Consider the following 72,089-nt stretch of genomic DNA (forward strand, 5'->3'; position numbering starts at 1 on the left):
TATTTTATTACATCAGTCAAAAAATTACTTAAAATTCCAGTCTTAATGAAGACTGAAGTAATAAAATTACATATAAATTATTTAAATAAAAAATGTAACTGTCACCAACCAAGAAAAAAAAAAGCCCCTCAATCCATCACATATATTATTTACAACACATGAACCACACAATTCCAAATGACAATCATATATATTACACAAACAATAAAATATCACAATTCCCACTCAAAAGAAATTAAATAAATAAACTTACTGCTCTGTGGCTGCAGATCTTCCTCTGTATCCACATAGTCAAAAATGGTAATCCACCAAAAATAGGAACTATGGAGCCAATTAGGATGGCAGTTGGACTTTCGTATGACTGCCATCCTTTTGTAAATGGGACCGCCCAACTACAAGTCGGAGGTCACACCAGGCATATTAGGATGCGACCGCCACCATGGCAGTCGCAATGTCCATATTTTGTATGGCATTGTTCTGCATTCTGTCCATCAATTGTTCTTTCTGCATTTGTCACCCGAGTGGGATGGGTATGCCCAGATGTGGGTACCGTGCTCTCCATGCCACTGGAGTCAAGCTATCCTGGCTTATGAGGGGTGAAACCCCGAAACCGATCCTAGGATGCTTGTTTCCATTCCAGGGAGGACCTGGCCTGGCAGTTCGGGATGGACTGTTCCCATTGGGTGCAGGGTCAAGACTGATTTACATATAGCTGGATTCAAACTGGAATGGCATGCTGAGCAAAAAAACGATGGATTTAGGCCCAGATCTCTGTACTGGGGTGAATGTATGACATTGTTCTCCATTCTGTCCATCAATTGTTCTTTTTATATTTTGTATTGCGGCGGGTGCTGCGGGCTGCAGCACACACTGCAGTACAAAATATGGACATAACAAATATCCCTGCACTGCGTGGCAGGCACCATGTAGTGCGACAAGTGATGGAGTGAGGTATCACCCCAAATCCAGACGCAGTGTTGATCCTTAGTGCATAACAAAGATGCCACAATTTTTTATTTTGTTTTTTGTTGAATTTCTCCAGTAATCCATGGGTGCAGATTGCCTATAGAGCAGTCAGTAATACTTTCAAAAATGGGGGAGGCGGTCAATCGCTCACCAGTTTCTTCCGTATTTTCATATTGCATTATTTGAACTATCCGCGTGCAAGCCCAGAACGTGGTCTGCCCTGTCCCACATGCTTATGAATGCGACAAGTGATGGAGTGAGGTATCACCCCAAATCCGGACACATAGCTTCGATCCTTAGTGCATAACCAAGATGCCACAATTTTTAGTTTTGTTTTTTGTTGAATTTCTCCAGTAGTCCATGGTTGCAGATTGCCTATAGAGCAGTCAGTAATACTTTCAAAAAAGGGGGAGGCGGTCAATCGCTCACCAGTTTCTTCCGTATTTTCATATTGCATTATTTGAACTATCCGCGTGCAAGCCCAGAACGTGGTCTGCCCTGTCCCACGTGCTTATGAATGCGACAAGTGATGGAGTGAGGTATCACCCCAAATCCGGACACACAGCTTCGATCCTTAGTGCATAACCAAGATGCCACAATTTTTTGTTTTGTTATGTGTTGAATTTCTCCAGTAATCCATGGGTGCAGATTGCCTATAGAGCAGTCAGTGATACCTCGCTCAATCACTTGTCGCATTCATAAGCACGTGGGACAGGGCAGACCACGTTCCAGGCGTGCACAATGATAGTTCAAATAATGCAATATGAAAATACGGAAGAATCTGGTGTGCGATTGACCGCCTCCCCATTTTTGAAGGCCCCATGTAGTGCCTGCCACATGGTGCAGTGATATGTAGGGAGCATCATAGGTGCCCCCAAAGGTTAGACCCTGGGAGGAAGGGGGCCCGATACGGGCCCCCAATGTCCCTTTCTGCCTGCCTTTTTATGGCAGGTTCACCGCCATGAATGTACCGGCAGAAAGGAACATTGTAATACCTACGGTGATGCCTGGCAGGCACCGCCACCACTGTTTTCTGCTCCTCCGACGGACCATGGCGGTCGGTCTCTCCGTCCACAACCCATTCACCTGCCATCCTAATGAGGCCTGAGGAAAACCCAATTACGATGGTGGTGGGACAGCAACTGACAGGCTGTCGATGGCGGTCCCACCATCATCGTAATCAGGCCCTATATTGTACAAAAAGCCCAGAAAATGCAAAAATGGAAGGAATCTAATAGAGATCTCTCGAAACAATCCAAAGTGTCTGGGAACCATAAAAAAACTGGAAAAGTGTTTTAAAAACCATAAACACTCCAAGAAACCCCAAAAAAAGAAATCAAAGTAAAAAGCATTGGTTTCTTGTAACCCAAAGTTGATTTCCTTTAAAAAAAAAGAATGAAATTTGCCTATGCCCATAGAACTTGTCATTTGCCAAAAACCTGTAAAGTAAATTAGAGAACTAACCCGCAAATGCATTACATTCCCAAAAATACATATCCATTAAACTTAACCATCAAAATATAAGTAACATAACAGAATTTAACATAATATAACAATACATTACTAATACAGTGTATGAAAATCCAAAACTACTAACTAGTGAAAACACTATTAATTAATATACCATTAATCCACAAACAACACTGTGACTTACTTGTAGACCTTAGCCCGTATCACCACCTACCACCAAACCCTTAATAAAGGGCCTACTTGTTCCAACGAACAGCAGCACCACCACACACAACCTGGTTCTGGGAAAATAGAATGAAAAGAACAAAAATAGATTACAATATAAAAGGTAACAGTAAACAAAAAATGGCCACTAAATAAAACTAAAAAACAATACTATCTGCCCATAAAAATTATGGGGAATAATCTAAAAATGCAAAATAAATTTATGTAAAAATTTACAAAATTATTAAACTTGTTAAACATGTCAATATATATTGTTAAAAATATTTTAAAAAATTGAAGTTGAAAATATGTTTATAAAACAATGTAAGATAGGCTAAAAAACCTGTCAAAAAATGGAAATTAAACTTGGAAAATATACAATATACAATAGCAATTAAATATAATTAACTTTGTTTTAATAGCTAAAAATCATGAAGGAATTGTTTATTTACTTAACTTTATATAAATGTTTATATTTAAGTTGAAATATATATATATATATGTTTAAAAATATAAAATTATACAATAATTTAATTTGAAAACATAAATAAATGAGAATAATTTGTTAAATACCTTCATTCTACCAAAAGATGTATTAATCATCTTATTGCCTACAAACATACAACTCTTTTGTATTAATTATATTCCTAAACACCAACAATACTAATAAAATAACACAAACTATTTCTGCTACATAAATAAAAAGTAAATAAAGGATTTCAGACAAAAATTATAAAATTGAATAATCGCATTCCAACATGAACTATTTTTTAAAAACTGTTAGACACGAGGGCTCTAATTACGATGTCAGTCAGACGAGTGTCCGACCTACACTGTATCAGAAATGGGTCAGCCCAAAAAAGACTTGGTGGTCCCATTTCCATTATTACAAAACGACCGCCTTCGCTGCGGTGGGAAAGTGAACGTTTTATATTGGGGCTTGTGCTGTGGGCTGCAGCCATATATAGTAGGCACGACATATGTCTTCCTCCCATTTTCGGGGAGAACAAATGTGTTGCTGCTAACTCCCCTTGTCGATCAGCTAAAAATAGGGAGAACAAAGTGGGACCTAGGACACAGCCCTAGCTTAATCCTTTTCCCAAGGGTATTTTCTCAGAGAGGGCCCTGTGTTAGTCAAAATCTACTTGGGCCCAGTTCCCAGTATGCAATTCCTGCAGAATTTCTGTTAATGGAGAAGGAATACCCAGTTATATTAATTTTCCCCAAAGTAATCTACGATCGACCAAATCGAAGGCTGAGGTAAAATCAACAAAGCAACAAAATTGATTCCCTGTTGTTTATTTTGCTTTCTTGTCCAAAGTCCATAAATTGAAGCAGTGATCTATTGTGGAGTGCCTGGCTTTAAAGCCTCCCTGCTCCAATGGGATAATACTATTTCCTTCTAACCAGTTCTTTAAAGCCCTTAGTATTACTTTGGAGTACAGCTTTTAACCTACATCCAGCAGGCTTATTAACCACTAATTCCCTGGGTCTTCCTTCGCACCTTTTTCGTGTATGGGTTTAATTATTGCACCCTTCCAACTCAGAGGCATTATCCTGATCTTAGGGGCTCATCATGATGGCGGAAGGACCGCCACCGCCAGACCAGCGATGGTGGTCCTTCCGCCATCACATAGTGAATTTACCCTCCGCCAAATTAGGATAGCGGTGGGTACCGCGGCAGATGGAAAGTCCATCTACTGCTTTTCCGCCAGAGGCAATCGCACCGATTGCCTGGCGGATGGAAAAGGGCCACTAATATGGTGGCGGTGCCTGGTAGGCACTGTCTGGCTTATTAGGATGTGTCCTGGTAGTGGCCGTTGCGGGCCCCCCTCATCTGGGGGTGTGCTGCTGCACTGGGGGGTACCCATGGTACGCCCCTGCATTTACATGCACCAAGTGGCAGGCACCATGTGGTGCCTGTAACGTGGTGCAGGGAAATGCGGTGCCAGCACCTTTAACATTGTGGGCTGTGCTGCAGCCAGCAGCACCGCCCCCAATGTTAAAGGCCCAGGATGTGCCCACAAGTATGGCGGGTGCATCCTAATCGCAGTGGTGGGACCGCCACATGTCTGATGGGCAGTCCCAATCACCGCTACGGTGGTGGGCGGACTTGGTCACCCCCTTAGTTATGTGGATAAAAAATCTGGAGAAGAAACCAGCCCACCACAAGTGATTTGACTTAATTATAATTGCTGGCATGTTATCTGGACCCGCTGCCTTTGTTAATTTCAAGGAAGATATCAACTTATCTATTAGTTTAATAAAGAATGACTCCAAGGCCCCCACACCCACAGTTGGTCAGTCTTTCTTCACCACTGACCCACTTGGCTTATAAATATTCGTTAAGAAGTGTACCCAATCTGTTTCTGGAACCATACATCTTGCTGGAGAGGCAGCCATGCCACATCCCTTCTGGACCAATTTCCAGAATGTTCTCATATCCTTTTCATGGAGTGTCCAGATCATCACATCCCAATTCAAATCAAATAAAGCCTGCTTCATCCTCCTCATCAGAGCTTCATATTCCCTTTTCTTACAGCAGTACATTTCAACTAGCTTTGCTTGATCATTTGATCGCCTTGCCCTTCCTATTTTCCTTAACTCCTTCCTGGCTACAGCACACTCTTTATTGAACCATTGTCGGTTTGAAGTTTGGCCCCGCTGCTCCCTTTTCCCCCTCTTCTTACCTACCCTTTCAACTGGTACCAATCTCTTTACAACCTCTGCAATATTAGCTGCATACCAAGCGCAATTGGGGTCTCCCATGGCCCTATAGTGGTTCATATAGTTGATTGATTGAAACTGCATTAACTGCTCAATATATATCCCATCAATTCTTGTAGTTAAACGTTTGGGGAGATCTAATGCCATTAAGGTAGTGAGGTTCTGTAATTCTCGAGTCTGACTCCATTTTGTTTTGTGCCACCATTTTGTGTTGCCGTCACGTAGGCCTGTGAAGGTACCCTGGCGAATAAAGTGGCCTGGCCTTCCTGGTTCATGAATACATTAACTAGGTTTCTTTTTGACTCTGAAATGAACTGTAAGAAACTGACCTCTGCACCTGAAACTGAGCCCGCAAAGCCAATTTCCCTGATCGATCTTTGTCTGAGATTGCCAATCAATGTTCAGGACATCGTTAACTTTTAGTTTCCTTGCACATGCCTTATCTTGTTCAGCATCTGTTACCGTTTCTTTTTTTATGTTTATTCATTACATGGTGTAGGAGAGTAGGGTCTGCTATCCTATGGTCACCCCAAATTTTTGCTTTTGCTTCACTGGTTTTATGACTTAGTGTGGCTGTGGGCCTGCTAATCAGACCCACAGCCCTGCTGCTCTCTCCCTAAATTAATGCCAATGCACGCTAGGTGCATTACCAATTGGAACTGGTTCACCTTATTGGACCCTGTAACAATGTACCCCAGGTACCCAGGGCATAGGTGTATCCAAGGCCTACCAGGGGCTGCAGCATGTATTATGCCATCCCTGGCCTGGCCTCACTATTTGACACAACTGGCTGATCACTCAGCTGGGGTAAGTTGGTGTAATCACCTCTTACTTAGATATAGTATATCTATATCTAACATATAGGGACACATGGTAACCTATCAGCCACTCCTATGGCAGGCCTTAACAATCCTGGAGGCAGAGTGCTTGGTTTCATGTGAGATGGTGCTCTGGCATGAGCTGAGCCTGTCTGCAGCTTTCGAAACAACATCCTTTAGCTGTTTCATGAGATTGCCATACCATATACTCTTAAGTGCATTATGTACCTCGCGGTCAAATGCTAACTCTGGTTTGGCTTTATCAAAACATGTCGAGTAAGGTGTCATACGATTTGCAATACTACCCCCTCGCCAATTCTGACAACGGGGGTAGCATTCCACCCTCCTAGAGGGACACGACATGTACCTAATCTGAAACCCGGGTAAAGTTAGACAGAGCCTCAGCATCACAAAATTGATGCTGCCACCACAGACACAGTCTGCCATCCTGCTGCTGGGAGTCCTTCCAGCTTGGGAGGTGTGGACAAAGGGTTTCCTGTCAGGGGAGGTGCTTGCACCACCCCAGACAGGATTTTGTGTAGTGGGTTAGGGATGGCTGAATAGATTGAGACATGCCTGGGGCACACAAGGTGTCCCTGTGCATATGCCAGTTCAAACCGGAGCTGGGGCTCTCCAGCCCTAGTCCTGGCATGAAACTGGACAAAGGAAAGGGGGTGTAACCGCCCCCCTTCCTGGTCCCACCCAGAGGAGGGACCTAGCAGGTAATCCGGCCCCTAGATTTGGAATAAGAGTAGGAGCTGTGTCCCAAGACTTCAGATCATCCTGAAACTCGACTTTAATAAGAAGAACTACTGGACTTCGACGTTCTGCTGCACAGAAGACTGAAGAGAATCTCCCTTGTGGCCAAGGAGTGACCACCCTGTGAATACAGGCACCATCCAGCAACTCAATGACTGCTTTGCCGCCACCTCCCGCCGGAGACCGAGCCCAGAGCCTGACAAGACCCAGACATCTCTGAGCCAGATCCACAGTCCCTGCAAAGAAGAGACCCGTGGAGGCACCGAGAGACGTGGGACTGGCCATCTTGGAACATCCACGACAAGCTGACTGCGCAGCACCTGAGGCATCCTCAATGCTGTGCTTTGGGTCCTGAGAAGCCCCAACACCGAGCAGCATTGGCACCAAAGACCAGCCCTCCAGCATCCACGATACCTGCGTGGGGCCCTTTTGCTTTTTGCCACTCAACGTGTCATCCCAGTTACTGGCTCGTTGGCTAGTGGCCATCTTGGCGACGAAAACTACGACTAACACTGCTGGTCTGGTTGCTCCGGACTGGCCCTTGCTCCTGTGAAAAGGAGCAGCCCCTCTGACCTTGCTGGCCAGAACACCAAGCTTTCCTCGATTCCTGCGTGGCTTGCATTAGCCAAGGCCTGTTTGCTCCAATCAAGAAGCCGACACCGCCATCAGCTAGAGCCTTTGTGGGACAGCTCGTGAGTGACTCCTGGACGTCATCAACCTCTTCACTTTCACGTGGCTGCAGAGACAAGCTTCCTTTCTTCACCTGTTGGCACCCGACATCGCCTAGTTCCTTCCTGGTGCCACGCCGGTCACTGGCTAGTGACTGTGAACATTGTCCCCTCTGCTTGCAGGTCATCTACTCTTCAGATCCATCCTTGGATCCACCAGAACTCTTCCTGTCTGGCCGCCTGCAGCATCTTCATCCTGAGGCTCCATAGACCTGCACGACGAAACCCGACGCACTTTGACCCCTATGCACCCGCTTCCTGTGGGTGAGGTAACGCTGGCACTCCGGTGCTCCTGGGTAGAGAAACATCTCTAGTGTCTAGGTTTCAAGTTGATAGGTTCTGGTCCATCCGGAAGACTCCTTTTCCTTTAACTTTGTGACTTTTACGCACCCATTGAATTCAATAGGTGCACGCGTGTAACTTTTAACACTGCACACGCATCCTGTGGGCCTCCTGGTCACTAACTACAGTTAGCTCCTTGTCGTCCCAGCGATTCCAAAGGCCCTAGGCCTTCGTTCCTTTCTTTTTGTGGTTCTTATACCACTATTTTAGTATATGGTTTAGCTGGCCACCTGGCCCATCCATAATTGTGCAACTTTTGTATATTTAAACACTGCCTTGTTTTAAACGAATGTGCTTCTGTGCTCATAAAGAGTATAGGGGATACTTTTAGTAAATAAATACATATATATTTTGAATATATATCTGTGTGGTGTCCTTTCATTTGGTATTTAAGGAGGTTATATATGGTAAAACAGCTGGCTTCACATGCCCTCAAGAGTTTAGCTTGCAGACTGCACTGTCCACGCTACCACTAGGATAGCTGGTCTATCAAGGTTGACTTCAACCACCACCATAAGGGTTGTTTGGCATGGAACAAGGTGATCACTAGAATTAGTGAGCAGCATATACCAGGCCAACTTCTCACAAATGGGTTATGCTTTCAATTATAGGTTTGTCCGGCTTGTGGAGATTGAATTTGGGACATTCCTAATAATTAACTTTTGGGTTGGGATACTGTAAATTGAGTTTTTGTTATGTGACACTTTGTTTGAAAATGTACCTTATTGGCTAGAATTTTGTGTAGTGGGTGTACATTTATAATGTGAATATTGGATATAAAAGGAGACGTCTCACCTTAGTAAAATTAGCAGTCTCCTGAGAATTTACACCGTGATGTATTTCTAGGATCACTGTTACTAGCTGCAGCTAATAAACTTGGTCTCTGATGCCATCCAGAAGTATTCCGTGTCTCTGTATACCAAGACAGGTGAACTTGATGATCTTAGGCTTGCCCCTGACGCCACTGGGTTAAACCCCGGTTCTTCAACTGGCGCCCAACGTTGGGCGACTTCAGCGGTACTGGTCCAAGCCCGAAGATTGTGAGGAGCCCCGTGAGGAAATTCTGGAGGACAGCCGCCACTTCATCGACCCCTGCATGTCGACGTGGACCGATGGTTTTTTTCTGCGAGGCTTCCCCTTTCCGATGGCTGCGAAGGACTGCTGCCCTGACTGTCGCCCTGTCTTGGACCCTCTTGTGATGATTTGTAAGGCGAGACGTTAGACGGTCTTCTGGTGGCGTGACAGACATTTTGGTTAAGTATAAATGGGTCGCTTCCACGACTTTGTTTTGTTTCTTGGTTTTGATTCGGCCATTGCAATAGTCGAAGCCGGGGGGTTCATTTTTGATAACCCCTTGAAGTTTGAAGCAAGACTAGTGAGCTAAAGGATGCCTGGTTTTAGCAAATTTAGGAAATGGTTTTGTTGTAGTTGTAATAGGGATTCACTATTGGAGGACTCGTGTCCGATACCTCCGGTTGGAACTCCAAATTATGAGCTCTATTCAAAGCATGGTGTAGGTCCCATTAACTTTAATGAAGTATGGGTCCGTTATACAAGGAAAGATGGTGTTTTACGATGGCCCCAACATGGTAGTTTTGAATCAGATGTTTTAGATAACCTAGAAGTTGCGCTATTTAAGAAGAAAGCCCGGCCGGCGATGTTTGACTCTTTCCGCCTTTGGCGTAAGGAAGCCAAACAGCGAGAAATTAAGCAGGCTAAGAGAGATAGGAAGGAAAGGAATATATCGTAATGCAAGCTGCTAGGCAGTTTAAGGAAGATGAAGAAGATCGTGCGATTGAAGTGTCAGATAGACAACATTGCATGGCCATTGACAAATGTTACCCGGCTTTGCCACCTCCCCTTTCAAATGTGACTATAGACCCTGAAAAGGATCCTTTGATGTCACATTTACTGAGATTACCACCCCCTTATGTGCAGGGTGCTACTGCACCTCCGTTACCTCCAGTTGTTGCACCCCTTGTTGTCGTTCAACCCCCTGTTGTTGTTCAGCCACCCGTTGCTTCACAGGTGGTTCTTCCTCCCCCGGCGCAGCCCCCTCCAGGGCCGTCAGCCTTGCCACCAGCCTTGCCTCAAACTCCTTTGCCTTACACTCCTTTATCTTCGACTTCTCTTATTTCTGTCCCTACGTCTCTGTCACCTCAAAACACTTTGTCTCCTGTCCTCATGTCAACTTCTTCTCCCTCTGCTCGGCAACAAATGACTGAGACTGTCACTAGTCTTTTGTCTCCTTTCTTTGGGTCACTGAATATGACCCCTGTTTCTGAACGTAAGCAGAGACGTAGTCAGCTCCCTGGTCCCAAAGAGCGGGCAGTGTTAGATCTCCTTGCTCGTAGATGGGTTTCGAATACCTCCAAGTACAGTCCACAAGTGGTTATGGATATCTTCCTACAGTGGGAGGCACCAAAACAAAGGTATGTTTTTGATGTCATGTGTACCTTCCTTCGTCAGGAGTGGGAAGATAAGGAGTTGGCTTCAATTCCACTGGAATTGCTTAATGTTCAGTCTGAATTTGCTAAAGGGACGATAGTGGGTTCCGGTGTTGAGGAAGCGGTAGAGACACTACTCACTTTTAGGTCTAGACTTCCACCTCAGTCATTGTTCGAACCTGACCCTTCTATTAGGAAAAAAGTGAAGCAGTATCCTATGAGAGAGGTTCCCCCTGTATGGAGAGAGGCAGTTGTGGCTGATGCCGCTCATGGTATTGCGGCTGCACCGGCTCATTTTCAGCGAGTGTGGGTGCATGTCCCTTGGAAGAGAGCTGAGGTCCTGGCTCTTAAGCAGACTTTGCCTGACCCCCGTAAAAATCCTGCTGGTTATTATAAGGAGTTGTCTCAGACAGTTGATGCGTGTGTTATGAATTTAGCTGACATAGATATGTTGATGGGTAATGTAGTTCCTCAACCCTTGTGGGTGAAGATCCGTCACAAGGATCACGCGCCAGAGTTAGGAGATACGTGGGTTAATATTACTGCTGCAGATGGTCGGAAGGTAGGAGGTGCCAAACCTGAACCCTTAGTTGCAGAACTACCTGGTAGGATTATTAATTTAATGAAAACTATGATGCCTCCTCTGCGGGTGAATTGGGACAAGTTAGCAGCATGCAAACAAAAGAAAGACGAGAGTGTGTCTGATTTCTTCACTAGGATTGAGGAAACATTCATTGATCAAAGTGGTCAGGATATGAGTACAGAAGGTGGTCAGAGGTTGTTTGTAGATAAGTTTGTTTTAATTTACTTCCTAAACTTTCTAATAAGTTAAAGGACTCTGAGAGTTCATGGGCTGTTTCTTCTTCGGCTCAGATATTGGCTACTGCACAATACTATGAGAATAGAGATAAAGATGAGAAGGATAAAGTAGAGAAGAAGACTAGAGAATTAAAAATGAAAGTTCTTCTGCAGCAGACTTATCTGCCTCGCCCTAATCAGCGTCAGTTTCAGCAACCTTCCCAGTTTCAGCAACCCCCACAGTTTCAGAAACTGTTGCAGAAGCCTGAGTCTTTTGCTTCGCGACTCCTGCTAGGCCCTAATCAGTGTGCTTATTGTAAAAAAGAAGGTCACTTCAAGAATAGTTGCCCGATCTTGCTACAGCTTGCGAATGGTATGTCTGGTCTGAGAGGTCGTGGTGGTTTCCAACAAGTACCTAGGGGTAGGGGACGTGGTACGTTTCCCCAGAATGAACGTTCCTTTTCCCCTCAGAAGTCTATGAATTATTTTGACCAACAGAATGTTCCGACCGTCCAGTCCGCTCAGTACTACACTGATGATTATTATGTTGGAAATGAGAGTGCTGGCTTTAATGATAGTTAGGACAGCCATGGACAAAGGGAGGGAGTAGTGTCAGTTCCAGTAGATCAGAGTGGACCTTATGTTGAAGTGATTACATCAGGTGTGGCAGAACCTTTTCTTTTGGATACTGGAGCAGCAAAGAGTTCTATCATGCACTCTAAACTCCCCGGCGCACCTTTGTCTGGCTTGACCAATGTTTCAGTAGGATTTTCTGGCGCCCCAGTTCGTAATCCGGTTTCTTGTCCTTTGCCCCTTTCTATTGGTCCCTGTGAATTGGAGGCTCCCCTTATTCTAACGACGGGCTGTGGCGAGAATCTGTTGGGTTTGGACTTGTTGAAAAGATTGCATGCGACATTACATTGTTCTCCTTCGGGAGTACATCTTACGGTGGGTAAGAAAGTGATTCTCCCGATGTATCTGTCTAAGGATCCACTGGAACTGCGTTCTCTCCCTGATACACTTTGGGCTAAAGGTCCCAATGATGTTGGTCTCTTGCAGATTCCACCCTACGTTGTTACCCTTAAGTTGAATGCTAAATTACCTCGCATTCTCCAGTACAAAATTTCCAGTGATGGTGAAAGAGCTCCTTTAGCGATTATCTATGATTTGGTTGAGAAAGGTGTGGTTGAAGAAACGAGAGGTAATGTGTGTTACAGTCCTGTTCTGCCTGTCCTTAATCGTACTGACTCTTCTCAGCCACCTGTGTATCGGTTTGTGATCGACCTTCGAGAGGTCAATAAGATCGTTGTGCCACAGTTTCCTGTGTTCCCGGACATTACTGCTTTATTGACTATGATCCCTGCCTCAGCTGCTTGGTTTTCTGTTATTGATCTGAAGAACACTTTCTTCAGTATTCCGATTGCTGAGGAAAGTAGGGATATTTTTGGCTTCTCTTTAGGAGGCCGCAGTTTCCGGTTTAAGCGCGCTCCTCAAGGTTATTGTGAGAGTCCCTCCATTTACAGTCAGGCTTTGAAAACTCAGCTTGATACTCTTGCATTGCCCTCTGGTGTTACTCTTATCCAGTATGTTGATGATCTGTTGGTTGCTGCTGATGATGAAGAGATTTGTAAATAAGTTACTCTTTCTTTGTTGCAACACCTGTCTGACCTTCATCATAAAGTGTCACCTTCGAAGTTGCAGTATTGCCGCCAAGAAGTGACCTACTTAGGTCATCTCTTGTCGAAGGAGGGAAGGTGATTGACCCCAGAGCGTATTCAAGCAATTGCCCAAATGACTGTGCCATGTACACAGAGAGAGGTGCGTGCCTTCTTAGGTATCACCTCGTATTGTTGACAGTGGATTCCAAATTTTTCTTTGCTAGCGAAACCTTTGTTGGCACTTACTCTTAAGGACACACCACACCCTCTTCCTTGGTCTGACGAATGTCAGAAGAGTTTTTCCGAATTGCGTGATGCATTGTGTTCTGCTCCGGTTTTGGGTACCCCCGACTACAGTAAACCTTTTACACTTAATGTACACGAGAGAGAAGGTTGTGCGTTGTCAGTGTTGACGCAACAATTTGGAGACAAGCAGCGCCTATGTGCGTTCTTTTCAGCTACTTTAGATCCGGTAGCTAGGGCGTTGCCTAGTTGTCTAAGAGCTACAGCGGCAGCGGCTGTTTCTATCAGACAGTCTGCTGGTTTGGTATTGGATAATACATTGATTGTGATGGTCCCACATGCAGTGGATACCTTATTGAATAGAACGAAGACTCAACATCTTACCAGTGCGCGTTTGTCAGGTTATGAGTTGACGCTTTTGGCTAGCCATGTGCACATCAAGCGGTGCAACACATTGAATCCAGCTACATTGTTGCCGATTTTTGTAGAGACGGATGCTCAGGAACAGCATTACTTTTTTCTCCGGACAGAGGAGGAAACGAAGGGTAGAGTTGATCTGAAAGATACTCCTCTTTCGAATCCTGATGGTACCCTATGGGTAGATGGTTCGTGCTTTAAGCTTCCGAATGGCGAGACGACTGCAGCATATGCTGTCACAACTTTGCACACGATTGTTGAAACAGCACGTGTTGCACAGAATTCAGCGCAAGCAGCGGAGTTGATAGCATTGACTAGAGCGTGTGTGGTGTCAAAAGGAAAGAGAGTGAAGGTTTATACTGATAGCCAATACGCATTTGGCGTGGCTCACAGTTTTGGTCGCTTGTGGAAAGAGAGAGGATTTCTTACTTCCCATGGTACGAAAATTCAGCATGGACAATTAGTGAGTGAACTTCTTGAATCACTTACTTTGCCGACCCAAATTGCGATAGTGAAGTGTAGTGCGCATAAGAAGGTTACGGATGATGTGGGTCAAGGGAATGTGTTTGCAGATGAAGTAGCGAGAGAAACGGCGAAAGATGTGACGAGTCGGATGTATGTTGCAGGTCCTGCCAGATGGGTTGTGGAAGGAGGATGTGTGAAGATACAACAGAAAGTGTGAAGATGATTCAGGCAGAAGCTACTGAGAAAGAATTGAGTATGTGGAGAGAGAATACGGGAATGTTGGATTCAACAGGCTGTTGGCTCATGGGTTGGCTCACATTAGTACAAAAGGGATATGTAAGTTGTTGGCTCCGGTATGGTAGAATGGTGGAATTCCTAAGTGTGCTGAGAATTTGGTTAAACACTGCATGATTTGCTTGATGCATAATCCTGGAAAGGGAACCCCAACTCCAGCGGGTCATTTTGCTCCTCCAACGTATCCGTTCGAGGTGCTGCAGATAGACTATATTCATATGGAAAGATGCAATAACTTGAAGTATGTCCTTGTGGTTGTTTGTGCCTTTTTCAGATGGATAGAGGCCTACCCTCTAAAGGATAATACTGCCTTGTCTACAGCCAAGGTTTTGCTCAAAGAATTCTTTCCCAGATATGGCTTGCCGAGGATGGTATGGAGTGATAATGGAAGTGAAATAGTGGGTCAGATTATGAAGAAAGTATGTGCGGGTCTGGGTATTAAACAGAAATTTCACGCTGCGAATCACCCCCAGTCAGCAGGCCTGGTCGAGTGCTATAATGGCACTCTGAAGCTGAAGTTGGCCAAGGTGCAAGCGAGCTCTGGTCTTACATGGCCCGATGCCTTACCATTGGCACTTTTGTCCACGAGAACGACAGTACATTCATGCGTGGGACTTAGCCCATATGAGATTGTTTTTGGACGCCCGGCGAATTTCTGGGGTGTGCCGAGGCCTAAGAAGTACAGTGATATCGAGTACCCCATGTTGGTTGACTACTTACATGATTTGACTGCTAAATTGCGTGTTCTTCACCAACAGGTTCATGACACTTTGCCTTCAGTTTCTGTAGACGCAGGCCACACGATTCAACCTGGTGACTGGGTTCTAACCAAGAATTTCCAGACGTCGAAGAACTTGGAACCAAGATGGACCGGTCCATATCAAGTCCTGTTATCAACTCGGACTGCTATTAAGGTGTTCGGCAAGAAAAACTGGGTACATGGTACCCATTGTAAGAAGATATCTTTGCCCTTACCGTACGATAAGTGGGTCCGGGAATGTGTTGCCGATTCCGAGAGTGAAAGGGTTCCGAGATTTGTACCTTTTAGCGATGCACATCTGGAATGGACTCAGTCAGAACGTGCGGATGATAAAGTCTTGCAAGAAGCTGTGCCGCCGTGTTTGAGACTTGATACTACGCACCCAGAGACACTCTTTCAGGATCAAACTGTGCCTGGTAAAGAACGCTACAACTTAATGTCTAAAAAGGACAAATAAAATTAGAATTTTTTTGTGAATTACACTCTTTCAGACAAGAGACTATTTTTCTTTTTCTTTTTTGAACCACCATCCGGGTTCAGCTGCAGGGTCGCGGTATAAGAACTTAAGGGGTGGCCCGCGTATTGACGAAAGGTCTGCAGTTCTAGGGACGTCTAGGACGCCTGGACGCACACTTGAGTGAAGAAGGAAAATTGCCGCGAGCAGCACGTTAGAGGATGGAGTCTGTTGTAACTGAAAGAGATGTTGAGAGAATAGATCTTAAGATAAGATTTTGTACATTGATACATAGCAAATGTTTTATAATGTTGTGCTTTTTGATGTTTTTAAGTATCACATTAGCTTGTGTGGGTTGGACTGTCTATGCTACACAACAGACATCTGCACCCACCTCCCAACCTATGCTTTCTTTCACTACTGTTTCTTTGCACCAGTTATATACGTTGCCTGAACATGAACAGACAAGGAGATCAGAATTTGTCAACAACTCGTTTATACAGTTGTTGCATCAGCATCAGTATCAGTATCAGTTAGTAGTAAATGCCACTAATTGTTGGGTTTTTGGTCTTATGCCTCATATGACAGATAAAGGTATGCCATATTTGGTTTTGCCTTTTTCTTTTAATGGGTCTGTGTGGGCTTTTCAGACCATGTTTATCTATGCAAATGAGGTACGCCCCTTACGTTCACTTAAAGATAACTCGAGCAATAGTGCCTTAATAAGGGGAATAGTAGCTATGATCCGAGATATTGATGCATATAATGCTATCCCTAAGGATGAGGTGCAGGCTTACGTTGGTTGGAACGTGACTGGATATAGTACCAGTTTGACAGAGAAGGAGAGACGAAAAAGGTCTCCCCCTATTTGGATTGTACCCCACCGAGGCCACTTTTGTTTTCAAGGTAATGGTCGGAATCCGAAAGCTCAGCTAGGTAAGAGTGTGTGTGCTCAAACCTATGTCTATTCATCTCGGACTTCTCCACCGTTTGTGCCAGCTAAAGGCACATATTTTGTTTGTCATGACAGAGCCTACACATGGTTGCCACCTGATTTTTCAGGAACGTGTTATGTGGCGTTTCTACTTCCCCCTACATACACTACTGCTTCAGACTATCATAGAACGAGATATGGTAGAGGTGTCTTCAATAAGGAAGATACCGCAGCACACGAAGTAGGAGATTTCTTCAAGGGCTTCTTGCCCTTTTGGGGTCCTATGATCAATAGTAGGCATATTCGACAGCTTGTCCGTGTTGTTGAAGCTACTATTAATGAGACAGCAGGTGCTCTTAGTAATGTTACAGCTGAGCTTCAAGCGGACCGTCTTATGACTTTGCAGAACCGTATGGTATTAGACATCATACTTCCAGATCAAGGAGGAGTATGTAAATTGATTGGATCCAGTTGCTGTGTTTACATACCAGATAATGCCCCTACAGTGTACCAAGCCATCTCTAGGTTGTATAAAATCTCTGAGTCTATCCATGTAGACGAAGGAGACTGGTCATTGACGGGATGGTTTTGGGGACTGCTGTCCAAATGGGATGGAAGATTTTGACATTCCTTGGTATGGTTTTAACCATCCTTTTCTCTTGTTGTCTTTGCATCCAGTGTGGTCCCGCCATTTGTAGTCTTTGTGCTACTATGTGTGTTCGGAGACCTGTCCCGAGAGAAGTAGAGAATAATAAGATGATGCTACAGCAACACCTTGATGACCTAATGAATATCGACATAGACCTAGATTCAGATTAACATGAGTCTTAGGTTATTGCCTACGTAATAGCAAAAGGAGGGTCTGAGGTTCTGTAATTCTCGAGTCTGACTCCATTTTGTTCTGTGCCACCATTTTGTGTTGCCCTCATGTAGGCCTGTGAAGGTAGCCTGGCGAATAAAGTGGCCTGGCCTTCTTAGTTCATGTATACATTAACTAGGTTTCTTTTTGACTCTGAAATGAACTGTAAGAAACTGACCTCTGCACCTGAAACTGACCCCGCAAAGCCAATTTCCCTGATCGATCTTTGTCTGAGATTGCCAATCAATGTTCAGGACATCGTTAACTTTTAGTTTCCTTGCACATGCCTTATCTTGTTCAGCATCTGTTACCGTTTCTTTTTTTATGTTTCTTCATTACATGGGTTATGCTTTCAATTATAGGTTTGTCCGGCTTGTGGAGATTGAATTTGGGACATTCCTAATAATTAACTTTTGGGTTGGGATACTGTAAATTGAGTTTTTGTTATGTGACACTTTGTTTGAAAATGTACCTTATTGGCTAGAATTTTGTGCAGTGGGTGTACATTTATAATGTGAATATTGGGTATAAAAAGAGATGTCTCGCCTTAGTAAAATGAGCAGTCTCCTGAGAATTTACACCGTGATGTATTTCTAGGATCACTGTTACTAGCTGCAGCTAATAAACTTGGTCTCTGATGCCATCCAGAAGTATTCTGTGTCTCTGTATACCAAGACAGGTGAACTCGAAGATCTTAGGCGTGCCTCTGACGCCGCTGGGTTAAACCCTGGTTCTTCAGCAGCTTGATCTCTCACTAATGGAGCTATCGCTATATCTAATTTTAGCCCCCGATTATCGCTTCCCTTTAGTCTTAGCACCATAAATCCCCTGCAGAGGTTAAAATACCATGCCTGTATAAACATGTAGTCAATGGGGCATTGTTGTTTCCCATATAAAAATGTTTGGTGTACCGGGTCATCCTCTTTGAAATGGCCATTTAGGCTTACAAACCCTAGTTCTGCCAAAAAGTTCACCATAGTCCTATCAAGCTTCAACCGAACATATTTTGGAAAATCTGCGGTCGGAATACTATAACACTCTAGGATATCTGGGATTGCAGAGTCAGCCTTCCTCCCCTAATAACAATATCGGGTATTCCCCCTGAAGATTTATCAGGTGTCTCTGGAACGATTCCCATTCCTTTTTTCTAGAGTCTTTTTGATTTACAAAGACATGCACAACTATCAGTTTATTTTGTTGCGGATCCCCAGCATAAAGATCCAATAGATATGCCAAGAACCAATCACTACTTGTTTCAATTTTCTTTGCCCCCTAACTAGATTTAGTAGATACCAGAGTCATTAAAAATAACACTAAAAACAATATTTTTATCTTCGATATTCCTGTTGATTGTATTTTGGACATCTGATATTCTTGACACATGATTTTTGAATCACAATATTTATTTTTCTGAACTTTTATCCAAACACCCTGAGAGGCATGGAAAGAAAACACTGCAGTAGTGTTTTTCTGCCCAGCATAAACATTTTTCAAACTAAAAACAATCACAAATGGGCATTGCAGGGAAGCATAAATCAAATGGCATTGTTATCTACAAGGTTGTCTACAAGTGTGCTAAGGCTCATGGATGAAGAGGTATTCAACAAAAATATTGTTTTAAAATAATGTGAGACACCTCTATTGTGTAAAAAATATTGTACTGCCAAAAATATTTTGCAACAGAATACATAATATAAGAATATTGTTTTAAAGTCTTTTATATTGTTTAAAAAAAATATAATTGTAAATAATATTTCTTTTATTATTTAGTTCAGGTTTTTTAATTTTTGTGATACGTTATTAATATTTTAACATTAATTGTTTGATTTGGTAAAAACGTTTAAGGTTTTTTTTTATATGAAGTCTTTTATTTTCATCAGGTTGTTTGGATTGTAAGGGAATAGGGTGGGAAGTTAGTTAAATATTTCTTTGAATTGATTATAGCTTCTTATAAGTTTTAATTTGTTAGCTAGATAAATGATAATATCATTCTTTCAGCTATTTAATAGATAATTTTACCAATATGGTACCCCTTTTTTAATTAATTGGTTAGTTAGATAATTGATTGTGTGACCGATTTAATTTGCTCTAATACATTAAGATATTAATTATAATTTGTTAAGCGTTTTATCTATAATAGTTATTTTATAGTGTTTGTTAGACCTGGTATCCGTGTAGTTTTCCCCTAACCTTTTTGCCTTCCACCTTTTGCTGACTTCGTTTTCATGGCCTTAGGACACTTTACCACTGCTAACCATTGCTATCTGCAAGCAAGTCAATAATAGAAAGGCTTTCTGGGCAATATTCAATGGTTTTGACTATAATGGTAAAATGGCCAGTAAATCACAGAAATCGCTTGGATGGACTATATTACCAAATTGCATGGAATACGATTGGCGCTTTCTCCTGAGTATAAGTCCTCTTGGAATAATAAACTAAGAGAGAATCTTGGAAGGAAAAAAGGAAGCATCACACACAAATACAAACAATGTTCGATCTTGGCAACTAGCAGTACCGACACAACGTCTCACCCTATAATGGATCTGCTGGAAAAATAAATTGAAGCACTGTTTAAATAGATTAGGCCAAATGAGGCACCTGGCCCGAATGGCCTCCCAAATACAATCTTTAGGGCGCATCCTGATCTGTGGCCAGTGATTTTGACCCACCTGTATAATATGGTAATGGTTCCTGATTCATGGCAAGGAAGTATTTTACCACCTATTTAGAAAGCGGCCGCCTAATGTTCTAACAAACTAATGACTAATAGCTCCGATTGGTGAGGAGGCAAAAGCCTTCACCTCTCGTCTTTTAGAGGGGCTCGACCATTGGCTAGCATTAGCGCAACTAGTCCCAATGAATCAGTCTGGATTTCATAAAGGCTACTCGATATCAACCAATCTCCTTGCGCTAACGCTGATGGCTGAAAGAGCAGTACTGAAGAAGCAAAAACTGTATATATGTTTTGTCTATCTAAAAGCAGCATTCAACATAGTCCCCCTTGCTTTATTATGGAAAAAGTTAGCTTCATGGGGTGTGAAATTATTAAACCTTATTACCCTGCTCTATACGAATACTTGGTTCCAGGTCAAGTTGGGAGATGAAACTTGTATCACCCAGCGAATTGAAGCATCAAATGGGTTAAAACAGGGGAGCATATTAGCCCCATGTTTGTTCAATCTTTTCATGATGGATCTGAATGAAGAACAGAAAAAGGCAACTTTGGTGTAAGTGTCACACATCCCCACCTTTCAAGTCTAGTGATCACAATATTTTTGGTGCTCATCACTATCGTCACATCCATTGCCACTATGTATTATGACAAGATCCCGCATTAAACTGTCAACCCTAGCCCAAGCTATGGCTCTGACTACGATAACGGTTGATCGGACCGCCACCCGATTTCACGTTCGTCAGGACACAAGGACACAAGCAGACGGCGGTTGACCACCCACTAATGATGCGACCGCCGAGCTGGCAGTTGAAAAAGTACTCTTTAATACGATGGTTTGTGCTGCGGCCGTGGAATAGGGCTGCAGCTCAAGCCACAGTGCAAAAGAACACTTTGTGCACATCCATGCACTGTGAGCCATGAACCATGTGGTGCATGGAACACAGTGCATGAATGTGCCTGGGGGCACTGCATCTGCCCTCAGGGCCACTTTCCAGTGGCCCATGAGGGACGTGGCCCTGTTTGGGGGCCCTCAAAGTCCATTTCTGACACCCTTTTCACGGCGGTCTGACCTCCATGAAAAGGCTGTTGGAAACAGAGTTCGTAATCCTGACAGTGGTGCCTGCCTCTGCACCACCGTTATTAGGGATTACCCCGTCGAGATCAGTAGATCCTGTCAGAAGAGTCAGAGATGCAGGTCTGTCCCCCGTCCCACAGTGTCTGATTGCCTCATCATAATACTGATCGACGGGATGAAGGCTATTGGTGGTGATCCGCCCGACATCCTAATTAGGTCCTATATTTAGAAAAATAGTGGCGCACTCAATACACAAATGAACAAATCAGTTAATCAAACTGACATCCTGTTGGGTATGAATGCAGCAAGTATACCAAACAGATTTCAATTATTGTGCAATTCTTCAACAAAAAGTCCAGACTTTAGTGTAGTAGATGTTTTTTTTGCCTCTTCCTGATGCAGTCACACAGTCAATACAGTTGTTCAGTAATTAAGTAGCAGATGACATTACCCTGTAATGACAAATAACAGATGATTCCGTCATTTCCTTTGGAGTTTTTCAAGGCTGATGTAATGGTGCACAGAAAGAAGAAAACACAAATAAGCATTCTAAGAACAATATTTGTCCAAAAGTTGTTTTGAAATGCAGTGCATATTTGACACCCTGTGTATAAAACCGTGAGGTCGAATTTTAGAACTTTTATTTAAAAGTGTAGTTAAGAAACCTTTTCAACCCTTCAAAGAACCATCACCAAGATGAGTTGGGGTTTACAGTAAATAGAATTCTAAAAGCAAGAAGCTACAAGATTCAACACCAAGGGGCCGATGGTCGGAGCCGTTTCAGACCACATCGTAATCTGCTGTTCGTATTCCTTTCTGACTGACCCATTTTAATGGAGTCGGTTGGAAGGGAATCTGAATCGGATATCTGAATGGCCTCCGACGGGCTCGGAGAGCCCGTCTGCTATTCAGAAAGCCTTCAGTAATCCCTCGGCTGGCTCTTTCCCGCCGAGGGATTATGATGCCAGATTTTCCCAGCCTTTCAGTGCCGGTTTTTCCGACACAGAAAGGTTGTGGGAATCTGACTTTGGGGGCCCCCAGCAGGGCCCCCTGGGTGCAAGGCCATTGAATAGCGGCCTAGGGGGAACGCATGGTACCCCCCTGTTGAATTTTAGGCCAAGAATGATGCAAGGCATATTGACCAGTGGCCTAAGCCATGATTGTGTGCCATTGCCACTGACCTGTTAGTACCATAAACCTCCAGAGTCAGAAGAGAATTGCTTGTTGTTGGAGGGTGCCCAAATTAGTATCCCTCTATGTTCCCTTTTAGTAACAATATGCCACTCTGAGCACAGAAAAATACTAGATGATCTGGATCCCTCTTCTTCTCTTGTTGTTTTACTGACTGCAGAGAGTAGAGTCAGGGACCCAGCTCCTGCACCAGCTAACACACAGAAGAAGCCACTCTTACAAATCACCAGAAATCTGAAAGAAAGGCAACACAAGACAACAGGTAAATGGGTGGAGATTACGGTCGAGAGTATGAAGATTCAAATAAAAGAAGCAGCAAAGGAGACATCCTAAATATTACAAAATGGTACCAGCATAAGCCATCTGTGGCAATAAGAACAAGCATTGGCATAGCCAATTGGTCTCGCCTTTGGGACCTTATAAGTGTTTAACTATGCAACAGTTGATGTTGTTGCAGGAAGGATATTGTGCTGCATAACTAAATACTTATAAGGCCCCAAAGGCGAGACCTATTGGCTATGCCAATGCTTGTTTATACACCTTTTGAACCCAAAAGAAGACTGGACAGGGCTCAAGTTCTTCTTACAGCTTTCAGGTATGCGTTGGAGAAACTACTGGCCAGAATTGATCACTTAATTGTTGAAGTAGGGAAAAAAGAACATGTGACTAACAATAAAAAGGTAGGAAATTGGTTTCCTGACAATGGTGTTGAAACTTTGGCAAGTAGAGTAAGAACCGTCTGAGCATTTTTAAATTGTAGTTTAAATGTATTTGTAAAATAGTTTTTGAAAAATTAACAAGTACAACCTGGACAAAAGAAAGTTGCATGTCATTACAAACTACTGCGATAGGATATGCATAGTCACAACTCACAGCATTACAGTCCTTCTTTAAACAGGCTTTGCAATGGCCTTTCAAGTATCAAGCAGCACACCACAATTGCTGGCAACCCTCCGCCTGACACTTTGTAATTTAGGGAGGAATAAGAGCACAACAACCGAGTATTTCATGCCCACATGTCCACTGCTCTGAAACGGATTGTTGTCCCTATGGTGGTATGTGGAGGGTTGAATGTCCTTACTTGTTGAACATTTTGCTTTTGGTTAATTGGCTGAATAGTCACTAACACTCTAGACCTGCAGCGTGGTACAGGCTTTTTAAACTCTATAGTAAAATGGAGCTATTTTGTCAGATAAGTGGAGATGAATGTAGCTCATGGGTTTTTGGGGAGCAGCAAGGGAGTAGCAGCGGCTTGATGACTGCTGGTTGCGTCTGTGCTCAGTACCCACGTTTTATTTATGAAGTATTCTCCCCTCTTCTGTAGAAGGGAATATTTGTGGGATGGGAGGGTTTTATGTCACTCATATTTGGGGTTTTCAGTGTGGGTGGAGGAAGGGGATAGCTGGAAAGGGTTTCTTTTTGGACTGTGGTACTATATGCTTACACACAGTAACACCTCATGATATTACATTGCCTATGAGGGGGAGGAGTAGCCACTCAATAGAAATACCATGCAGTAGGCCAGTAACCGGCGCTTTACTTTTAACATTAAAAGTAAAGCGCGGCTGCCGTGATTATAGTAAAAGTAAAGAAATAGATGTTTTTTTTCTATTTCTTTACTTGTGCTATACTTGCGGCACCCGCGCTTTACTTTTAATGTTCAAAGTAAAGCGCGGGTGCCGCGATTATAGCAAAAGTATAGAAATAGATGTTTTTTTCTATTTCTTTACTTTTGCGAAAGTGAAAGTCATCACGGTGCTAATGACCCGTGAAAGACAGCTGGCGGCTGGCTGCGCGCATGCACGCTCGCGTGAACGCAAGCGCTAGGCCAGCCAGCAGCAATTTGAAAACTCACCTACTAAATGTCTCTCCGAGCAGCGCATGCGCACTGACTCAGTGAGACCTAAAAAGAGAGAATAACAGATAAAGAGTAGGCCTGGGCGGCAAATTCCGTTCCGTTCGCGGAATTTGCGGAATTTGGGTAATTTCGCGTTATGCGGAGAACGTGAAATTACCCAAAATTCCGCTTTCCGTGACTTCGCGGAATTTTTGCTTGTTCGCGTTCTCAAAATGCGTGTTCGCGAGATATTTCTCCCCGAGCACGCAAACAGCGATTGTGAACAGGAAAAAAGCATCGCGAACAAGCAATTCCGCGTGTTCGCGGAATTTCTGCGTGTTCGCGGAGATTTTTTACCGTTTCGCGGAGATTTGCGTAGCGCGATTACGCAAAATCCGCCCACCCCTAATAAAGAGCCCCTCCTGCCTCTCAGCTGTTTACCGCCTTCTCCCTACCCCTACTTAATGGGGGCCGCTGTTCCGCCCCGCCTCTGGCACGCCAAAGGTGGGCCAAAGGCAAGCCCGTCTGCACCCGTCCGCGACCCACCCGTGACCAGCGCCAGGAACCCTGGTCCTCCGACCCGCCAGTGCTATGACTCAGCAACCCTCCACGCATTCAATCCCTGAAGAAACAACAACTGCCAGCTATCGACACCAAACACCACCCAAGGCCAGTTATCCTGCCGAAACTACTGCCGCACTTTGATCCTTCTCTGGACGCCCACCGCCTCCACAACCCGCCAGCGCACACAAATCCCTGAGCTGCATCCTTCTCAATGTTCGCTCCCTGCACAAATACGTAGTCGAAATCTGGGACATGCTCAGCACCCTCCCACCTGACATTGCATTCCTCAGAGAAACCTGGACCAATGCCACCTCCGCACCTGACATCGCAACGCCGTCCCCAACAGATACAAGATTCAGAGGAAGGACTGCCCCAACCACCCTGGTGGTGGACTCACCATCATACATAAAAACTCTCTCTGACTCACCACACCCAGCATGAACGGCAACACATCCACCATGGAACATCTGCACTTTCAGATCCTGATCAACCCCAGAATGACTCTTCGCAGCACCCTTGCCTACAGACCACCCGGACCATGCAACTCATTCACCAACACTATCGCAGACCTCATTGCATCCCACTACATCGCACCCATGGACTACATATTTCTCGGAGAACTGAATTTCCACCTTGACAACCCAAACGACCCCAACGGCCCCTATTCCACATCCCTCCTGGACAACCTCGTCAATATCGGACTGAGACAGTTTGTCACCACCTCCACCCACAGGCCAGGATACAGCCAGGATACAATTTCGACCCCATCTTCTCTGGAGGACACAACACTCGCTTCAGCCAGACCACCCAACCCATCTGGACAGACCACCACTGCGTCCACTTCTTCTCCAAACCTACCGCACACAGGCCCACACCTCGGCCACCGAGCAGAAACTGGAGCAAGATCACTGAGGAGCACCTCAACTCCACCCTCAACCACTCTCCTCCCCCACCACAACCGACACCAACTCCGCGGCCAACACACTCCACAGATGGATCACTGACTGTGCAGTCTTTCTCGCCCCGCTCCAGATCTCCGACAGAAAGCGTACCACAAAGGCTACCTGATTCACCACCGAGCTCCGAGAATCCAAGCACATGTGTCAATGACTCGAGAAAATTTGGAGGAACAGCAAAACCCCTGAAGCACGCTCCGCCTACAAGACCTCCATGACAGAACACCACCAACTCATCAGAACCACAAAGAAGAGCTTCATCCATAACAGAACACTCACCAACTCCCACAACTCTAAGGAACTCTTCAGCATCGTTCAAGAATTCACCAAACCCCCAGCGAATCCCCCGATGTCCCTCCCTCCCAGGACCTCTGCAACAAACTTGGCTCCTACTTCCACCTCAAGATCAGAATTCTATACAACAACTTTGGCGATCAAAACCCAGACATCGACCCTGCACCTCCACCCGACAATGCAACACAGCCGACCATCACCTTCTGGACCCCCATCACCACAGAAGACACCGCCAAGACCATGAGAAGTATACACTCTGTAGCACCCAGTGACCCCTGTCCGCCATACATCTTCCATAGTGCCGCCTCAACCATCGCACCCGAACTACGTCGTACCATCAACTGCTCCCTCAAAACAGGCCCTTTCCCCGATGACTGGAAGTGCGCAGAGGTCAAGCTTCTCCTCAAAAAGCCCACCGCAGGCCCAATGGACCTCAATAAGTACTGACCCATCTCTCTCCTCCCCTTCGCAGCAAAAGTCACATAGAAGATCCTCAACAACCAGCTCACTAACTGCATAGAATCCAACTTGATCCTAGACTCTTCCCAATCGGAATTCTGCAGCAACCACTGTGCCAAAACTACCCTCCGCACCCTCCTGGACCAGGGCCACATGGCAGCCCTCATCCTACTAGACCTCTCAGCAGCCTTTGACACCGTCTCCCATTGTACACTTACTGCCAGACTCCAAGACACCGGCATCCGGGGAACCGCCCTCGACTGGATTCACTCCTTCCTCACTAGCCAAGCCCAAAGAATCAGACTCCTACCATTCCTCTCTGAACCCACAAAAATCAGCTGCAGAGTACCCCAATGATCCTCACTCAGCCGCACGCTCTTCAACATCTACTCAGCATAGTATCGTACACGACAACACCGAGCTCATCCTCTCCCTCACCACGGAACCCAACTTCACTAGACACAACGTCCAGGAATGTATGAAAGACGTTGCCTCTTGGGTGAGCAACAGCTGCCTAAAGCTCAACTCAGAGAAAACGGAAGTCCTTGTCCTCAGATTCACCCCCTCAGCATGGGACAACACATGGTGGCCCACCACCCTCGGTGAACCTCCCACACCCATAGACCATGCTTGCAACCTCAGCATCATTCTCGACTCCTCCCTCACCAGGAGCTAACAGATCAACTCCGTATCCTCCACATGCTTCAACACCCTTCACATCCTTCGCAAGACCTTGAAATGGATCGCCCCGAATCCAGAAGGATCATCACCCACACACTCATAACCAGCAGACTGGACTACGGGAACGCCCTCCACGCCAGAATAAACAAATCTCTACTGGCGCGCCTAAGGCAAGCCCGTCTGCAGCCACCGCACCTGTACGTCGCCAGGCACCAGGACCCCATTCCTGGACTCCCCCAAAACCTATCCTATACTTGGGAGTTGCTGCTTGCCTTGCAACCCAACGAGCCCTGCAAAAACTATATGTGGCATCATGACACCCCGCAGAAACAGTGTAACAACTGTGGGTTTAAAGTTACAACGGACCCTAAATGCTCCCATATGGCCCCAGGTTCCACCCATATCAGTATATTCACTTTAAGTGCAGGTCACTGGTAACAAACCATGCAGACATCTTCGATCTTCTTATGGACTCGGCCCCAGACATACTGTTTTTGACAGAAACCTGGCAAACCACAGATTCCATAACAATACCAGCATTAGCCTTACCCACAAGCTATAGGCTGCTCACTCAGAACAAATGCAAAAACAACAGTTGATGGACAGAATGCAGAACAATGTCATACATTCACCCCAGTACAGAGATCTGGGCCTAAATCGATCGTTGTTTTGCTCACCATGCCATTCCAGTTTGAACCCAGCCATATGCAAATCACTCTTGACCCTGTGACTCATGGGAACAGTCCAGCCCGAACTGCCAAGCCAGGTCTTCCCTGGACTGGAAACAAGCATCCTAGGACCGGTTTCGGGGTGTCACCCCTCTTCAGCCAGGATAGTTTGATTCCAGTGGCATGGAGAGCACGGGACTCACGTCTGAGCATACCCGTCCCATTCGGGGAGACAAATGCAAAAACAACAGTTGATGGACAGAATGCAGAACGATGTCATACATTCACCACAGTACAGAGATCTGGGCCTAAATCCATCGTTTTTTTGCTCACCATGCCATTCCAGTTTGAACCCAGCCATATGCAAATCAGTCTTAACCCTGTGCCTCATGGGAACAGTCCAGCCCGAACTGCCAAGCCAGGTCCTCCCTGGACAGGAAACAAGCATCCTAGGACTGGTTTCGGGGTTTCACCCCTCTTCAGCCAGGATAGCTTGATTCCAGTGGCATGGAGAGCATGGGACTCACGTCTGAGCATACCCGTTCCACTCGGGGTGACAAATCCAAAAACAACAGTTGATGGACAGAATGCAGAACAATGTCATAAATTCACCCCAGTACAGAGATCTGGGACTAAATCCATCGCTTTTTTGCTCACCATGCCATTCCAGTTTGAACCCAGCCATATGCAAATCAGTCTTGAGCCTGTGCTTCATGGGAACAGTCCAGCCCGAACTGCCAAGCCAGGTCCTCCCTGGGCTGGAAACAAGCATTCTGGAACCGGTTTCGGGGTTTCACCCCTCTTCAGCCAGGATAGCTTGATTCCAGTGGCATGGAGAGCATGGGACTCACATCTGAGCAAACCCGTCCCACTCGGGGTGACAAATGCAAAAACAACAGTTGATCGACAGAATGCAGAACAATTTCATACATTCACCCCAGTACAGAGATCTGGGCCTAAATCCATCGTGTTTTTGCTCACCATGCCATTCCAGTTTGAACCCAGCCATATGCAAATCAGTCTTGACCCTGTGCCTCATGGGAACAGTCCAGCCCGAACTGCCAAGCCAGGTCCTCCCTGGACTGGAAACAAGCATCCTAGGACCGGTTTCAGGGTTTCACCCCTCTTCGGCCAGGATAGCTTGATTCCAGTGGCATGGAGAGCACGGGACTCACGTCTGAGCATACCCGTCCCACTCGGGGTGACAAATGCAAAAACAACAGTTGATGGACAGAATGCAGAACAATGTCATACATTCACCCCAGTACAGAGATCTGGGCCTAAATCCATCGTTTTTTTGCTCACCATGCCATTCCAGTTTGAACCCAGCCATATGCAAATCAGTCATGACCCTGTGCCTCATGGGAACAGTCCAGCCCGAACTGCCAAGCCAGGTCCTCCCTGGACTGGAAACAAGCATCCTAGGACCGGTTTCGGGGTTTCACCCCTCTTCAGCCAGGATAGCTTAATTCCAGTGGCATGGAGAGCACGGGACTCACGTCTGAGCATACCCGTCCCACTCGGGGTGACAAATGCAAAAACAACAGTTGATGGACAGAATGCAGAACAATGTCATACATTCACCCCAGTACAGAGATCTGGGCCTAAATCCATCGTTTTTTTGCTCACCATGCCATTCCAGTTTGAACCCAGCCATATACAAATCAGTCTTGACCCTGTGCCTCATGGGAACAGTCCAGCCCGAACTGCCAAGCCAGGTCCTCCCTGGACTGGAAACAAGCATCCTAGGACCGGTTTCGGGGTTTCACCCCTCTTCAGCCAGGATAGCTTGATTCCAGTGGAATGGAGAGCACAGGACTCACGTCTGAGCAGATCAGTTGACTGGGAGTGAGTGTTTGATTTGCTCAAACGCTCCGTCCATCATCCCCTTTGGTATCGCTTTGTTCGCCCTAAGTTGGCAGGGTATGCCCAGACGTGGGTCCCTTGCTCACTTTGCCACTGGATTCAAGATAGCCTGGCTGATGAGGGTTATGAACCCGAAACCGGTCCCAGGATGCTTGTTTCCGGTCCAGAGAAGACATGGCTTGGCAGTTCGGGCTGGACTGTTCCCATGAGGCACAGGTTCAAACTGATTTGCATATGGCCATGTCTGAACTGGGGTGGTGGAGTGAGCTAAAGAATGATGATGGATTAAACCCAGATCAGTTGACTGGGGGTGAGTGTTTGATTTGCTCAAACGCTCCGTCCATCATCCCCTTTTTTATCGCTTTGCTCACTCAGAACAGGCCTAGCGGAAGAGGGCGCGGTCTTGCTGTCTTATTCAAAAGTGCTTTCCACTGCTCACTGTCCCCACAAACTATTCCGGGTTGCAAAAGCGCCCTGTTTAAAATCTCCTTGTCACATAACTTTACCTTCACGGGGCTTTTTATTTATCGCCCACCAGGCCCAGCCAAGGCTTTTCAAGGGGCCCTGGTCCACTCTGTTTCCACCCTTGCCTTAGAATCAACTAACTTTAACATTGTAGGAGATCATAACCTGGAATGCCGGGATTCCTAGGAGATCTGCAACTTCCTGGGGGATTTGGAGGCCTGCCAACTAATCCATCTTTTGGAAGGACCTTCTCACCAGGCAGGCCAGCTATTGGATCCAATCTTTTCGAATCTCTTAAACTTAGTAGCTAATACCCCTCTCTCTTTGGTTTGGACTGACCACTTTCTGATCTCCTTGCGTCTTGAAATGGCAGGCCCTATCCTGAGGCCCCCTAGCCAATCCCTCATGAAGAGCCCGTGGCACAAATTGGATGAAACCACCTTCCTATCTGCCTTAAATACGTCCCTCCCAGACTGGCCTGCGGACTTGGAGGCTGCTGATAGAGCCTTTAGGGGCTGGATTAATAATTCGCTTGACCAGTGCATCCTGATGAAACTGACGGGGACTAGGTGCACGTATACGCATGCAGGGTACAATGAATCCCTACGGGGTGAAAAAGAAAAAATATAACATTTTGGAACGGGCCTGGAGACATACTTATGATGCCATTGCTAAAAATACCTATAGGAAGGCCAAAAAAACCTTCCAGAAATCAGTTCAAAAGGCTAAAGCCTCATTCTATACCAACTTGATCTCATCTAGCTCCAACCTCTCCAAAACTATCTTCTCCCTTATGAAAGATATGTCAATATCTCCCACAGGAACCAACAACACCATATCTTCCAACACTCACTGTGACTTACTGGCAAGGTACTTTATTAACAAAGTAGATTGTATGTACAACACGCTAGAAATGAGGCGGACTTTCAGTGAATCCATTGTGCCCCCCTCTAGAGCACTCCCAGACACCTTACAAACTTTGCCACCCATGTCTCTCAAAGACATAGCCACCCTAGCGGCTAAAGTCAAATCAGGTTCCCATGATGATCGCATAAAACCGGATATCTTCAGGCAATTCCATAACTGCCTTATGACTGAGGGCTGGGAATTCATCAATGGCCCACTTCTGTGGGCAGTGGTTCCAAAGTCGTGGAAGCACGCCAAAGTCATCCCTCTGCTGAAAAAACCCACACTAGATGCATCTTTGCTGGAGAATTTTCGACCTATCTCCCTGCTTCCCTACCTGGCCAAAACTTTGGAGTCCTATGTCAACATCACTCTGACCAAATTTCTGGAGGCCAACCAGATCTTAGATAGATCTCAGAATGGATTTCGTCCAAGGCACAGCACAGAATCAGCTCTTTTGGCGGTCACTGAGCAGCTGTTGGCCCCACTAGATGAAGGCAATACCTCAGCACTATTTTTACTTGAAGTTAGTGCTGCCTTTGACACGGTCTCCCACAAGATTCTTCTTCAACGCCTTGAGGAAAACGGGGTGAAAGGCAGGGCTCTGGCCTGGTTTGCCTCTTTTCAGAATGCTCTTTTCGGGTACATCGCCCCTCCTACCAGTCAACTAATTACCCTGTTAGCTGTGGTGTCCCGCAGGGCTACACCTTGAGCTCCACATTTTTCAATGTGTATGTCCGCCCTCTGGCCCTCCTGGCTACAGAGCGCAACATCAAAATAGTATCTTACGCGGACGATACCCAGCTGGTATTCACCTTTTCCAACAATCCTGCTCTGGACCAACCGAAATTTTGTGCCAATGTTCTGGCCATTGGAGATTGGATGGCAAACAACTATCTACAACTTAATTCGGCAAAGACGGAGGTGCTCGTGGTTGGCCGGGACACTCACAAGTGGGACTACCAATGGTGGCCTACGACCTTGGGCCCTCCCCCCACACCGAAAAATGCAGTTAAAGATCTAGGGGTCCTGATTGACACCGCCCTCTCATTCGAGCCTCATGCAAAAAAGTGGCCGGTACCTGCTTCGGTCTTCTGCGTGGCTTAAAACCCATTTTAGGATTTTTTAATGCTGCCACCCGCCAACTGACAGTCCAATCAGCTGTCCAGTCACGTCTGGACTACTGTAGTGGTCTTCTGCTTGGCGTAAATGAAACAGTTACTGCAAGACTCCAGCGGGTACAGAATGCAGCAGCCCATACTCTGTTTGTCCTCCCTAGGAAATGTCATACCTCCAATCTTTTTCACCGTCTACACTGGCTGCCAATCAAACAGAGAGTCTAGTTTAAAACCCTCTGCAGCATACATAAGATTGTACATGGCCAGGGCCCCCAAATCCTGCAGGGACTTTGCACCCCTTATGTTCCTCTGCGTACATTGCGTTCCACTGATCACCATCTGCTGTGCATCCCACGGGTCCGCCGGTGTAGAGCCGGGGGTCGCTTCTTTAAATCTCAGGCCCCCGTACTATGGAATTCCATCCCACTAGCTGCCCACAGCACCCATGATCACTGGGCTTTCGGGAAACTGATCAAAACTTGGCTTTTCACTTTCATCTAGCCACATCTCCCCTGATCAGCTGTCCACTAACGCTGGGTCACCCTGTTGCTGGGGTAGCCGTGCGTTCTATAAATTCTCTTAACATAACATAACATAACCATTCACTGTGGAGAAGCAAAAATAGAACAAAACTGCTGGCAATGAGGAATAACACTGGGGTATATCTCCCAAAACGCTCGGAAATAGAGAATGTATAAAAGCTGATATTCCTCCAAAGAGCTTCTGGAAGGAGCTGACTAAGCCAGCCCCAAGTGTCTTAAAAAAGTGGACTATACTTGCAGTATTGGAAACATTAACAATTTGATGCACAACCTCACCAAAATGCTGCAGAAGTTTAGTGGTTAAAAGTGACTGTATTTCTCAGGATATCCTTGGAACTTGCTGTTCAAAGGTTTCTTGGGCGGATGTAAGCATCACATCTTTTTGAAACAATAAGGCTTTGAGTCAGCTCAGCTTATCAAAGTCAGCCTTTAAAGTTGGAATTGAAGGCCAACCAATAATATCAGAGACCCTGTGCGTTGGAAATGGAGCACATTATTGCAGTAAGTTACTGTCTGACTAACAGAAATAACATACAGAACACCTACTCTCATACTGCAGCAAATTTGGTCATTTAAGATCAAATACATTTATTTGGAAGTAAGTTAATAAGGGGGATAATTGAAGCAGCTGGTATTCCCTTAAATGAACAGGCCAAATTTGCTAAGGAAGTATAACAAGCTTCATAAATAGTAATTTGTTTAGAAACAAGGGAATGTCTGGCAGAAGAATCACATTCTTTACCAGTAAGGAACACTTATCTGTCCACTCTTACACAGCGATAATCAAAAAGAAGTGACCGCAACACATGGATAAATCTCGATTCCAGTGATTCATATCTGCCTACTGGAAAATGTTTCATGCAAGATGTAAACTGGAATGTCGGAATCGGTAAAGATATTACACCATGTATTAACTGCATTGCAGTGGTGTATCAGATACTGTCAAATGCAGTGGTTTTAGTTTCTCGAAGTGTAACATTGTATAAGTGGCATCTTTCTTTGCCATCAGATGTTGTTTACATATCAGGTTAAAGAGTAGGAGCAATTGCGTAGAGTTTAAATACCGCCATGGAACTTGGCCATGCATTTGGTACCTGAAGTGTCCAAATAAATTGCATAAATGATCTAAACTGAGTTTGCCCATGGTATAATAAAGACATGTCCTTTTGTGTAACATCAATTACAGATGAAACAATGTTTTTCAAGCTGTAAATATGAATAGACAGTGTGCTAATACTATTGTCAACAACAGCATGTACTTTATCCAAATTATCCTCATCAATTTGTGCAGCTGCTTCCATCTGGGATAGCTTCCAGATTTCATTATAAGAGAAATGTTCCAACCATTGCCAACTGAGTTTCCATATCGAATATGCGGTGACTATTCCTGAGTGTTGAGACTTGGAATAAAGAGGATCTGGTCTGCTTGCTATAAACCCCGATGTCGAATTAAAAAGTTGAGCATTACAACCATTGGACACAATACTCACCTGCTAGTACCTGATTGCATTTTCTACAAAATTGAACAATGGTACTATGCTGCACTTACAAAAACATCGCCCGATTCGGACTTCAATAGGAACTGGTGTTCCGACCGGCAACACAGGCTACCTTCGAAAAAAGATGTGGTTGTGAAAAATCTTGCACCCTGTGGCGGGCACCCCATGGTGCCTGCCACAATGTCCATGGTTGGAAAGAGGGATCCCATGGGTACCCCCATGGGCCCCAACAGGAGGCCTCTTGGTGAAGGGGGGCCTGCTACAGGCCCCCAAAGTCAGTTTCCGACAGCCGTTTTGTGTCAGACAGACCGCTGACTTGGAAAGGCTGTCTGAATCAGACATCGTAATACGTCGGTCGGAAACGCGGTCCATAGACCTGTACGATTTGGCTCTGACTGACTCAGAGTCTCCAAATGCCAGTTGGAACCGAGCCATAAACACCGAACAGTTACCTTTCCATCATAATCTGTCAGTCGGAAATGTTTCCGAGTTGGTCGGAAACATAGGTTCAGATATGGGTTAGGAAAATCCAAATCCCTTTCGGAGCCTTCCGACTGACATCGTAATCAGCCCCATAGTCGTAATATAGAAAATTGTGTAATATTATGTGGATTGATATATGTTTATAATAATCAGTTTGTAAAAACCATTTATATTTTTTCATCCAAATATTTAGGCACACTTTATTTTAGCACATTAAAATTATTTTATTTACGCTCTGACATCCACAGCATGTTGGAGTCTTTTGTTAATGTTTATGGCATATACAACTTGAGGGTAACATAGTACAGATGATTTTCACAGCACATTAGAAAAGCTTGAGCCACACTTGTTTTTTTCGGTTGGAAAACTGAGGTTCTAGGGTTGCATGATTCAGGTATCTGCACCTATCAAAGGCAAATCAAGCTTCTAGCAACATATGAGCATCTGCTTCAATCTAAAACAGTTTACACAATGTTTATCTCATAGATCTCTGTTTGGAAGATAGAAGTCAGATTTGTAGGCAGAACCCACTTAGAGGTATATTACACTGTAACAGGTTTCATAAATATTGTGAGTCTCGGCTTGGTTTACACTTTCATTCAGCTTGTTCATGAAATTGCATGAGTTTGGGATCAGGGGCACACTTTTTGGGTGGTTTTGAAAACATAACTGATTAACAAGTCACTTCCTGGTTTGTTAGAAATATTTATTGGAAAATAAGCATTTGTTTAAATATGATTTTTATGGACACATGTGTACCGTCACAACAAGTTCTGTATCCACATTAAACATTTACACATTATTTAGTCATACCATCACAATCTGAACAGAACATTTGATCATGAATTAATTATTGCTGGTTTTGATATAATTCTTTTCACCAAGGAAGACCATAATCCAGTCGTTTGTGGTGTCCCGTTTGGATTACTGCAATGTACTCAACCTAGGGGCATCTAAGGGCAGGCTGAGAATGCTTTAAAGCAGTGGTTCCCCAACTTTTTCAACCTGCGGCTCCCTTGACCCTTTGGCCATTGCCCGTGGCTCTCCACTGTTACTATTTATGGAGGGTGGAGTGGATGTAAGCCTGACCACTGAGGTACTTTCATTTTTCTCCCTGGAAATAATTGGGATAAAGCAGATGAAGGTATTATAATCATATACGCAAGGTGTTTAGTATTACTGAGGCGGCGCCTCTAACAAAATATTCCTAGTTACACTTCTTTGCCCATGCGTTTTTTAGAGTACCCGCTCAAACTTTTTTATCCCACTTACAGTGCTAGATAACACCCCTATGCATGTAGGCCCTATTGCCAAAGTGTTTCTGTGGTTGAAGAATATTTGCATGCACTTTCATTTCTACCCATGGCATACGTGCCAACACACCTGTCTAAGCAGGGTGACTCACAATTTATTAAACCACATACAGCTTTGTTTTTGCTGTTTCCCCCCCAAAATTGCCTCCAAATCATTGCAAGTCAAATAAATTCCTCAGATTTTATTTTTTTAAACGTCCCTCTTTCTTTCTTCCAAATGTTGGCATTATGCGGTATATGGTGTTTTTCTTCCCTGTGCTCAAGGAGAGAGCATGCCTGTCTGGAAATGTGTGTGTACTGAAAGAAATGCATACTGGAAGTACCTATGATTCAAGTACAAATGTCAATACTCAATAGACAGGACACCTGTACTTTCCTGATAACTTGCATTGGTTTAAAATGCATTTGGAAAAAAACTAAACTATTTGCAAATCAAACAAAATAAATCAGGCATCTTTGGCTTACTTTTGGAGTGTTGGAACGTGGGGATACAGTGAAATATGGAGGTCATCTCCCACGACATGCCATTAATCATGCACTACGTTTACAGCTTTAGGCATGTCACTTACAAATCATCGACATCATGGGTTTAAGTCTAATTAGTTTAACTGAAGCCAACAGACCCTTCAACATTAAACGCTTAGTGTGCAGCTCCCCTGGCTAGGTTTGATGGCTCCCAGGGAAGCCAAGGCGCACAGTTTGGGAACCACTGCTTTAAAGGGTACAAAATGCCGCTGCCCAGATGCTTTTGAACATCCCTAGACACTCCTCCACTGGCACAGCTCTATCAAATCTTCATTGACTTCCCATCAAGGACAAAGTATCCTTTAAGACACTGTGTTTCTGCCAAACAATCTTAAATCAGGAAGGTTCTCGCTACCTCTTCCCTCTCACCCTAACAGATGCCTTAGACCCTCAGGTACTGCTTGGATTGTGATCCCTAAAATAAACAGAGCACATTTGGGAGGTGGCTCCTTTAACTTCCTGGCTGCCAGGCTCTAGAATTTACTTCCTCTGGACTTAAGAATGGAGCCTTCTGAAATTCTGTTCCAGAAAAAATTGAGGACCTGGTTCTTTGGACAAACTTATTTTATTAGCTGTATTGGGAAGGTTTGCAAGGCTCTAGTTGGAATCCAGCGTGGGGACACTCTGAATGGAGTAACCAGGCACTTTACAATTCTTCTAATATAACATAACATAGCATACCATGACATAACATATCATAACAACATAGTTGCCCCTGATGAAGGGAATGTACCTGAAATGTATTGGATTTGCATCACTATGACGAATGGTGAACGTTTATGCACTGTTGAAAAAGGCTTGGATTGTCTTTTTCTACAAAATTGGGCAATGCTATTATGCTGCACTTACAAAAACATTGAAGGAACTTTTGAAGAAAAAATTATAGAATAAATGGATCAAAATGGGTAAACTTTGTTGAAATGAGGTTACCTTTTTGCGTATTGTCCACATTTCTGCCTTATAGTTACTGCACCCTGGGACTGGGGCATATTACGCCACCATCTCATGTTTGCTAGGCTAACTTTGCCCATTTTGCATAACATCAGTTACAGACAATACAATGTTATTCAAGCTGTAAATATAAGAAGATAGTGTGTTAATACTATTATCAACAACTGCATGCACTTTATCCAAAATATCATGATCAATTTGTCGCAAACGTGCATTTGCTTCCATCTGTGATAGCTTCCAAATGTCATAATAAGAGGCATGAATGAATCCTATAGAACAAGAAGACTTAGGGCCCAACAGCAAATCTGATAAGTCCATGTTCTCCGAAAGGAGGGAAAGACTGCAGATAGTGTGGAATGTTCCAGCCATTTTTGGCAGATTTTCCATACTAAATACGCAGTGACTATTCCTGAGTGTTGACACTCGGAATAATGACAATCTTGCTCTAAACCCCAACGCAGAAGAAAAATAAGTGCAATTACCATTTGTGTACCCTAGCCACAATACCCACTCATTAGGACCTGAAAATGTATAATTAAATGTACCATTCTGCACTACAGCATTAAGCTGTTTTCTTGTTATAGTATGTCAAATGTTCCAAATTGTTAAACTGGGCAATGGAAGCTATACTGGGGGGATTCATTTCTTTAATTTTAGCAAGTCCCAGACATGTTGTCTGTTGGACTGTGTCATTCAGAAACATAATTGGTGTTGGAATCAGGCATGCTCTAAACAAGGTGACTGTTCCCTTAACCTGCTCCAAATTGATTCGAAATCAATAGTATCTTTCCAATATTCATAGCTAGATGCTAAATGTAATCTGTATTTATTGACTTGGTTTGTGTCAACATGTAACTTTTTGGCAGTGTAGGGAAAAGTTTAAAGGACAAATATTTCAGGTGTAATTTTTTAGAACTTCCCTCTGGTGGAGTTGGACAATATTTCCACTGTGTATAATTGATAGGTGTGCACTGAACACTGGTTTTATGCAAATAATGATGTGGTAATGATGATAACAGAGCATTTCATCATAATTAGCAGAATTTAGGTACACATCTTCACTTTCAAAAACAGTATATTATTCCAGCTCTGAGAGCATGGAGTTAACAGTTTCAACATCCCATCATCAGAATGCGACCCAGACATAATGACGTCTCCCATTTCTACCTTAAATCTATAAGGTATCTGCAGTATTTCAGCAGGACCAGAAATATCATAGGGGACCTTATCCCAAACAATTCCATCAGTTACTGGAACGGCTGGAATGTTCAAAAGGGACAGATCTCTCCTCAACTTGTGTGAGGATGAATGAGGTGTTAGCACCTTACCCACCAGTTCAATGGCAGAACGTTCTAGAATATAATGTCCATTTATCAATAAAAAGAAAACAGTCAGAAATCCAATCCAAAGAAGTAAAAACCCAAGGAAAATGTTATCCATAAGTTCCTCCCAGGAGGAATCAGATAAGTGTGTTTCAGGCATGAAAAGAAAACACTAGCATGTGTAGCATCTGAAATGTTAGAAGTATCTGAGGAATTTGATCCCAAATAGGACCTTTTATGGGGTCCAGCCACCCAGAGATCATTTGGGGAGACATTAGGTACTCTCTGTACCCCATACAAGGGATGGATCCAGCTACATACTGAACCTAATAACCTTGCTGTTAAAGATTGCTTTAAGTCACGGTTCATCCTCTCAACTACTGAGTTTCCCTCAGGATGGTATGGGGAGGAGTAATGTGCCTCTACAGCCAAGTAGGCCATGGAATCCCTATATACCCTAGAGGTGAAGGCAGGCCCCTGGTCCAAATGAAATGTAGAACAGGCACATGAACTGATAAAGATTTGGGGAGAGGAGTTGGCCTAACGGCTAGGGTGGTCAACCTCTAGCCTGGGTAACTGGGTTCGAGTCTCGGCAATGACGCTGAACATCCTGTGATTCTGGGCAAATCACTTAATCTCCCCGTGCCTAACAAAAAATGAATGTGTCCTCATGTAATGCAACTATTGCTATGTAAAGTGCTCTGAAACCCGGGTCAAGTTTGCGCTATATAAAACTGCAAAAAAAACCCATCTTTCATAATAGTGTGAGTGTCTGCTGCACATTGTAGCCATACCTAAAGGAACCTGGAGCAGGAATCAACTGCAAGTAGGATACATTTAAATTCTCCATCTGAATCAAGTGGATCGCAATTGGTCCAAATAAATGCAATGAAAAGGTTTGCTAGAAATTAACAGGAGTGTCTTCGGTTGACGTGCCACAGTGAAACATTTTATTTGTTGACAAATGTCACAACTGAGGCCTTAATTCTTTGCCTGTTTATACAAGCGATGTCACTAATAGCGTTGTTGCAGTAATGAAATTGTGGCCGCCACACCTACATGTGCAGATGCAACACCATCATGTGCAGCTATCACTAAAGCAAGTCTGCTATCTTAGTTGGGAATCACTCAATCACCCACCCCAGGAATAGTAGCATTGGGAACATTGTGTTCACTTAAATGGTTAATAATATACTTTGCTGCATAGCCCTTAGGAGAAGGGGCGCTGGTGCACAAAGCATTAACAACAGCATTTATATTGTCATCTATCCACGTATGAGAAAGAGTAATCGCAGCAACTGTTGCAGTTAAAACTGCTGATTTTGCTGTTTCATCAAAGAATTCCCTACGACGTGTATACCAACACGCTGATAACTCAATGTATGAACAACATGAGCCAGTGGCAATCTGTCTCTAAGGGCTGCTACTTTCCCCCAAAGCAACTTATGCGTTATTGTTTTACCTTTAGAATCCCTGAATCCATCCAGGCACCAATAATGTAAGTTATAATTAAAGGATTGAACACAATATTACAACTCACACACGATCAGTGTGTGGTATTCATGATCTGTGTTTTCAAAATGGAATGCTTTGAGTTCTGCTAACTGTTCAGGGCAGTTTCCAAGGGACTGAGTGCAAGTTTGTTCTGGATGTAATTTACCATCCACTATCACACCATGAACAAAGGTGCATGCAGCTGAATATTGGTGTTTAGCCCCTATGGCAGGCTGAGCTGAACCATCAGTATAAACAACTGGCCTAATTATGAGGAAATGGCGCAGCGCGGCGCCGCAAGCCATTTTGCTGCACTGATCTGCGTCATTTTGAAAGCACAGGGATGCGTCGTATTTACAGCAGTAAGGTGCATCCCTGTGCTCTCCCCTGCACCAGTGCTAAAACAGCAGCCACGCAGCAATGCAGCACCCTTGCACCATGGTTCAGGGGTGCCTGCGTTGCAAGTATTATTGTTGTTGTGCACAAGGGTACACCTTCCTGCGCAAAAACAATCATTGTTAGCATTTTCCTCTTTCTATTTGTGCTGCAGAGTGCAGCACACATAAAAAGAGAAAAAACGAGGAAAAATAAAAGTATTTCTCCTCGTTGCACAACTCTTACGACTCCCCTGAGGAGGTGTAAGAGTCTGCCGCATTCCCAGGTTTATAAAATGTTGTAAATCTGGGAATGTGGCAGAATCCATGTGCAGGATTGCTTTTTGTGGCTTTGTAAATATAGGCCTGCACACTGCGCCGCCAGTGCATTATAAAAAGTGAACCTTAATAAGGATTGCAGTTTCAGAAGTGTATTTGGTTGTTGTAGAAGAGCACACTTCTTTAGGAAGTGTGGTGCAAGGCTCTTATATTCATGTGTAAGTTTGTATCCAATAAGGAGGACACAAAAAAACGCTATATGTGATTTCTTAAAACTGAATTTGTAGCAAATTGTGCAAACCCAAGTATTATGCGATCTACGCTGGCTAAATGTGTATTTAATTAATTGTCCGTAAGGTAGATATCATCTGCATAAGACAATGCGTCCTGGTCAATATCATGTAGAATAAATTAACACAATGTAGGAAGCAAACAGTACTGGACTGTTCTTATACCCCCACCGGTAGTCAAGTAAAGCCTAACACTGAGAAGGCGGTCCAGTCATTGCATTCGGGTGCTACATTTTGGCAGAAAAAAACATTGGATAAATCCAAGGGTTTTTTATATTTTTTTTATGAACTATTAGCTATATTGTTAATAAGTGCAGTACTATGAGTATTTTGTATGGTAAAACTGCATGCATGACTATTTATTCCCAGAAAAAGTGGATTATTCATGTGCGATATACAGAGTTTAATGACACCCAGATATTCTTTCTGCACCTGATATGCTTTAGCATCCCGCTTTATAGGACATTGTGGCTGTGCCTGTGGGTTGGACCTTATTGGTATGATATAATAAGGGGACTCCTTATACCAGCCCACATGGTTACGATAGAGTGCTGGGACTTGAACAAGCACCTTTAGCCATGTAAGCTTGGTTAACTTCTTCTGGTACAAGTACAGAAAATGATGTCAGAATAACTTCCTCCCCCTGTGGGCATTTTTGAACAAAGTCAGGGGGCCAGTTAAGTTCCGCTAAAAGAATGTCATAAAACAATGGTAATTTTTCCCAGAAAATAATTCTAATACTGCGCTGTATGTCACCCTCAACTTGTAACTTCAGATGATATAACTTATCAGGAAGCCGAGTCGCTGGTCGCTAGTTTGTACCTCAATAAAGTCATTAGTCGCCTTCAGAAACTCTTACAGATTCTGGTAAACTATAGTGACCTCCACCATACTGTTGAGGATAGCTACTGCCCACTTCTTGTTCAGGAGGAGAGTGCTCAACGTCAGCGGAATTTTCAGCTGTAACACCTGAAATCTTCTTTTTCATAAATTGCAGTTTCTGTGAAGGATGTTTTTCTTCCTTCTTTACTTGTATGTCAGACGAGCGTTGGAAGACCCTTTTCGGTTTTACATACTCTTCTTGTCTGCACTCTGAACATCCCCCTCCCTTATTTTGTTTTTGGTGTGTCCTGGAAGAAACGAGAAGTTAGTGCATCAGTATACTTATATGATGTTCTAATTTGAGTGTGATCACGCAAATTGTAGAGTTTTTCACAGGATTCTTGTTGTAGAGAACCCCTGCGTGACTTAGATTTATTTTAGATTTTGGTTTCTCCCAGTGTTTTTTAACAAACTCCTGGCCATTTTTTGCACCTTCAGATTGTGGCTTATTCAGTCTAGCTCCCAAATGATTCCGACCTGCAGAAGTATATGTCTCAGCAATATTAATAGGTAACTTATGTTCCTGGTCATTTGGTGCAGCCTTAGTGAGTCTCTGGCATATAGCCAGAGATGCTGCTTCCCCTTCAAAGCTAGATAGTATCATGGCAGAGACCATGTGAAAACTACAGATCAGTTTCATCCTCAAATAGATGGCAGGATCCATGCCATATTCATTTTGAGTATGTTTTTAATGCCTCCGGCAGCACAGCCATAGATGATGTACCATGAGTGTGTGTATAGACAGCAACAAAGACTGTGCTCCAAATGCCACAGTCATCTACAGCAGGAACTATTCCAAATGGGAGGCAAGCAGTCACATTTCTGTGTTTATCCTGTGGACCCATGAGGGGGAAAACAGATTTAAGTTAGTTAGTTTTTTGTGCAATCCAAAATGGAACATCATCCCGTTTGGTTGGGCATTTGCCCATAAAAGAATGTATAGCCATATGAGGCTGCACCGCTGCCACTGCTGGTCCCGGGCAGCAAATATAGCACGTAAAACATAATTAGTCAATCGTCAGCATAAGGCGGTCACTACAATATATAGGGCATGAATGTCATTAGCATTTAAGTTTGCAGGAGGATGATAAGGTGTATAGTCAGTCAATGCTGGCCATGTGGGGCTGTCATTGCTGAGTGGACCTTTACGTATATTATTGAAAACGTGTGGTAGGGCACCAAGTATGATGTTCCCAAAAAGAAAGCAGTATTTCCAAATCATGATATGCTCTGTATGCATTTTTGAGGTGCATCATGGCTGTATATATGGATACGTTGTTAAATTGCACCATATGTATAAAACATCAGTAGCTTACTGATTGTGTGTGTTAACCACAATGGTTATGTCACTCTCAGCCAAGCCAAGGCCATTTTCTCTAAATGTCTGGTTACATCTTGTCTGCAACTGACGGGAATATATATTGCATTTGCCATTTATTTTAAAAGATGAAGGCAGAAAGGTAAACACTAAAATGGGAGCTCCTTTTAAACATTCAAGCTTGTATAAACACTAAACAAAATTAGGAATTACCTAATAGACTATGAAGGATAAATCCCCAACACCCAGGCATCTCTGATAGCAGTATGTATGCTACCAAGGGCAAATACAAGCTCTACTCAGGAGACCTGAAAGAGAAGTACCTGAACAATCGTTAGTGATGCCTTGTTGCATGGATCCTATTTTCAAAGCAGGACTGTGTATTGGGACAACAGTACGTTAGGATGTAGAGGCTGAGTCTCTCTAGCATGTCGGTACCTGTTGGCCCAATTCCTAGCTAGCCCACAGTGCCTCACCTGAACTCCTAACCTACCCAGAGTACCAGCTGATGTCAGTAACCTCGAACATGACCCTCTAATCCTCAAGAGAAATGTGGTGACAGATCTTTCCCCTACTCACTCATAGAATTTCCTTGGTAAACACAAGAAAGGCATGAATAAGAGTTTACAATATATTTATTGAAACAACAGTAGTCTATGATGAAGCAGATGTGCAGTCATTAGGAATATGCAAACAGTGAATACATGAGCCCACCATGGCAAATTATCTATCTAGCTAATTCTACACATTACTGTATAAGTACAGGGAGATTTTATATATAGAAGATCCCTGGTATTGTGCTCCGGACCCTGTACCTGGCTTTAGGAAGTCCATATCGTGAGTCGTGACGATGTGCTTTTGCATTTCAAGGCATTGCTTTTCGTTCCAGATCAGGGCTCTACACTGGAATGCTCCTCTCTACCCCCAAGGGCATTAGACACCGTTTTAATGAAATTTTACTGTTGTGAGATGCAGCTGAGCTGCCGTGTTATGTCTAAACTTTCATGTAAAGAAAACAGCACATCATGTTATTATGTATTTCCTGTAACCTTGTACTGGATGTGCAGAAACAATCCAGAGAATTGTGCTTGAATAACAAATTACAGTGTACTCCTAGGACAATGTAGCAAATCAACTATATTATGTGAGGCCATGCAAAGCAGACTCAACCTAAAACATGTAAAAATGCAAAGTTGAGGAAGAACCAAAGAGGGCCCAGAAGGGAAGCCACTACAGAAGGAAGTATTGGGAAGAAGTGGTTTATGAAATGTGGTAAGAATTAAACTTCTTCTCTAATACAACAGATGCCTCACAGCATTTCAAATGAATTCCAGCTTCCAGGAAAATATTGTGTGGAGGCATCCCAGTCAAATCAAAATTGGGGGAGATATAGCAAAGAGTAGAGTCCTTCATGACTCATCTTCAAGAGAACGAATCCAAACTGGGACTTCTAGTAGAAAATACTAAAATCAGTCCGGAAGCTGTTGACCATGCCCGTGGGCAATGTCTGAAAAAGAGATAGGACCTGGAAGATCGTTCTCAAAGAGATATGCTAAGAATTGGGGTTCCCGGAGACAGTGGAAGGATCAACCATCTTAGCCTCATTTTTGGGGGATCGTATCAAGGGCACAGTTATGAAGATAAAAATGAATAGACTCCAAAATATGGATTTGTCAGTTGTGAAACTATTTCACAAATCAAAGGCCATCACAATATCTTAGTTTACTGTTAAGATTTCAAAATAATAGAGGCACTTCTTGATAACACAAGTACATCTAAAGTCTTTTAAGTAGCACCAGGATTTACATTCCAAAGTTTTCCAGATATGGCAATTGACAGGGCTCGAAGGTCAAACAATGAGAAACTAGATACCAGAGTTTAAAGTGGCAGGAACTCAATTGTTGATGGTGCACCAATCCTGGCTGTGAGTGCCACGGTGAGGAGAATTTAAGATTATAGGTGATGTCGAAGAAACTGTTGTTTTGCTGCAAGAAATCAAAGTGGAGAGTTAATCCAGTATTGCTGGTCAGATATTGTGAGTCCATCACAGCGAGACTGTTGTTAGAAGGACTTGGCAGAGATTCTTCTAAAGTGTCTCTATTGAAAACATAGATTCAAGGGTGTAAAATATTGTGGGAGCATATGATAGGATATTAAACATTTTAAAACTAAAGTCTCGGTGATACACAGGAAGTTTGGTAAATAAAATGGGGCACAAAACCTCTAGACCGAAGAAAGCCCCTCTTCTCAAGGAATTGCCCAAGAGTGCATTTAAGAGAAAAGAAGCCAGGACGGGACACAAGGGCCGATGGGGAGGGATACTGGAAGAGGGCCTATGGGGTAGTATATAAGGATGGACGCAAGGGGCTAGTTTGGGGGTGCAAGATTGAAAACAACAGCTGCTTCAGAAGTAAGGAATGCATAGTTCACCATGTCAAAGTTAGAGTAAAACATGGAACATTAAAGGGCCTAATGAGATGGAAAAAAGCATTTTGGATCACAGAATTTGATGGGATATCAGGTGCCTACAAAAAACACAAGACTCTCATAAGGATGACACTATCTATGATATAATAGGGCTCTGTAAAGTAGCATTGAAGCCACAATGGCATCAATACGGGTTGCTGCTAATAGTTACTCTAAACCAGGAAGTTGAATTAATAACTGTAAGAACTGCCTAAAACAGGTACAGCAATGATAGAAACATTAGCAACATAGTTCAGGGAAGTGAACAGGTACCTACTAAACATAAATTAAGCACAAACAATCTATATTAATATCCCTGAATTCTCTGAACTGCAAAATAGTTGGAATAACTCTAGCAAACAAAAATAAACTGAGACGTGTATACAACTGCAAGCTTGTATGGAAAGAATGTGAATCAATTCTGAAAAGATGGCTAGCTCTACCTCTCTCAGAGAATGGAAAAAGCAATGTGGTATACATAGTAGCCTTGCCCAAGCTTTGTACTAATAAAGGGCACTTGTTATATATATTCTAGGTCCTTTTTTAAAGTAAACATTGAGTTACCAAATCAAATTTCAAGCTTTATTCGACAGCTTGTCATAAAAGCATGTAAACATCCTAACACATACTATAAATACTACAAAATAAAAATCATTATTTTTTTTAAAAACTCATTAAACCATGATGCTGTTGATTAGAAAGATTAAAAGGATTTCAACAACAATGGATTAAAACAATTCAGAGAAAAAACGTGATTTTAAAAGTTAGTCATACATTATTCGATGTCAAAAGTTCATTTGCTAATTTCCGGAGGCTTTAAAGTGCGGGAGCGTATAATCCAGGCCCACCCTAGAAATTTTGCGACAGCAATTACCATACAGGGTGTGCAGTCTGATTCAAGTATTCTTAAGGCCTCTTTATACCTACGTGTCCCCAAATTTATACACACTGGTTTTAGCCACTTACGACGAGGGCTAGTGTACAGGGGACATACAAACAGCAGATGGCCTATATCCTCAGTCAGGTCTTTACAACAGTGACACTTATCGTCCTGGGTAGATGACCATTTATGGGTGAACGCTTTTACGGGAAGAGTCCCAATTCTGAACTGAAAGTACAGTTTTCTATCGGGAACCCTTTCTATGATATCCCAATAAGCCTCACAAGATGGTATGGGTTTAATGTCAAGAAAGCGATCAGTTAGCTTAGCATTTGGACCAGAACTAATGGCAGACATTAAAATCATATCCCAGTAAATTTTTTTAATGGTTGACTTTGATGGGAAGCTTGAGCCATTTGGATCATCCCATAAGTAGTCTAGTTCCAGCTTTATTAACAAACTCCTGATTTCCTTAAGCCATAGAATGGAATGGAAAGGATCTACCCTGGTGATATCCTTCAGGGCAGTGGCATAGTGGGCTAATTCGGGAGTTGTCATAATTCGTCTCCAATAAAGTAGGGGACGTAACCGTGCTATATCCTCTATTTTTTCCTACCCAGGTCATACGCAAGCGGAACAGTTGGGGTACTTTGGGGAACCCCGGCTAAACAGTGTAAAAACTTGTTCTCTCCCAATCCTAATTGTTTCAAATTAGTAAAACCCCACAGTTCCGAACCGTACAAAGAGGCACTTATGACTTTCATGTTGTAGATTTCTAAGGCAGGAGTAATGGGCTTGGTTAAAGAAGATTTATGCTTAGAAGCAATTGCACCTGCCAGCTGGTGAAATTTTAAGACAGCCATATCAATATGACTTTTCCAGCTCATACTGCTCTGAAGAGATATTCCTAGGTACGTGAATGCCTCAACCTGTTCTAACGGGATACCATTAAAATTAATTACACCTCTGAAAGTTTTCCGCTGATTCAGGGACATGAATTTGGTTTTGGAGGTGTTTATCTCAAGTCCACGCGCTTGACAGAAATCTCCAAACGCGTTTATTGCCTTCTGAAGCCCACTCGGTGTCCGGGAAACTATCAGCGTGTCGTCTGCAAACATGAGGACTGGCACGCGAACCCCTGCTAATACCGGGGCATCTGTGGGGGAACTACTAAGGTGATCTACTATGCCGTTGATGTATAAGGAAAACAGCGTGTGTGCCAGCACACACCCCTGTCGGACACCACGCTCGACAGGAAATGAGTCGGTCACCTCACCCTGAGCCCCCCACCTAATTCTTGCGTAGTTGTTCTCATGCAGGCGGACAAGTAGCGTTAACAGTTCCGGCGCCATCCCTGCTTCAGCGAGGACCCTCCAAAGTTTGGAACGGGGGAATAGATCAAAGGCTGATTTCAGGTCTATAAAGACCGCGTAAACAGTCCCATTGGTCAAAGTCACGTTCCTCAAAAAAAGTGCTAAAAAATAAAAGACCTGATCAGCGGAGCTAGTACAGGGTCGAAAACCAGCTTGGTACGGGGACAAAATGTCATTTTCTTCTACCCACGATTGCAGTTTATTTTGCACTAGTCGACCTATAAGTTTTTGGGCTGAGTCTATGAGACTGATAGGTCTATAGTTGCTAGGTAGTGATTTGTCACCCTTTTTAAAAACCGGAATTATTTCCGCACCTTTCCATGAGGTGGGGATAGGCGCACCCATAGCCACAGAATTAACCAGCCATTGAAAATACTGACACCAAGATAATCTATCACTTAAAAACACATCAGCTGGTATGCCATCCATCACTGGGGCTCTGCCCCCAGTCACGCAGTCTAGTGCTAGATTAACGTCTTTGATCGTAAATAGCTGCTTTTGGTAAAAAATAGTGGGGGGTAATGAACACTCTCCTTCGGATGGGTTACAGGCGTATTGCGGTCTAAATAAATCAACCCACTGGTGTTTGGCAACATTATTTTGGGGCGGTTGGGCGATCCCTCCTCTATCCCACTTGACTATGGCCCAAAATTGCTTTTGATCTTTAGCTACACAACCAAATTTCAGATCACGCCACTGTTCTTCATCCCACTGTTTCTTAGCCACTTCCTTTGTGTGCCTGTATATCTTTCTAGCCTTTCTCACACCTGAAATATTTCTAGATCTAAGTTCAGCACTGAGGTTCTGGCGGGCTACTTTGCAAGCTTTATTGTACCATCCCGCCTCAAGTATTTTTATTTTCTTGGTCTTGTCTGCTTTTATGGTCTTCATAAAGAACCCTTGAAGTTTATTAAAGAAGTGGGTATGAGCCTCAAGCATAATTTGGGGGATATTTTGATTGGCAGATTGAATGTTTAAGATAGCCACTTCATCAATCACCACTATTTTAAGGTCCTCCAGCTTCTCTGGGTTCTTAATAAATCTGCCCCATTTAACGTGGCGCATATTATTCGATGCTACAATGTCCAAGGTGGTTCCCCCCCCCCTAGTTTAGGTTCTCTAGATCCATTAAATGCTTGGAATTCCATGCAGAGAGGGTTGTGGTCACTTTCCACCCTAGATATTATGGTCATATCAATCAGCCTATGCCATTCTCTAACATCCACCAGGAAGTAATCTATGCGACTGGAGAACCTACCATTGTCAAATGTTTTTACTCCCTGGCGATCAGACGGGGTACGCCCATTGGCTGCTCTAAGCCCTCTCTCTAAGCATAAGGCTTTGAGTTCGATAGCTACTGCTGACCATCTTTTAACTATGGGAAGTTCTAGCTGTGGGACGCCCCATTTACTATCCTCCTCAGCAGCGAGAAATTGGTCCTCAGGTCCAAGTGGCTCAAATGTGGTATTAACATCACCTCCCACAATGATGGGCAGCTGGGTTGGGAATGCTACAAGCTGGAGGTCGAGAGCAGTGATTACATCGGATGTGTGTCCCCCGACCATCCCTCTAGCATAAATGTTAAAAATTGCCACTCCATGACCAGATGCCCATTTGATGTTCACTGACAGGATGTCATTTGATAGGGAGCTCTGTTGCCTAATTTCGCAGCATAGTGATTGGCGGATCCAAATTATCAAACCCCCTGATGGCCGACCTTTAGTTTTTTTAATAGCGGGTGTTTGAAAATTAAGGAACCCCAAACGATGTACTGGGACCAATGACCAGGATTCCTGGAAGAGGATGATGTCAAACTGGTCAACAAAGCTACACCATTCAGGAGACATTAACTTATTGCTAATTCCAGCAAGGTTCCAAGAAAGAAAAGTCAATCCTGCCTCAACTGCCGACAAACAAGAAGGGTCTTGTATTGTTAATAAACTTTGAATCTCACCCTCCTTCTTGATTTCATGCTCAGCATTAGTACATATGCTACCAAGTGGCTCAGTTATTAATGCCTCAGATCCTAAACTTTCACATTTATCTAGAGGGCTAGAGCATATCGACTGGGCTAAGTTGGTGTTCTCGGGCTGTCTCTCTAGGTGATTAGATACTCCCCTCGTTTCAGGTCGGGGGATAGAAACAACATTCAATGAAGTTGATCTCTGCACTAAAGGAGCACACAGTCTGTCAAACTTGTCTTGGTTCTTTTTCTCCAATCTACCATCCCTTTCAAGTCAGTCACATTCGTTCAGATCAGACAGGACCCCAAACCTGTTATCCAAGCTAATGCCCCAATTGCTGTTTAAGTCGCTCCTACCCCATTTATTAGAGGCAGGAATCCGCTTTGGTCTTAATCTCATCGGATTCATTTCACTGCCTCCCTTACGATAGAAATATTCTAGCGTTAGTGGGATTATAGCGGTACACCTTTGTTGTGGGGGAAATATATTGGCCAGGACGTTGGGGAGTACACCTGCGTTTGAGAAATTGAGAACTATACAGTCTCCCTACTCTTCTTGCCATGATAATTTCCCCTGCTAGTTGTTGTTCACCCCAAGGAGACATCTTCATATAGTTTAACATCCAATGCAACGATTTACTAATCAAAGAGGATGTAGATTCCACTTTGCCAGGCAACAGGGTGGGTACATTAGCTAGAACTAATACAAGGGGGGAAGCCTCAACGATACATTGGAATGTATCTCTCTCTTGGAGCAATGCAGTAGGTCTTGGTGGAGGATCTTCTTTAACTACATTCTGATCGTCCTTAGCTATTATGGATTAGTAGGGGGAGGGTTCACTATCACTTTTTCTTCCGCCCCTACCCCACACCTAGGGTGCTCCACATTTAGTGCGAGTCTACTTGGCACCAGGGTTGATAAGCTACCCACCTCCTCCCCTGACTTATTTAGAAGAACGCTCAGTCTTGTTACCTCTGCCATGAGCTGGTCGATTTTAGCCACCAATGGTTTGATGATACACTTAATCTTTGAGTCGACCATACTAGCTATTTTTATGAATTGCTCATCCTCGTTCTCTTTATCATCGTGTATCCCATTTACCTCTTTCTTGTCCAGGCTTTTAGATGCAGAGATTGTCTTTTTCCTTCCTGAACGTAACCCACCACTTTTGCACTGAGTTTTTCTACACGCTATGACTGCTCTAGTCACAGGTGGGGGGACGGGAGTCAGGGATTTCTCTACTTCAGTGTCTGGAACTACTTCTACTTCAAGATTAATTTGCAGGTTGGTGACAGAAGATGCACTTAGTTCGAAAATGTCACTAGCTAGGACCTCTACGTCGTCAACGGCACTACTAGTGACCTGTAATGAGGATTCTAGAGAGGGTTCTGACAAAGAACCCATCGTAGGGGGAATAGAAGAACAACACAACCCTAATGACGCCCTTCTAGCATTGTTAATTTTACTTACAACCTGCACCAGATAATTGTCCATGGTGTTAGGCGCAGAGGAAACCTTTTGCTTAGACATATCTCACGAAGGTATCTAGCTAAAGCCACGCTATTTCTCTACACCGTTTGTGCCAACCCGTAAGTAACAAATAAAGATTGGGCAATTAAGATAGTTCACATATGTGTAGCGATGTTACGACACTATATAGAATAAGCAAATAGTACTTGAGTTCCAACAGTACCTTTATGTCCGTGGCCTTATCAGTAACGGATCGGCAGAAGAAATATAAGGGGGGTGGCCCGACCCGTCCTCCTACATCCTCGGACGGCCACAGACGGCCCGCCCTTTGCCCGGGCTTAGCCCGGCGCTGCCCGCGCGCGTTCCCGCGATGAGGGGGTGGAGTTGATTTTAAAGCGCCTTCAGGCGCGAAATGCAAGGTGGCAGCTTCCGGTTGGCAGTAGCAGAGGAGCCTGAGACTCGTGGTTCGTAGCTCCCTCTACACAGCGGTCGCGTAAATCACCAGCACAACAGCAGGAGGGAGAGGCGATTAGCAGCAAGGATGGCAACCCAAATAGGTCCGAAAGGTAAGAACTGTTTTGTCTACTGCAAGCAAGGATGTTCTGGCGACACCCGCTCTGCCGAGGGTGGAGTTGATTTTTAAAGCGCCTTCAGGCGCGAAATGCAAGGTGGCAGCTTCCGGTTGGCAGTAGCAGAGGAGCCTGGGACTCGTGGTTCGTAGCTCCCTCACACAGCGGTCGCGTAAATCACCAGCGCAACAGCGGGAGGGAGAGGCGATTAGCAGCAAGGATGGCAACCCAAATAGGTCCGAAAGGTAAGAACTGTTTTGTCTACTGCAAGCAAGGATGTTCTAGCGACACCGAGTTAACTATCTCCTCATTCATCTGGGATTACAGTGACCAAGATATGCATTGAAATATTTAAAATGTGGAAGACAAATGGGGTGTTGGGACATTCCCACTTTACTGAACCTGTTTAAAATATTTTTGCATCACAAATCACATTTGTCTACTCAAATTTCAACGTCCCTGAATGTGACCAAGGCACTTCAGTATAAGACCATAAATACCTGTGCGAGAATTGAGAAGGGACATTCCTAGCATGGCAATGTGGCTTTTTGTGGAAGCAATGAACCTCCAGAATTATTTGTAATGTCTTTAAAAATGTGTAGTATTGAAACAAAATTTAGTTTGTCCACCAATTATGTGAATATATTAGGATGAATATCTTTGGAGAGCTCCAAAACCAATATCTAATTCCCCATCAGTAATTGTAATATATACGTTAGCACTTCCTTGAATACTACTCGTGCTGCGTACATTCCACTAGTAGTTAAATTCAAGTTGAAAGGTTGTACACTAGACATTTTCACAATCTATCAGTTTCTGAGAAATATGATGCAATAAGATACACCAGGATGGAAGACATATTAAAAAAATTATGACTGATTTGATGTACAAACAAAGTACAGGCTGCAACATTATCACACCTTGTTTGACTTTTACATAACGTCATCCCATGTACAAAATATATATATATTTTGTTTTGCAGTTTTATAGCGCAAATCCGACCCAAAGGTATCAGAGTGCTTTGATCAAGAACAGTACAATTATCCCATTAGTGCCCCAGATGCACCCTAGAAGCAACCAATCAAAAACATATGTTCACTACATGTCTTCTAGTCAGAGAATAGATATAAAGGCCATAGAACTGATCCTTTGGATGTCATCCTTATGCTACAAGTGAATGACAGGATTAAAAATGATTTAGTTTTCATGGGATTTAGAGTAGCATACTTAACAAGGACCAAGAACTGGAAGAGTCAGGATCCACCATTTGTAGCTCATTGGTGATATGTGTGAAATATATTTGCTTGATCAAGAATTGACAAACAAACCTTGAAGGATGAGACACTTTAAAGCAGACAGTGTGGGGGGAGGGTTGATTTATCATAGTAAATAATACTAATTCACATCTATTTTCAGACAAATCATATCAATTTGTTATAGTTAAACTTATCGGTATATTGGCCCAGAAGAATTAGGTGTTTCTGCTGCAATGCTGACAAAAATGATAAACAGAGATTCAAAAAAAGGAGCATACTTACGAGTTAAGTGGTGAAGCGTGTCGTTAAGCCAAGAAGGCTAATGACACCCTCCGTCACTTCAGAAACACAGGGCTGCACCTTATTTACAAGAATATGGTGCAGCCCTGCGTTTCCCCTGTGCTGCCGCTAAATCTAGCTGATTACCGCCAACGCAGGCACCCTTGAACCACAGTGCAAGGGTGTCTGCATTGTAGGGGAAGATTGTTTGTGTGCAGGAACAGAACGTGTCCCTTCCTGCACATAAACAACCTTTAAATTACGTTTTGTAACTTCCATGTGTGCTGCTCAATGCATCACATATAGAAGTTGCAAAGCATAATTTTTTTTAAATGTTTGTTTATGCACAGGAAGGGATACCTACCTGTGCATAAACAATCATAAGTGTTTTGCTGTTTCCATGTGTGCTGCACAACGCAGCACACATGGAGCAAAAACGAAGAGAAAATAAGCATTTCTCCTCGTTTTGCCAGGGCAAAACCAGGCTTTCCCGGGTCTTAATTTTGGCACTGCCCTTGTAAATATGGGGTAGGTCAAAATCAATGGGTGTTGTGGTGGACCGCCCACAGCAACACCCATTGCCCTCCCCTTTCACACTAAGTGTAGCGTGAAAGGGTGACTTATTTACAAGGCAGCGTTAAGCCACATTAAGTGGCTTAACGCTGCTTGGTAAATAAGGTGAAGCTCCTATCGCCACCACAACGTCCAGAAAAGTGACGTTGTGGTGGCGATAGGGGCTTATAAATATGGCCACAAGTGCCTAAATGTGCAGTTTAACCCACAACACATTGTCGATTTTTGTAACACATATTTAGTACTCGGTATCTGATTCCAGAAATATATTAATTGTTTCCGTGTTTTGGGAAAATGTTCTGGAATGAGTCCTTTACATTTCTAGAGACATTAGCAATTTCTAGACCAGGCACGACAGCAGAGGTACACATGCTGCAGAATTGACTGCAGACCGCATATCCAAGAAACACATACTTCAGGAGGTATACTTAGTGTCTACTGCTAGGCATTATCCTGATAGTGTTTGCAGAGGAGAACTTCTTATACTCAAACAGGTAAACAACGATCTATTTCTGACAAAAAAGGTATTATTAATAGTGACTTGGGGGTAAAAACCATTCCAGGAGGCACTTTTCTTGGAGTCTTCAAAGATTGTAGGAGCTCCACACACTGTGTGGAAATTTGTCATGCCTCTCAGAAGAGCCAACCTGGCGAGGGGCATGCCACATTCAAAGACAAACTTTTCACTTAAGTTCCGTTAGTACAAGCATACTACTGAGAGAGTTCCTGGTTGCACTTTGAGTGGTCCAACTGGCATATCTCTTCTCTCTCCTCTACTCACATTACAAGGTAACTGTGGGTTGATGTTCCTAATGTTATATTGTTACCCATCACCAATGGTTTTGATAATTACAAGGCCTGGGCGAAAATTCCGTTCCGCTCGTGGAAATTGCGATAATTTGACATTTTCGCATTCGGCGGAGAGCGAGAAAATGTCAACATTTCCGCAATCTGCATCTTACCGGAAATTTTTTTCTTGCTCGCACTGTAAAAAAATACATTCTCACGTGCGCGTGATCGCCTTACCTGAATCTCCGCGTTCGCCAACAAGTTTTCCCGATCCGGTCGCATTCTCCACGGGATGTTGGATTGTTGGTAGCCATTTGCGCTGTCTCGCGACAGTTCGCGCCCGCATTAACGTCATTTGCTGCGCGATCACATCATTCGTCGCGCGATCACGTCTTTCTTCTCGCGATCATGCACCGCGAGAGTATGAGATGATTGAGATCTCGAACACGTCATTCTCCACCACGAGGACGGGGCACGTCATATTGAACGCGAGCGGGCGGGACAAGTGAAAACAAGATGGCCGTGCCCGTGAGCAACCGCATGGGTAGGTTGGCAAGCCGCGATCACGCAGAAAATACCTCGAACGGGCGGGAAAAAAACATCCGCGTCTTCGCGATATTTCCACGTGTTTGCGGAGATTTTTAACATTTTCGCGATAGTTTGCAAAAGTAAATTTCACAAATTCCACCCACCCCTAATAGTTACCATTAGGCTGCAAGGAGGGGGGGTGTTCTAGTCATTTCCTAAATCGACTAATTAGAGAAATTAGAGTTTTCTCAAAGTAGACCTTAACAATATGGAAATGGAACTGCTGCTTCTGCTTTATGTAGTAAGCAGTGCATTATTGTTACTCTAGAGACACGCCGATTCCATGTTTGTCAAGTCTCACTTTTACACACTACACATTAAGGTCCTGTGGATTCCACGGCCCATACTAGTGTTAGACACATCATTTACTTTAACGGAGGCTGGCTACAGAAATCTACAGCATAGTGGGGTTACATAATTTTGGATTCACTCATGGGGATGATTCTGAGCTGCAATGCAGTCCACCTCTGATCTCCTTTTATGCCATTGTTACGCTATCTTTGCCTTATTACTGTAGTCAGATTAAAGACTCAGATATGCATAGTCAATTGCAATGAACTGTTACCAAGTTTGTGGACTCAGATGTGTTTATAAGCCTCTCATACACCATAACCAAATATGCCCGTTAATCATGCCACATGCAGGCAGAATATTTGGGTGCAGCACTTAGGTATGCAAATGCCTACATAGAACACCACAAACGTGTCATATAAACCATTAATTTTACTCTTGTACCTTGTTCTCTTTCTAAACTCCCAAATATACACACATTTTATCCACCGAGTTTTACATGTTTAAAGCTTGAAACAATGAATTTCATAGCAGGCATGGCAACTCTTGCGAATGAAGGGCACTGAAAATTCCAATCGCCTGTGTTTTAGAATAAGAAGCTGAAATTCTGAAAATAGTTTTGGTCCTTTATGTGAAGAGACTGTCCTTATCTTACTGCTCCTGCCAGGCCGATCATAAGTGCATCACCTGCATCTGTGATTTGTTTTGTACCACCATGTAATTGTCCTTTTCTGTTTTCATGTATCACTGTCTTTTGCTGCTGTGCACCGATCAGTCACCTAGAATGGCAACCAAAGGTGGAAAGACCACTTTGCAACACAAAAATCAAAGATATTCTTTATATTTATGTCTCCATGACACCGCACAAAGATAAAATATTCCTAGTGTTGTACAAAATGTGTGCTTACAAACAAGTTACACTCTTCTCTTGTTCAATGAAGACCTTTTTTTAGTAGAAAAGAATAACATAATAAATCAACATTCAAACATATGTAACAATGTAGAAACATTAATTAACCCCACTACCAAATTACACACATTCACAACATAATACCTCTGGTATTTCAAAATCCCGTAAGACTGGTATTGTCATTGAACTAAATAAAGTTGGTTCAAATCAATTTTATTATGTTATGAATGTTTGTAAGTTGGTTGTGGTGGTTAATTAATCTTTTTATATTGTTATTAATGTTTGTATGTTGATTTATTGATGTTATTCTTTTCTACTAAAAAAAAGGTATTTTTTTGAAGAAGAGAAAAAGTTGTTCTGTAGGACATATCTCTAACTACAGTAAATTGATTTGTTAATATTTGCATAGATAAATGTGAAATAAATACATAGACCAAGGCTATGAATTTATTTGACTTCTGTCTCTTAGATTAAGTGTTTCCAAACTCTTACAGCCAGATACTTATGCTATAAATGAAACTTTTAGAAAGTTGCTGTTGGACTTGGCCCTTCTGGCAGGTTCACCCCTGAACTTTTTTGCTTTTTATTGGTGACTTGGTGTGGTGATTTTTGGTTTCTGCGCACTTTCCCTGTGTCCCAGGGTAAAGTGCGTGCGCGCTCAGAGTGCATGTGGTGAGATAGGCCTGCCCTCCCATAGGAATGCATGGGGAATGTATGTGTCCCTAGTAGTTCCTGATGCGTGGGGTGTGCAGGCCCGAGTTTGGTATGTGTGGACTCGTGTGATTGAATGCTGCGCGATGATGTGTGCGGCGTGCATGTACCTAGTGTGGAAGTGCCACTTCTAGAAGTGGGCACTTCGGTGTGCAGTGTGAAATGTGTGCCTTGTCGCGTGATTGGCTGGTTGAGGTCATGTGACGGGCTAGGGATTCCCCAGAGTCAGGATGAGTCACCCAGTGGTGAATGGGGAGATCAGCAGCTAGATGGGTGGGTCCTGAATAGGGCAGGGTTTTCCCCACACAATGCTGGCTCCGTCCCCTGTGGTGCGACTGACGACCCTAGCCCTGCCAGTGAATAGAGTGAGGGGCTGAGCACATCAAGGGTGCTCCCCAACCAGCTGCGACTGGTTTTCCCCCTCACCCTGAACCAAGAACAAAGGGTTTTAGTGTATAAAAATGGGGCTGTGTCCCCACAGAAACTGTTCACTTCCAGGATCCTGAGGGGGGCTGCTGCTGCTGGAGGCCAGGAGGAACCGCCACTTGGGACTGCCTTCCTGCCCTGGAGGGCCCAGTGAGCTGGCCCCTGGCCCAGCCTGGCCCCTTGCCTACCTTCCTAAACCTTTGCTGGACTCTATTTCTCCCCTAGAGCGCCTGGAAGCGCTCTTGTTTCACTTATAGCGCTAGGAGCGCTTTGGTTGTGGCCCCAGCATCGAGATGCGCTTTCCCTGAAGAGCGCCATCATTTTGGCCCGTAGCGCGGCGCTACGATAAGCTGCGAGGGAACCCCGACATAGGGATTCCCCTGCTCTTGCCGGTTTTAAGGCAGGAGCCCACCCCGCATTGTGTGCTCGTTGGCGGGTGCCTACCCCGCTTATTTGTTTGTTCAGCCGGCGGGTGCCCACCCCGCTTATTTGGTTAGCCGGCGGGTGCCCACCCCGCTTAGTGGTGGTGATTACGAGGGAGCCTACCCCTCTCACGGCCGGGGAATCACCGCCGCGGCCCGAGCAGCGCGTAGGATTTTCTCCGGGCAGCTGCCCAGCGCGACCCGGAAGGCAGGGACTCCGTGGGCGGGACTTCCGGATCGAGGGAAGCCCCGCGCCGAGTAGTGAAACGCCGCCGCCACCGGAGACGTCCAAGCAGCGTCGGTGCTGCCGGTCCCTGAAGAGAGAGCGGAGAGCGGGAACGACGCGGGAGCCCCCAGAGCCACAGTCGGTGAGTTGAGCAGGGCTTGGGGGGGGCTCCGTGCGTGTGCTGGAAGTGCCGGTCCGCTCCCACGACGGGGCACACTTGTACAGAGTCCCGAGGGATTCCCCCCACGAGGGCACCACTCTGGTGCTACGAGCGGCCCCGGATGGCAGCGGGCCGCTCCAACGCGAGGAGGAGCATATTGGTTCTAGAGCCTGAAGGCTCCAAAAAGGCACCGGAGCATTGTAAGGATCGGGCTGCCCCGGAAGGCAGCGGGCCGCCCCAACGTGTTTGGGGCACATTGCTTTAGAGCCTGCGAGGCTCGCGAGTTCCCCACGAAGTGGAACTCCAACGTTGGGGGCATATTTGTTTCAGAGCCCCGTGGCTCCAACGTCGGGGGCCATATTTTAATAGAGCCCTGAAAGGCTCTAGGGGGCATATTTGTTTCAGAGCCTAGAAGGCTCCAACGGCTGACATACTTGTGTGGAAGGGCACAGTGGTGCCCACGCTCCTTTTCCCAGCTGCCCAGCACTTAGTGGGCAGCTGCAACGTGTAGGTTGTGCCTTGTGCGCCCTGGCTTGCGCAGCCTGCGCAGTCGCGCCCTGACAGTATTGGATATTGGTCATTTCTACACCCCTGAGAGGCCAGTTGGCCTGGGGACAGTTATCTTGTGTTGTGCCCTCCCCTGGGGCGCCTGGTGATTTTCATACATGTACTTTTTGCGCCTGCGCAATGCCTTCATGATATTTTCTTTCCTAAATTGTGTTTACACCTCTGAATGTATTTTATGCATCATGTTTTTATGTGCTTAGACCCCTACAGGTATTGTGATACTTAGGTGGTTGTTTGTTTTCTCCTAGTACAGGTGGTGCTAGTGAGGTCCTAGTTCCCTGCGCGATATTTTCCTAAGGTGGTTAGGGTTGCGTAGGTGGTACTTACCTGTTACCAGTAGTTACTGGTTGTGTGCTACATGTTCTATTTTTAGTGCTACAGTGATTGTATGTGCCATGTTCTAAAGTATTATTCCTAAGTTCTAAGAGTGCTAATTTCGGACAGTGGTCCATGTGGCCCTGTCCCCTGTACATATAATCCCTTGTAAATTCTGCCCGTGCCTGTTGGCACATTGTAAAGTGTGTGTTTTTATCTGATTTGTTGTGTATAATACAAAGGCTATTTTTATAGATTACCTTGTGTGGAGTTTCCTTTGTGGTGGGCCTTAGGTGTTGTTGCAGGGTGCGCGCGCAAACGCTTTACACATCGCCTCAGGGATAAGCCTGTCTGCTCGTGCCAAGCTACCAAGGGGGTGAGCAGGGGTTATCTTTGGCGTGTACCTTCCTTGCCCTGACTAGAGTGGTGGTTTCTGCCTGGCTTTGGCGCAAGCCTTAGCCAACCAGAAATCCCATTTCTAACATTGGTGATCAGCGGTGGGATTTGGACTTGCGTTTGCGCTGTACCGCAGCGGCAACTGGCCGCACTACAAAACTCTGCATTTAGATAAATCACATGGTATAGGGATTATTGTTCTAAGTTTGGTTTTAATTGTCATTTCTTTGGAAATGTGTTTTTGTGCACTGTGAGTTAGGTGTCCCTAGCTCGGGAGGGTAGATCATCCCCCTTAGTGCATTGTGTTTTCTGGATTCACCAGAGGGTGGGATCCAGTGGTGGCAGCGTAATAGTGTCCAGTACATTTGTCCCCCGCCCTGCGCCCAGAGTCAGGTACCTGTGTCACTTGTGGTCAGGTTGAGGAATCAGGGGTGGTAGAAACTGCCTTACCAGTCCGAGGGGAGGGTTGTGTGTGGATGGATGGTGTGTGGCACTAGGCAAGTGAGTGTGAGTTCTCTGGGTTAGAGAGCTTGCTGAATCTTTTTGTGAATTGTGTGCTCCTGTTAGGCTCAGACCCCTAGGTGCCCTGTATAATCTTTTCACCATAACGTCCGCCAGAATGGAGCCTGCTTGTGATCCCTATGAGCTAGCTTGGCGCCAGAGGCAGGAGTTAGAAAGGTCCTGTACAGGGGGAGAGTCCGACACTCTGTACGAACTTCAGGACCACCTGGTCCTATGGCAAAAGGGTGGATGGGATCTTGAGCACAGTATAGAAAGGGCCCGGGCCTCACACCTGGAGGGTGGTGGGTCTGTGGGGAGCCCTGAAGAGTCGGAAGAGGATGTCAGTACCTGGACGCCAGTAGAGAGTGCAGACCCCATAGGTAGGCAGTCCCTTGCTGGGTCCAGCGTAGGAGGCAGCGCCTCATCCCTTTCCCTGTCCCCAGAGGAGTGGGAACATAGGAGGAAAGAAAGGGAGCACCAGCTGACGTTAGAAAAGCTCAGGTTAGAGCATGCCCAGGCTATGGCGCAGCTGGAGGTCGAGAAGCAACAGCTGGATGTGGAGGAGAAAAAGTTGGAGACCGAGAGGGTCTTAGCGCAGGAGATGATAGCGGAGGCTGAGAGGGCCTTCACCAGGGAGAAATCAGCTCTGGAGGGTGGACTATCCCCTGCGCGCAGTTTTAATTTTCTGGGTTCCCCAGGGAGGGTTGAGTCCAGTGGTGGCAGCCATATAGATTCCAGTGTAGGAAATCCCAATCCCAGTTCCCCCAGTCTGGTACCTGGTTCCCAGGAGGAGGAGTTAAGGTTGAAATTCAGGGGCAGTAGGAAACTGTCTCACCAGTCTTGGGAGGAGTTTGTGGATGGATGTGAGAATGCACTGTTTGCTTGGATAGGAGTTTCCGATTTTGATGAACTGTGTAATCTGGTTCTCAAAGAACACCTGCTCAGTTGTTGTGTGCCGGGGTTGCGCCAACACCTGTTGGGGTTTGGATTGTCTGAGCCATTTGAGCTTGGAGATGAAGCAGAGCGCTGGGAAAGTGCTAGAGGTCCTCTAGTGTCATTAGTGAGTGATTCCAACAATAGTGGGTCAGAGATTCTCCAGCCCAGCGTGGTGGAGGAGGCTCAGTGTAGCCCAGCTAGGTCCCAGGATAGCGAGGAGGGTGTAGGGGCTCACTGCCTGGCTCAGTGGAGCAGGAATGAGGGGGTGACCGAGGGTCCCCAGACGCCCGAAACCCTGCCTCGGGACTTGGATGGTTTCATGAGGGAACACCAAGTTGGGGACCTAGGCTGTCCTGTTAGTCCACTTGAGGAAGATCTTTTAGTGAGTGGAGGACCTGGAGCGCCTGTAAACAGGGCTCCTGTGGTTCTAGTGTCTGGCAGTACCGCTCCGGTAGGTCCCATTTCTAATAGTTGCCATTTTCCTGCTCTAACTATTTGGTGCCTGCAGGCTGTCACTTGGTCACATGACTTGGTTTAGTTGGCAGTTGGACTTTATTTATTCCTCCCAGACTGCCACACATTAGAGGGATTAGGCGTGTCTGGATGGGGGTGGAGCTGCACACAAACCCACTTGCAATGAAATAGACAGTCAACAACCCAATTTCTCAAAGTTTTAAATCAGCTTGTACTGTCCTCGAGATCAAGGGCCACATCATGAAAAATGCACACCAGTGAAAAAAGTCTTTCACTTACATGTGCAAACTTGCAGATCTGTGTCTGTGACTGCCAAATTATGTTTGCCTATTTGTCCTCTGTTGTGTGTTGTGCATACTATAGTTTTCATATGTTCATGGAAATCTATTTTAATTGTTCATAACTGAGAATATGGTAAATAATGTGTTTTGCTTTAAGTTAAAGTAGGGCTGTACAATCAGGTAAACATATGAGTGTTACAGTGCTGCACAACTTTTCCCAGTTGTGTATTACATGTTACAAAATTACAAGCGGAAACATTAGAATATTGTAAGCTTGAAAATCACAGTTTTTTTAATGGTGCTTCAGAGCAAGGAGTTTCATAGTAAAGTGTTGTGAAGCACCCAATTCCTACTTCTACTGATTGCAAGCCTGCACATTTCCAGCTTCTTTTTGTGTTTGGCCTTACAAAGTTTTGCTGTGAATTACAAGGAATTTTTCCATCTAAATGAATCCAGTAAAGCTGGAAAATATATGCAGACATTTCACTAAAGGTTTACTGTGTCAAAGATTTTATATGCGCAATGGGAAGTGATGTGCACAGTGACAAACAATTACATTCCATTTACATCATTGATGACATATCAAATTACATCATTGAGCGATGTGATATGGTAGGCCATGAGCAGTGCATGATGGAGGCATAAGTTATAGTTAGCTCAGTCAGGGACGTAGCTAGGTCAGTAAGATTGGGGGGTGAACTTCAGATTTCCCAACAAACTAAGCAAAACTTGTGGGAGAGTGGGGACTTCAGGGGATGTGTATTGCTAGACAGAATATTTTTCAAACTAATCAATATTTTGAATACCTTCAAAACAGAAAAGAGAACGTATGTTTGTGTGTCTGGATGTATGTGTGTTTTTGTCTATATGTATGTAAAATTCCCTGGTATAACCGAATAGGTACCTCACCATACTCTACTGAAACCACTTGTACCCAACAATTTTCAACAGAACACATTTTTTAGGTGGGTGTAATGCCCCAAACACCCTGCCAAAGCTGCACCCCTAAGGTCAGCAAACTATAAGAAAGTACTCTCATTAAAGTCAATAGACAGTTATCCCCAGATGTAGTGTGTTCAATTCCTTCATGTCTGCTAATCATATAGGATAATGTCAGAATGATTGTACTGTGGTAAATAATTTAATTACCGGGACTTCATTTGATACAGAAACATAATAAAAATAGCTCAATAAATAAGAGGCAGAATCCGTGGTATTAGAGGTTCGGAATGGGCTTTATTCCAATGGACGATTCGAATCGGTTGCTCCAAGTTCCATCACCACGAAGGTTCAGGAAGTGAAGTACATACAATATTGATAATTAATCACTTTTATACAATAGGCATTACAGTGAAGCAAATGCAAGAGGCGTAACAATTGATAGCAAAGATAACATTTCACATGCGTAGCTGAAGGAGGCGTAATTGGGAGTAACAAGGAAACGTCATTGGTTGTGATGTCACATATGGGTGGACCTATGAAATAATTTCGCAATGTCAGCAGAAATACTTGGCAGAGATGCGCGCGCAGCAGCATGACGTATGATTGACGTGCGACTAGGGGGTGAAGGGGACTTGACATTTAGCTCTACATGTGGCGACAGATGTCTGGAGGGTCAAGTCAACCTAATCCCCAAATCATATCTAACATCCTATGTTTAAAGAACTATGTTATCCAAAAGAGAGGTCTCTTAGTATAGAATCTTATTCTATACTGACTATACTGACTGTTAGTGCGTGTACAAGCGTCTAAGTGTCTACACTAGATGCGAGGGCAGGAATCTTCCATAGTAACAGGGCTATGAATTACTTGCATAAAGACAGAGAAACCGGGCCTTTGCTTGGTAGCTGGAAGAATGTTTACTTAAACTACTAGACAGGAATGCATTGGGCAGGGAGCGGAGCAGATAATTTCGAAGGTGAAATACAGTTTCTTGGCAGGCAACAGGCTGATGTCAGGCTTCGTGAGCCGCGCAGGGAATGAGACAAAGTTCATGGTCACAGATGCAGGCTCAGACTGGAGCTTCAGAGGAAGAAAGAAAGAAAAGCTTGATGACAGAATCAGGGCCTACTTGTCTGGACTGTAAAATGGCATAAGTGAACCATATAAAGCCGGTGGCCTTTCGTACTTAGGAATGGAATATCCGGCCCATTCATGACTGATCTGAAAGAGGACATGTTGACGGTGGACGCACATGTGTTTGCGTCTTCATAACTGGAACTGGAGGGAACATACATGTACTTGTGATTCATACATGAAACCGTTGGGGTCCAAGATAGGGGACATAACTGATCAGAAAAATCCATATTTCCACATTCCCTCCTTGTCCCCTACTTGCCCGTCAAGAGATATCAATCTTCATCAATCCATTGATCTGTTCATATAGCATCATTTGTTCTTCTTTTTTCTTCTGGGACGAATGAAATCTTGGTAATGGAATACACGATGTGGCACACAGACCACAAATCGCTGGTCCACATTGTAGGCATAGACAGCAACTGAATAGTATGAGGAAGCCAATACCTAGGAAGGATAGGACCTTCCATCCAAAGGTAGATAATACACTCCAAAACCAACCGGACCAAGTCCAGGTGCCTGGATTCTGGTGTATCTGGCTTACAATCTTATGAAGGCGAGTTATGGCTTTATATACAGATGGCGAATTTTCTGGTATGAAAATGCAACAACTTGATCCGATGACCCTACAAGCTCCGCCCCTATCGGCCAGGATGACGTCAAGGACAAGACGATTTTGAAGCACAACAATCCGCATAGCAGACTGCTCTTCTGTTAAATTGCCTAAGGCGGAAATAGTTTCGTTCACTACTGCTTCAAGGGTTCTAGTTAATCTACGTATCAGCTTACTATTAGTAACGGTACCTATATAGGGAAAGAGACCTTTATTGAAATCTGTGTATTTTTCCCATGCTGTTTCAGTGTAATCGACAATTGGGAGATCTCTCCTTTCTCTATTGTGTACTAAATGAGTATTTCTGTGATAATCGGGAGGAGCTAGGAAAACAGGTGGCAAAAGGAATCCAATGTAGCAGGTACCATCCCAATCTAGAGGCAAACGTACATATGCCGTCTGACCACATATAAAATAGGAATGGCGGGAAGCTCTAAATGTCGACTTGCCTTGATCACTGAATTCTATTACAGTGGTGCATCTACTATGGCCCATATGTATGGAACCATTCTTTCTTACACATAATTCACCTTTTACTGGAAATACTGACATGGCGGGCAAAATTGGAGTAGCTTCGGATTCGACATTTAGGATCATAAGATTAAGCGTAAAATTACCTAATCCATATACTTCATTTTCTAGATCAGTTCCTGTTCTCTTGGGAAGTCCCTCCTTGTTAGGGTAGCAGACTTTAAGTAAAACTAAGTTTAAATTTCCCCATACCCAGTTGTCTTGATAAACTGCAGAATTTGAATCTAGGGGATTAATTAAACTAAACCATGCTCCACAGGAGCCGTTGTGTGTGAATGGGTATGGAAAGAGGGGTAGAATTCCTTTATAATTCTGATAGGGAGGGAGTCGGCCACATATCCAACAATTTGTAGCATTGTTAACCTGATGGGAATGATGTAACATACTAATAAACGTATTATTGCGCAGCGCAAATCTATAAGACAACTCATGCGGAGGTAATTCACTAAAAGAATGTTCAGCAGTAACATTATAAACATGTCTAGAAATAGGATAATATATGTGCAACAATATACTTGCAATAATTATTAAAAGACTTAAGAAAAACAAAATTAATAACGTCACCGTGCAATGACTACGCAGTGATTTACAGTATGCATGCCGTTTCAACATTTTTCGGGTGTTTTCTCTATTCAGATCTAAGGGATACATGTCAGAGACAAATTCAACCGCTTCACCTTGGAGAGGACTTAAACAATCAAATTTCCCGACTGGTTAGATCTGAGTTTTAGTTTATATTGTTCGTGACTACTTGATTCAACAAAAGGAAGTTTTGAGTCAATGGGTGAAGACACACAAGGTGTGGTGTTTACATCCGATGGTAGTCCATGAAATTTCTTGATATGACTTGAATGTACCCAGCCTTTTCTGCCTTCGATCTTCACGGCTGTCCTTGTGGTGAGCAAGACCAGTTGCGGTGACTTCCACCTAGGATCCAGCTGAGTCTTTCGATCAAAGTTCCTCACGAGGACCAGGTCCCCCGGAATTATATCATGGGGTTTCACCTCAGTGTTGTCGGGAAAGGCTGCAGCTACCTGTGAACGACAAGATTGTAGTGCAGACATCAAGGAAGCCAAATAATCTGTCAGCATATTACAGTCAATATCAGTTATTTTTCGTGGTATAGGCGTCCCCCACATATTTGGTGGTCTGCCAAAGATCACCTCATACGGGGATAGCCCTGTTCGAGAGTGTGCTACCATTCTCATGTAAAAGAGTGCAACTGGTAAGGCTACTACCCAGTCGACACCTTTCTCTCTGCATATTTTGGACAATCTGATTTTCAGGATCTGATTATGTCTTTCTACGAGACCTGCTGCCTCGGGGTGTCGGACACAGTGGAATTTCCACTGATAGCCTAACAAAAGTGAAACGTGTTTCATTAGTTCGGATGAGAACGGCTGGCCGTTATCTGAGTAGACAACACGTGGTAAACCGTATCGTGGGAAGAATTCTCGAACTAACTGTTTGGCAGTAGTCGGGGCAGTGTAATCTGAAACCGGGTATGCCTCTGTCCAACGGGAAAGAGCACAGACAACTACGAGAACATATTTGAATCCTCGACATCGTTCCATCTGGATATAATCCATCTGGAGCACTTCAAAAGGGTGATCAGGAGGCTGAAATCCACCCTGTTCTACGGGAACGCTTTTTCCTGGGTTGAACTGACAACAGATCATACAGGTACGAACTTTTTGCTTGGCTGCTGCTCGTAAATGTTTATTGAACCAAATGTGTTGGATGCTGTCTAGCATAGCTTTTTCTCCTAGATGCGCTGGACTATGTATAGTGTTAATAATAACTTGGACCATTGAATCAGGAAGGAACCACACAGATTTTTCCTTCGTCATCCATCCTTGGTCCGTTTGAATCCCTCCTAATTCAGTCCATTTCTTTATTTCGTCTGGTGTAGCATGCGTCTGTATGTCAATTACATCAAGAGCGGGATCTTTAATCGTCATACAATGTGTTGGCGTCGGGACTATTGTCTTTGTCATGTCGGATGTTTGAGTTTGAGCAGTCTGTTTAGCTGTTCTGTCAGCTAGATCATTGCCTTGAGAAATGATATCAGTAACTTTCGTATGAGCTTTACATTTCATAATTGATATTGCAGTGGGTAGATGTATTGCATCTAATAAGGCATGAATGAGGGGTCCGTGCTGAATGTGGGCACCGTGAGAAGTTAAATAACCTCTCTCTCGCCACAGCACGCCGAAGTCATGTACAACTCCGAATGCATAACGTGAATCAGTGTATATGTTGACTCTTTTATTTGTGGCTTGAATACAGGCTTGTGTCAGAGCGACGAGCTCTGCTGCTTGAGCGGACAAGGTATTTATGCAATTTGTTTCAATGATTTCAGTGTCTGTTGTGACTGCGTAAGCGGCCACTAACTCTCCTGTACTTGTTCTCATACACGAACCATCTACATACAACGTTAGGTCTGGGTCTGACAATGGGACATCTGTCAAGTCTTGTCTGGGTTTCGTCGTGATTGTAATAACATCAATACAATCATGAGCTAGTGGGTCTGTTCCGATTATGGGTAAAAGTGTGGCAGGATTCAATGTGTTACAACGTCTGATTTCTATATGTGGTTGAAACAATGTTAATTCATACCCTGTAAGTCGCGCTATAGTCAAGTGCTGTGTTTGCGTTCTATTCACAAGAACTTCTACTGCATGTGGTACTTGAACTGTCAATGGATGTCCTAACACTATGGCATCGCTTTGTCTTATTGCTAAAGCTGTTGCTGCCACCGATTTCAGGCATGCAGGCAAAGCCTGAGCTACGGGATCTAATGTACCAGAAAAATAAGCACATGGTTTGTGGGATCCTGCCTGTTCCTGTGTGAGTACTGACAAGGCAGTACCTTCGCGTTCTGTAACAAAGAGTGTAAACTGTTTATTGTAACATGGTGTTGCTAAAACCGGTGCTTGGCATAAGGCTTTCTTTAGGTTTTCAAAAGCTTGTGTATGTTCCTGAGTCCAAGGGAGAACAGTCGATGTGGCTGCCTCCTGTGTTGTCAATTGAATGAGTGGTTTTGCTAGAAATGCATACTGAGGGATCCACTGCCTACAATATGAAGTGAGGCCTATAAAAGCCCGCACCTCCTTTTGTGTCTTGGGTATTGGCATGTTAGCTATTAACTGAATGCGGTCGGGTGTAAGCTGCCTTCCCTCCTTGGACAGCGAGTGTCCAAGATAAACAACTCGCTGGACACAGAATTGCAGCTTAGAAGGGGACACCTTGTGCCCTTTTTCGGCTAGAAATTGTAAAACTGTCAGTGATGCTTTCTCACATTCAGGTTCGCTTCTAGCGGTGATCAGCAGATCATCGACATATTGAAGCAGGGCAGTGTTTACTGGCATGTGGATACTGTCGAGTTCTCATTTCAGTGCTTGGCTATAGATGCTGGGGCTTTCTGTAAATCCTTGAGGTGCGCGTGAGAATTTAAAACTACGTCCATTTAAACTAAATCCGAACAAGTATTGGCTTTCCGGATCTATAGGGACGCTGAAAAAGGCATTTTTGAGATCAATTACAGTAAAAAATGTTGCTTCGGAATCAATAGCTGTCAGTAATGACGAGATATCTGGGACCACAGGGAATTGTGGCACAATGCATTTGTTCAATTCGCGCAGATCAATAACCAATCGATATACTGGCGGGGCCTTTGGATCTGTTCGTTTAAGAATCGGAATTATCGGGGAATTACATACATTGGAGTCTGTTTCCACAACCACTCCTTGGGCAATGAGCTCGTCAATGATTTGTAGTAAAGCCACAACAGCATCTGGTGGTAACTTGTATTGTCGCATTCGTGGTAGTACCACTCCTGCCTTTAGTGTAACTCGATATGGTGTAATATTCATGCAACCAACATCAGTAGGGCCTTGTGCCCATAGATGTGTAGGTAAAGTCTGCAGTCGGGGATCCATGTCTCGAGACACATAGTGACCTTTAAAATCACGTAAAAACAATCTTACTCCTTCCGGAGAACAACATATTATAGCTCCTAGAGCTTTCAGTGTTTTTATACCTAACAAGTTTTCTGGACATGATTTAGTAAGCAATAAATCTGTAGTTCTGGTCAAGGGTCCTATCGTAAGTGGAAGAGGCTGTGATACTTCATTAACAATAGGTTTTCCTGAAAAACCAAGGGAAATATTCTGTGAGCCTGAGAGGGGTGCCCCTGGAACTTCACTATGTTTTATTGTTGTTCGACTTGCCCCTGTATCAAGTAAAAATTTTCTATCTTGGCCTAATAATTCACTATGTACATAAGGTCCTTCTTGGTCTACTGGGACCTCGATAAGGGGTAAGTCAACTTCCCTCTCTAGGCTGGTTCATGCATATCGTTGATAATCAGGATAGTCATACTGTGCGGTCTGGTACAGCTGTCGTGTCGTGGTTTGTGTGGCAGCAACCGGCAGCGCTGGTGCAGCTGGCACAAACTGTATAGACTGTTGTGGAGCTGGCATGGACTGTGCATGCTGCGGGGCTCCTTGTTCATTCTGATCCTGTCTAAGTGGCCGTGGTCTTTCTTTTGTAATACCTGTGGCGATATTACGCTTCAGGACTGGGCAATCGTGTATATAATGACCTGGTTGTTTACAATAGTTGCATGTCCCTTTTACAGGTCCTGCTGAATCACCGGAATGTGTCGTACCCTTTTTATGTCCTTCAGCTGGAACTGTCTGGGAGACTAGCATTTTCATTTTCGTGTCTTTCATGCGTCTTTGTTCATGTTCTTGTTCCTCTCTAATTCTATTGTAATGGTACTGTAACATTTGTAACATTTGTGATGGGGTATTACCTTGCCAGGTACTCTCGAATTTTAATACTCTATTCTTCACTTGGGGTAAGGAATTTTCAACTAATTTTGTCACAAACAGATGTGGGTATGATTCGCTACTTGCCTTTATGCCACTATTTATACCAAAACATTTTTCAAATCGGGCATAGAAATCACTAGTGTCTTCATCTTGCTTTTGTTTACAGGCTGAGATTGCACCCCAGTCTTCCTTTTTCGTAGTTAATAAACGTGGCAGTACCTGTACTAGTAAACCTGGTAGTGCTTTAGTTTTGTCCCCAAGTCCCGAACCTGGACCTCGGGCCTTTTCTTCATTTTCTAATGCTGTCCAGTCTATCTTTTGGTCTCCCACCTCCCACTCTTTTTCCTTGAGTTTTTCATAAATGCCAGCAGGCATCAATACCTTTAATATTGTCATAATGTCGGGATAGGTATACTCTCCCATGAGTAACATGTCTTTAATTTCTCGGTGGAAACCCGCTGGGTCTTTGTCATGACTGGGTACCACTTTCTTCATTTCTAACAATTCTATTTTCGATATGGGCGTATATACAAATACACGTTTAAACTGATTGTCCTCGCCTTTTATTGGGTGTACTTCTCGTAAGGGATTCTGTCTGTCCATGTAATACATCGGTCTTTCCTTGATGGGCAGTGAGACATGTTCTGGACATACAAAAAGAATGTACTGCTTTCTTGATTCTAGTATTTCTTTAATTAGCTTAGTACCTGAACCTCTCCATCTATTCGTGAGTAATTCAGTCAATATATCAGGTAAGGGACCAGGATCTGAATGTTGGCTTTTATATAGTATAAGAAGTTGTTGAATCATATAAATCCCAGCTAAACGCTGTTCATCTGGGGTGAGGTTCAAAAATGTGTGTGCTACTGTATCATCACCATATTTTCCGGGACTGTCAACCCAATGAACGGCTGACCTGGCTAATTCTTGTTCATCCATAGAATCGAGTAAATGATAACCCCTTCGTTCTCGCAGTAATTTGTCAGCGGCTTGGAACGAATGCTCGGGGGACCTTATATTTATTATAGGTGTTTGGAAATTCCTGTTATTATCTGGACATATCGGACGTATCAGGTCAGTAAAACATCTAGTACTATTACAAGATCTTCCTCTACCTACATAGGCTATGGTGTCTGACTGTCCTGTGGGCAGTCCTGATCCTTCCTCCTCGCTTTGTTCGAACTGGTCTACCGCTAATCTCTCTTCGTGTAGGCGTTCTATTTCTTTACGGATCTTTCGGCACATGGCTATTATACAGTTTTGCTTATCATGTCTCCCTTCTGATATATTCTGGCTCCATCTGGTAAGAATTTGCATTGCTTCCGGGTCTACCCCCGGTCGTTCTTGATTTCTGATCACACAATTTATGAGGAAACGTAACAGTTCCCCCTGTATTTCCACTTTCTGGTATTCCATAGCTCTGTTAATACATTCAGAATCTCGCCCTGTTTGGACAAAATGATATATATTATCTAGATGCATAGTCATTCCTGGTAACTTCCCTAAATACACCGCGGCTCGTCTGATACGTAATGATGCCATGATCATTTCGTCCTCTTTGCCGGGCACAGGGTCATATCTACAATCTACAAGAAGTTCCTTAAGCGTGCGGGCATTTATGAGTTTGGGGGTACGTGGATGTGCTGACTCTTGAAAAGTAAGTTTATTTATTCTGGGTGGCGTAGAAAAAATATTGGTAGCACCTCCGGTAGCCCCGTCTGGGGTATCGGGCGTGAAAGGATTAGTTGAACGCGATACAGCAACTATAGGTGTGGGCACAGCTGTAGAAGCAGCTGTAGGAACAGACGTGGAAACAGGTGTGCTTGCCGGAACTTGTGT

This window comes from Triturus cristatus, chromosome 2_2 (assembly GCF_964204655.1).
Source record: "Triturus cristatus chromosome 2_2, aTriCri1.1, whole genome shotgun sequence".
Taxonomy (NCBI): domain Eukaryota; kingdom Metazoa; phylum Chordata; class Amphibia; order Caudata; family Salamandridae; genus Triturus; species Triturus cristatus.